Consider the following 72,089-nt stretch of genomic DNA (forward strand, 5'->3'; position numbering starts at 1 on the left):
ACGAGTCACTATAACAGTGCACCAGTAGTAACTATTAAGCTGGCAAGTAATATTAACGGGTAACAACGTTCCACGAGCCACTATAACAGTGCATCAGTAGTAACTATTAAGCTGGCAAGTAATATTAACGGGTAACAACGTTCCACGAGTCACTATAACAGTGCACCAGTAGTAACTATTAAGCTGGCAAGTAAAATTAACGGGTAACAACGTTCCACGAGTCACTATAACAGTGCACCAGTAGTAACTATTAAGCTGGCAAGTAATATTAACGGGTAACAACGTTCCACGAGTCACTATAACAGTGCACCAGTAGTAACTATTAAGCTGGCAAGTAATATTAACGGGTAACAACGTTCCACGAGTCACTATAACAGTGCACCAGTAGTAACTATTAAGCTGGCAAGTAATATTAACGGGTAACAACGTTCCACGAGTCACTATAACAGTGCATCAGTAGTAACTATTAAGCTGGCAAGTAATATTAACGGGTAACAACGTTCCAAGAGTCACTATAACAGTGCACCAGTAGTAACTATTAAGCTGGCAAGTAACATTAACGTGTAACAACGTTCCACGAGTCACTATAACAGTGCACCAGTAGTAACTATTAAGCTGGCAAGTAATATTAACGGGTAACAACGTTCCACGAGTCACTATAACAGTGCACCAGTAGTAACTATTAAGCTGGCAAGTAATATTAACGGGTAACAACGTTCCACGAGTCACTATAACAGTGCACCAGTAGTAACTATTAAGCTGGCAAGTAATATTAACGGGTAACAACGTTCCACGAGTCACTATAACAGTGCACCAGTAGTAACTATTAAGCTGGCAAGTAATATTAACGAGTAACAACGTTCCAGGAGCCACTATAACAGTGCACCAGTAGTAACTATTAAGCTGGCAAGTAATATTAACGGGTAACAACGTTCCACGAGCCACTATAACAGTGCACCAGTAGTAACTATTAAGCTGGCAAATAATATTAACGGGTAACAACGTTCCACGAGTCACTATAACAGTGCACCAGTAGTAACTATTAAGCTGGCAAGTAATATTAACGGGTAACAACGTTCCACGAGTCACTATAACAGTGCACCAGTAGTAACTATTAAGCTGGCAAGTAATATTAACGGGTAACAACGTTCCACGAGTCACTATAACAGTGCACCAGTAGTAACTATTAAGCTGGCAAGTGATATTAACGGGTAACAACGTTCCACGAGTCACTATAACAGTGCACCAGTAGTAACTATTATGCTGGCAAGTAATATTAACGGGCAACAACGTTCCAAGAGTCACTATAACAGTGCACCAGTAGTAACTATTAAGCTGGCAAGTAATATTAACGGGTAACAACGTTGCACGAGTCACTATAACAGTGCACCAGTAGTAACTATTAAGCTGGTAAGTAATATTAACGTGTAAAAACGTTCCACGAGTCACTATAACAGTGCACCAGTAGTAACTATTAAGCTGGCAAGTAATATTAACGGGTAACAACGTTCCACGAGTCACTGTAGCAGTGCACCAGTAGTAACTATTAAGCTGGCAAGTAATATTAACGGGTAACAACGTTCCAAGAGTCACTATAACAGTGCACCAGTAGTAACTATTAAGCTGGCAAGTAATATTAACGGGTAACAACGTTCCACGAGTCACTATAACAGTGCACCAGTAGTAACTATTAAGCTGGCAAGTAATATTAACGAGTAACAACGTTCCACGAGCCACTATAACAGTGCACCAGTAGTAACTATTAAGCTGGCAAGTAATATTAACGGGTAACAACGTTCCACGAGTCACTATAACAGTGCACCAGTAGTAACTATTAAGCTGGCAAATAATATTAACGGGTAACAACGTTCCACGAGTCACTATAACAGTGCACCAGTAGTAACTATTAAGCTGTCAAGTAATATTAACGGGTAACAACGTTCCACGAGTCACTATAACAGTGCACCAGTAGTAACTATTAAGCTTGCAAGTAATATTAACGGGTAACAACGTTCCACGAGTCACTATAACAGTGCACCAGTAGTAACTATTAAGCTGGCAAGTAATATTAACGGGTAACAACGTTCCACGAGTCACTATAACAGTTCACCAGTAGTAACTATTAAGCTGGCAAGTAATATTAACGAGTAACAACGTTCCACGAGCCACTATAACAGTGCACCAGTAGTAACTATTAAGCTGGCAAGTAATATTAACGGGTAACAACGTTCCACGACTCACTATAACAGTGCACCAGGAGTAACTATTAAGCTGGCAAGTAATATTAACGGGTAACAACGTTCCACGAGCCACTATAACAGTGCACCAGTAGTAACTATTAAGCTGGCAAGTAATATTAACGGGTAACAACGTTCCACGAGTCAATATAACAGTGCACAAGTAGTAACTATTAAGCTGGCAAGTAATATTAACGGGTAACAACGTTCTTTCATAATTTTCCTGCTGTTGTTTTATGATATTTTTAAATAATTTATTTTTTTTACGTATCACATATTTTTTTCAAACAAAACCATCTGTTTAATCTTGCACCAACACCATCACCACCATGTTGCACCAACACCATCACCACCATGTTGCACCAACACCATCACCACCATGTTGCACCAACACCATCACCACCATGTTATACAACACCATCACCACCATGTTGCACCAACACCATCACCACCATGTTGCACCAACACCATCACCACCATGTTGCACCAACACCATCACCACCATGTTGCACCAACACCATCACAACCATGTTATACAACACCATCACCACCATGTTGCACCAACACCATCACCACCATGTTGCAACAACACCATCACCACCATGTTGCACCAACACCATCACCACAATGTTGCACCAACACCATCACCACCATGTTGCACCAACACCATCACCACCATGTTGCAACAACACCATCACTACCATGTTGCACCAACACCATCACCACCATGTTGCACCAACACCATCACCACCATGTTGCGCCAACACCGTCACCACCATGTTGCACCAACACCATCACCACCATATTGCACCAACACCATCAGTACCATGTTGCACCAACACCATCACCACCATGTTGCACCAACACGATCACCACCATGTTGCACCAACACCATCACCACCATGTTGCACCAACACCATCACCATCATGTTGCACCACCACCACCACCACCATGTTGCACCAACCCCATCACCACCATTTTGCACCAACACCATCACCACCATGTTGCACCAACACCATCACCACCATGTTGCACCAACACCATCACCACCATGTTGCACCAACACCATCACCATCATGTTGCACCAACACCATCACCATGTTGCACCAACACCATCACCATCATGTTGCACCAACACCACCACCACCATGTTGCACCAACACCATCACCATCATGTTGCACCAACACCACCACCACCATGTTGCACCAACACCATCACCATCATGTTGCACCAACACCATCACCACCATGTTGCACCAACACCATCACCACCATGTTGCACCAACACCATCACCATCATGTTGCACTAACACCATCACCATGTTGCACCAACACCATCACCACCATGTTGCACCAACACCATCACCATCATGTTACACTAACACCATCACCATGTTGCACCAACACCATCACCACCATGTTGCACCAACACCATCACCATCATGTTGCACCAACACCATCACCATCATGTTGCACAAACATCACCATCATGTTGCACCAACACCATCACCATCATGTTGCACCAACACCATCACCATCATGTTGCACCAACACCATCACCATCATGTTGCACCAACACCATCACAACCATGTTGCACCAACACCATCACAATCATGTTGCACCAACACCATCACCATCATGTTGCACCATCACCATCACCATCACCATCATGTTGCACCAACACCATCACCATCATGTTGCACCAATACCATCACTATCATGTTGCACCAACACCATCACCATCATGTTGCACCAACACCATCACCATCATGTTCCATAAACACCATCACCATCATATTGCACCAACACCATCACCATCATGTTGCACCAACACCATCACCATCATGTTGCACCAACATTATCACCATCATGTTGCACCAACACCATCACCATCATGTTGCACCAACACCATCACCATCATGTTGCACCAACACCATCACTACCATGTTGCACCAACACCATCACCATCATGTTGCACCAACACCATCACCATCATGTTGCACCAACACCATCACCATCATGTTGCACAAATACCATCACCATCATGTTGCACCAACACCATCACCATCATGTTGCACCAACACCATCACCATCACCATCATGTTGCACCAACACCATCACCATCATGTTGCACCAACACCATCACCATCATGTTGCACCAACACCATCACCATCATGTTGCACCAACACCATCACTATCATGTTGCACAAACACCATCACCATCATGTTACACCAACACCATCAACACCATCCCCACCATGTTGCACCAACACCATCAACACTATGTTACACCAACACCATCACCACCATGTTGCACGAACACCATCAACACCATGTTACACGAACACCATCACCACCACGTTGCACCAACACCATCACCACCATGTTACATCAACACCATCACCACCATGTTGCACCAACACCATCACCACCATGTTGCACCAACACCATCACCACCATGTTGCACCAACACCATCACCACCATGTTGCACCAACACCATCACCACCATGTTACACCAACACCATCACCACCATGTTGCACCAACACCATCACAACCATGTTGCACCAACACCATCACCACCATGTTGCACCAACACCATCACCACTATGTTACACCAACACCATCACCACCATGTTGCATCAACACCATAACCACCATGTTACACCAACACCATCACCACCATGTTGCACCAACACCATCACCATCCTGTTGCACCAACACCATCACCATCATGTTGCACCAACACCATCACCACCATGTTGCACCAACACCATCACCATCATGTTGCACCAACACCATCACAACCATGTTGCACCAACACCATCATAATCATGTTGCACCAACACCATCACCACCATGTTGCACCAACACCATCACCATCATGTTACACCAACACCATCACCATCATGTTGCACCAACACCATCACCACCATGTTGCACCAACACCATCACCATCATGTTGCACCAACACCATCACCACCATGTTGCACCAACACCATCATAATCATGTTGCACCAACACCATCACCATCATGCTGCACCAACACCATCACCACCATGTTGCACCAACACCATCACCATCATGTTGCACCAACACCATCACCATCACGTTGCACCAACACCATCATGTTGCACCATCACCATCACCACCATGTTGCACCAACACCATCACCATTATGTTGCACCAACACCATCACCATCATGTTTCACCAACACCATCACCATCATGTTGCACCAACAACCATCACCATCATGTTGCACTAACACCATCACTATGTTGCATCAACACCATCACCATCATGTTACACCAACACCATCACCATCATGTTGCACCAACACAATCACCATCATGTTGTACCAACACCATCACCATCATGTTGCACCAACACCATCACCATCATGTTGCACCAACACCATCACAATCATGTTGCACCAACACCATCACCATCATGTTGCACCAACACCATCACCATCATGTTGCACCAACACCATCACCATCATGTTGCACCATCACCATCACCACCATGTTGCACCAACACCATCACCATCATATTGTACCAACACCATCACCATCATGTTGCACCAAAACCATCACCATCATGTTGCACCAACACCATCACCATCATGTTGCACCAAAACCATCACCATCATGTTGCACCAAAACCATCACCATCATGTTGCACCAACACCATCACCATCATGTTCCACCAAAACCATCACTATCATGTTGCACCAACACGATCACCATCATGTTGCACCAACACCATCACCATCATGTTGCACCAAAACCATCACCATCATGTTGCACCAACACCATCACCACCATGTTACACAAACACCATCACCACCATGTTGCACCAACACCATCACCACCATGTTACACCACCACCATCACCACCATGTTGCACCAACACCATCACCACCATGTTGCACCAACACCCTCACCACCTTGTTGCACAAACACCATCACAATCACGTTGCACCAACACAATCACCACCATGTTGCACCAACACCATCACCACCACGTTGCACCAACGCCATCACCACCACGTTACATCAACACCATCACCACCATGTTGCACCAACACCATCACTACCATGTTGCACCAACACCATCACCACCATGTTGCACCAACACCATCACCACCATGTTGCACCAACACCATCACCACCATGTTGCACCAACACCATCACAACCATGTTTCACTAACACAATCACCACCATGTTGCACCAACACCATCACCACCATGTTGCACCAACACCATCACCACTATGTTAAACAAACACCATCACCACCAAGTTGCACCAACACCATCACCAATATGTTACACCAACACCATCACCACCATGTTGCACCAACACCATCACAACCATGTTTCACCAACACAATCACCACCATGTTGCACCAACACCATCACCACTATGTTACACAAACACCATCACCACCAAGTTGCACCAACACCATCACCACCATGTTGCACCAACCCCATCACCACCATCTTGCACCAACACCATCACCACCATGTTTCACCAACACCATCACCACCATCACCACAATCGTTACACCAACACCATCAAAACTATGTTGCACCAACACCATCACCACCATACTGCACCAACACTATCAACACCATGTTACACCAACACCATCACCACCGTGTTGCACCAACACCATCACCACCAAGTTGCACCAACACCATCACCACCATGTTGCACCAACACCATCACCACCATGTGACACCAACACCATCACAAGCATCATCACCATGTTACACCAACACCATCACCACGATGTTGCACCAACACCATCACCATCATGTTGCACCAACACCATCACCACCATTTTGCACCAACACCGTCACCACCATGTTGCACCAACACCATCACCACCATGTTCCCCCAACACCATCACCACCATGTTGTACCAACACCATCACCACCATGTTGCACCAACAACATCACCATCATGTTGCACCAACACCATCACCACCATGTTGCACCAACACCATCACCACCATGTTGCACCAACACCATCACCACCCTGTTGCATCAACACCATCACCACCATATTGCAAAAACACCATAACTACCATGTTGCACCAACACCATCACCACCATGTTGCACCAACACCATCACCACCATGCTGCACCAACACCATCACCACCATGTTACACCAACACCATCACCACCATGTTGTACCAACACCATCACCAACATGTTTCACAAACATCATCACCATCATGTTGCACCAACACCATCACCACCATGTTCCACCAACACAATCACCACCATGTTGCACCAAAGCCATCACCATGATGTTGCACCAACACCATCACTACCATCACCACCATGTTCCACCAACACAACCATGTTGCACCAATACCATCAGCACCATGTTACACCAACACCATCACCGCCATGTTGCACCAACACCATCTACACCATGTTACACCAACATCATCACAACTATGTTGCACCAACACCATCACCACCATGTTGCACCAACATTATCACCAACATGCTGCACCAACACCATCACTACCATGTTTCACCAACACCATCACCACCATGTTACACCAACACCATCACAACTATGTTGCACCATCAACATCATGTTACACCAACACCTTCACCATCACCACCATCACCACCATGTTGCACAAACACCATCAACACCATGTTACACCAACATCACCACCATGTTGCACCAACACCATCACCACCATGTTACACCAACACCATCACTACCATGTTACACCAACACCATCACCACCATCACCACCATGTTACACCAACACAATCAACATCATGTTACACCAACACCATCACCACCATCACCACCAGGTTGCACCAACACCATCATCACCATGTTGCACCAACACCATCACCACCATGTTACACCAACACCATAAACATCATGTTACACCATCACCATCACAACTATCACCACCATCACCATCATCACCACTATCACCACCAACACCACCATCACCACCATGTTGCACCAACACCATGTTACACCAACACCATCACCACCATGTTCCACCAACACCATCACCACCATGTTACCCCAACACCATCATCACCATGTTACACCAGCACCATCACCACCATGTTGCACCAACACTATCACCACCATGTTACACCAACATCATCACTACCATGTTACACCAACACCATCACCACCATGTTACACCAACACCATCACCACCATGTTGCACCAACACCATCACCACCATGTTGTACCAGCACCATCACTACCATGTTACACCAACACTATCACCACCATGTTGCACCAACACCATCACCATCATGTTACATCAACACCATCAACAAGATGTTACACCAACACCATCACCACCATGTTGCACCAACACCATCACTACCATGTTACACCAACACCATCAACACCATGTTACACCAACACCATCACCACCATGTTACACAAACACCATCACCACCATGTTGCACCAACACCATCACCACCATGTTGTACCAACACCATCACCACCATGTTACACTAACACCATCACCACCATGTTGCACCAACACCATCACCACCATGTTACACCAACACCATCAACACCATGTTGCACCAACACCATCACCACCATGTTGCACCAACACCATCACCACCATGTTGTACCAACACCATCACTACCATGTTACACCAACACCATCACCACCATGTTACACCAACTCCATCACTACCATGTTACACCAACACCATCACCACCATGTTGCACCAACACCATCACAACCATGTTGCACTAACACAATCACCACCATGTTGCACCAACACCATCACCACTATGTTACACAAACAATATCACCACCAAGTTGCATCAACACCATAACCACCATGTTACACCAACCCCATCACCACCATGTTGCACCAACACCATCACCACCATGTTGCACCAACCCCATCACCACCATCTTGCACCAACACCATCACCACCACGTTACACCAACACCATCACCACCATCACCACCACGTTACACCAACACCATCACCACTATGTTGCACCAACACCATCACCACCATACTGCACCAACACTATCAACACCATGTTACACCAACACCATCACCACCGTGTTGCACCAACACCATCACCACCATGTTGCACCAACACGATCACCACCATGTTGCACCAACACCATCACCACCATGTGACACCAACATCATCACCACCATGTTGCACCAACACCATAACCACCATGTTACACCAACACTATCACCACCATGTTGCACCAACACCATCACCACCATGTTACACCAACACCATCACCACCATCATCACCATGTTACACCAACACCATCACCACCATGTAGCACCAACACCATCACTATCATATTGCACCAACACTATCAACACCATGTTACACCAACACCATCACCACGATGTTGCACCAACACCATCACCATCATGTTGCACCAACACCATCACCACCATGTTGCACCAACACCATCACCACCATGTTGCACCAACACCATCACCACCATGTTCCCGCAACACCATCACCAACATGTTGTACCAACACCATCACCACCATGTTGCACCAACAACATCACCATCATGTTGCACCAACACCATCACCACCATGTTGCACCAACACCATCACCACAATGTTGCACCAACACCAACACCACCATGTTGCATCAACACCATCAACACCATATTGTAAAAACACCATCACTACCATGTTGCACCAACACCATCACCACCATGTTGCACCAACACCATCAGCACCATGCTACACCAACACCATCACCACCATGTTACACCAACACCATCACCACCATGTTGTACCAACACCATCACCAACATGTTTCACCAACATCATCACTATCATGTTGCACCAACACCATCACCACCATGTTCCACCAACACAATCACCACCATGTTGCACCAACGCCATCACCATCATGTTGCACCAACACCATCACTACCATCACCACAATGTTCCACCAACACCATCACAACCATGTTGCACCAATACCATCAAACACCATGTTACACCAACACCATCACCGCCATGTTGCACCAACACCATCAACACCATGTTACACCAACACCATCACTACCATGTTGCACCAACACCATCACCACCATGTTACACCAACAACGTCACCACCATGTTACACCAACACCATCACCACTATGTTACACCAACACCATCACCGCAATGTTGCACCAACACCATGTTACACCAACACCATCACCACCATGTTGCACCAACACCATCATCACCATGTTGCACCAACACCATCACCACCATGTTACACCAACACCATAAACATCATGTTACACCATCACCATCACCACTATCACCACCATCACCATCATCACCACTATCACCACCAACACCACCATCACCACCATGTTGCACCAACACCATCAACACCATGTTACACCAACACCATCACCACCATGTTGCACCAACACCATCACCACCATGTTACCCCAACACCATCATCACCATGTTACACCAGCACCATCACCACCATGTTGCACCAACACCATCACCACCATGTTACACCAACACCATCACTACCATGTTACACCAACACCATCACCACCATGTTACACCAACACCATCACCACCATGTTGCACCGACACCATCACCACCATGTTGTACCAGCACCATCACTACCATGTTACACCAACACTATCACCACCATGTTGCACCAACACCATCACCATCATGTTACATCAACACCATCAACACGATGTTACACCAACACCATCACCACCATGTTGCACCAACACCATCACTACCATGTTACACCAACACCATCAACAATATGTTACACCAACACCATCACCACCATGTTACACAAACACCATCACCACCATGTTGCACCAACACCATCACCACCATGTTGTACCAACACCATCACCACCATGTTACACTAACACCATCACCACCATGTTGCACCAACACCATCACCACCATGTTGCACCAACACCATCACCACCATGTTGTACCAACACCATCACTACCATGTTACACCAACTCCATCACCACCATGTTACACCAACACCATCACTACCATGTTACACCAACACCATCACCACCATGTTGCACCAACATCATCAACACCATGTTACACCAACACCATCACCACCATGTTGCACCAACACCATCAACACCATGTTACACCAACACCATCACCACCATGTTGCAACAACACCATCTCCACAAGGTTGCACCAACACCGTCAACATCATGTTACACGAACACCATCACCACCATGTTGCACAAACACCATCAACACCAAGTTGCACCAACACCATCACCACCATGTTACAACAACACCATAAACATCATGTTACACCATCACCATAAACATCATCTTACACCATCACCATCACCACTATCACCACCATCACCATCATCACCACCATCACCACCATCACCACCATCACCACCATGTTGCACAAACACCATCACCACCATGTTGCACCAACACCATCACCACCATGTTGTACCAACACCATCACTACAATGTTACACCAACACCATCACCACCATGTTACACAAACACCATCACTACAATGTTACACCAACACCATCACAACCATGTTGCACCAACATCATCAACACCATGTTACACCAACACCATCACCACTATGCTGCACCAACACCATCAGCACCATGTTACACCAACACCATCACCACCATGTTGCAACAACACCATCACCACAAGGTTGCAGCAACACCGTCAACATCATGTTACACGAACACCATCACCACCATGTTGCACAAACACCATCAACACCATGTTGCACCAACACCAACACCACCATGTTACACATACACCATCACCACCATGTTGCACCAACACCATCACCACCATGTTACACCAACACCATCACCTCCATCACCACCATGTTACACCAACACCATCAACATCATGTTACACCAACACCATCACCACCATCATCACCATGTTGCACCAACATCATCAACACTATGTTACACGACACTATCACCACAATGTTACACCTACACCATCACCACCATGTTGCACCAACACCATAACCACGATGTTACACCAACACCATCACCACCATGTTACACCAACACCATAAACATCATGTTACACCATCACCATCACCACTATCACCACCATCACCATCATCACCACTATCACCACCAACACCACCATCACCACCATGTTGCACCAACACCATCAACACCATGTTGCACCAACACCATCACCACCATGTTGCACCAACACCATCACCACCATGTAACCCCAACACCATCATCACCATGTTACACCAGCACCATCACCACCATGTTGCACCAACACCATCACCACCATGTTACACCAACACCATCACTACCATGTTACACCAACACCATCACCACCATGTTACACCAACACCATCACCACCATGTTGCACCGACACCATCACCACCATGTTGTACCAGCACCATCACTACCATGTTACACCAACACTATCACCACCATGTTGCACCAACACCATCACCATCATGTTACATCAACACCATCAACACGATGTTACACCAACACCATCACCACCATGTTGCACCAACACCATCACTACCATGTTACACCAACACCATCAACAATATGTTACACCAACACCATCACCACCATGTTACACAAACACCATCACCACCATGTTGCACCAACACCATCACCACCATGTTGTACCAACACCATCACCACCATGTTACACTAACACCATCACCACCATGTTGCACCAACACCATCACCACCATGTTGCACCAACACCATCACCACCATGTTGTACCAACACCATCACTACCATGTTACACCAACTCCATCACCACCATGTTACACCAACACCATCACTACCATGTTACACCAACACCATCACCACCATGTTGCACCAACATCATCAACACCATGTTACACCAACACCATCACCACCATGTTGCACCAACACCATCAACACCATGTTACACCAACACCATCACCACCATGTTGCAACAACACCATCTCCACAAGGTTGCACCAACACCGTCAACATCATGTTACACGAACACCATCACCACCATGTTGCACAAACACCATCAACACCAAGTTGCACCAACACCATCACCACCATGTTACAACAACACCATAAACATCATGTTACACCATCACCATAAACATCATCTTACACCATCACCATCACCACTATCACCACCATCACCATCATCACCACCATCACCACCATCACCACCATCACCACCATGTTGCACAAACACCATCACCACCATGTTGCACCAACACCATCACCACCATGTTGTACCAACACCATCACTACAATGTTACACCAACACCATCACCACCATGTTACACAAACACCATCACTACAATGTTACACCAACACCATCACCACCATGTTGCACCAACATCATCAACACCATGTTACACCAACACCATCACCACTATGCTGCACCAACACCATCAGCACCATGTTACACCAACACCATCACCACCATGTTGCAACAACACCATCACCACAAGGTTGCAGCAACACCGTCAACATCATGTTACACGAACACCATCACCACCATGTTGCACAAACACCATCAACACCATGTTGCACCAACACCAACACCACCATGTTACACCTACACCATCACCACCATGTTGCACCAACACCATCACCACCATGTTACACCAACACCATCACCTCCATCACCACCATGTTACACCAACACCATCAACATCATGTTACACCAACACCATCACCACCATCATCACCATGTTGCACCAACATCATCAACACTATGTTACACGACACTATCACCACCATGTTACACCTACACCATCACCACCATGTTGCACCAACACCATAACCAGGATGTTACACCAACACCATCACCACCATGTTACACCTACACCATTACCAACATGTTGCACCAACACCATCACCACCATGTTACACCAACACCATCACCACCATCACCACCATGTTACACCAACACCATGAACATCATGTTACACAAACACAATCACAACCATCATCAGCATGTTGCACCAACATCATCAACACTATGTTACACGACACTATCACCACCATGTTGCACCAACACCATCACCACCATGTTGCACCAAAACCATCACCACCATGTTGCACCAAAACCATCACCACCATGTTGCACCAACACCATCACCACCATGTTACACCAACACAACCACTACCATGTTGCACCAACACCATCACAACCATGTTGCACCAACACCATCACCACCATGTTGCACCAACACCATCACCACTGTGTTACACCAACACCATCACAACCATGTTGCATCAACACCATAACCACCATGTTACACCAACACCATCACCACCATGTTGCACCAACACTATCACCACCATGTTGCACCAACCCCATGACCACCATCTTGCACCAACACCATCACCAACATGTTACACCAACACCATCACCACCATCACCACCATGTTACACCAACACCATCACCACCATGTTGCACCAACACCATCACCACCATACTGCACCAACACTATGAACACCATGTTACACCAACACCATCACCACCGTGTTCCACCAACACCATCACCACCATGTTGCACCAACACCATTACCACCATGTTGCACCAATACCTTCATCACAATGTGACACAATCACCATCACCACCATGTTACACCAACACCATCACCACCATGTTGCACCAACACCATCATCACCATGTTGCACCAACACCATCACCACCATCTTGCACCAACACCATCACCACCATCTTACACCAACACCATCACCACCATCATCACCATGTTACACCAACACCATCACCACCATGTAGCACCAACACCATCACCATCATATTGCACCAACACTATCAACACCATGTAACACCAACACCATCACCTGGATGTTGCACCAACACTGTCACCTTCATGTTGCACCAACACCATTACCACCATGTTTCACCAACACCATCACCACCATGTTGCACCAACACCATCCCCACCATGTTCCACCAACACCATCACGACCATGTTGTACCAACACCATCACCACCATGGTGCACCAACAATGACACCATCATGTTGCACCAACACCATCACCACAATGTTGCACCAACACCATCACCACCATGTTGCACAAACTCCATCACCACCATGTTGCGCCAACACCATCACCACCATGCTGCACCAACACCATCACCACCATGTTACACCAACACCATCACCACCATGTTTCACCAACATCATCACCATCATATTGCACCAACACCATCACCACCATGTTCCACCAACACAATCACCACCATGTTGCACCAACGCCATCACAATCATGTTGCACCAACACCATCACTACCATCACCACCATGTTCCACAAACACCATCACAACCATGTTGCACCAATACCATCAACACCATGTTACACCAACACCATCACCGCCATGTTGCACCAACACCATCAACACCATGTTACACCAACACCATCACTACCATGTTGCACAAACACCATCACAACCATGTTACACCAACACCATCACCACCATCACCAATATGTTACACCAACACCATCACCACCATCTTGCACCAACACCATCACCACCATGTTACACCAACACCATCACCACCATCACCACCATGTTACACCAACACCATCACCACCATACTGCACCAACACTATCAACACCTTGTTACACCAACACCATCACCACCGTGTTCCACCAACACCATCACCACCATGTTGCACCAACACCATCACCACCATGTTGCACCAACACCATCATCACAATGTGACACAAACACCATCACGACCATGTTGCACCAACACCATAACCACCATGTTACACCAACACCATCACCACCATGTTGCACCAACACCATCATCACCATGTTGCACCAACACCATCACAACCATCTTGCAAAAACACCATCACCACCATGTTACACCAACACCATCACCACCATCATCACCATGTTACACCAACACCATCACCACCATGTAGCACCAACACCATCACCATCATGTTGCACCAACACCATCACCACCATGTTGCAACAACACCATCACCACCATGTTGCACCAACACCATCACCACCATCTTACACCAACACCATCACCACCATCATCACCATGTTACACCAACACCATCACCACCATGTAGCACCAACACCATCACCATCATATTGCACCAACACTATCAACACCATGTAACACCAACACCATCACCTGGATGTTGCACCAACACTGTCACCTTCATGTTGCACCAACACCATTACCACCATGTTTCACCAACACCATCACCACCATGTTGCACCAACACCATCCCCACCATGTTCCACCAACACCATCACGACCATGTTGTACCAACACCATCACCACCATGGTGCACCAACAATGACACCATCATGTTGCACCAACACCATCACCACAATGTTGCACCAACACCATCACCACCATGTTGCACAAACTCCATCACCACCATGTTGCGCCAACACCATCACCACCATGCTGCACCAACACCATCACCACCATGTTACACCAACACCATCACCACCATGTTTCACCAACATCATCACCATCATATTGCACCAACACCATCACCACCATGTTCCACCAACACAATCACCACCATGTTGCACCAACGCCATCACAATCATGTTGCACCAACACCATCACTACCATCACCACCATGTTCCACAAACACCATCACAACCATGTTGCACCAATACCATCAACACCATGTTACACCAACACCATCACCGCCATGTTGCACCAACACCATCAACACCATGTTACACCAACACCATCACTACCATGTTGCACAAACACCATCACAACCATGTTACACCAACACCATCACCACCATCACCAATATGTTACACCAACACCATCACCACCATCTTGCACCAACACCATCACCACCATGTTACACCAACACCATCACCACCATCACCACCATGTTACACCAACACCATCACCACCATACTGCACCAACACTATCAACACCTTGTTACACCAACACCATCACCACCGTGTTCCACCAACACCATCACCACCATGTTGCACCAACACCATCACCACCATGTTGCACCAACACCATCATCACAATGTGACACAAACACCATCACGACCATGTTGCACCAACACCATAACCACCATGTTACACCAACACCATCACCACCATGTTGCACCAACACCATCATCACCATGTTGCACCAACACCATCACAACCATCTTGCAAAAACACCATCACCACCATGTTACACCAACACCATCACCACCATCATCACCATGTTACACCAACACCATCACCACCATGTAGCACCAACACCATCACCATCATGTTGCACCAACACCATCACCACCATGTTGCAACAACACCATCACCACCATGTTGCACCAACACCATCACCACCATGTTCCACCAACATCATCACCACCATGTTGTACCAACACCATCACCACCATGTTGCACCAACAACGTCACCATCATGTTGCACCAACACCATCACCACCATGTTGCACCAACACCATCACCATCCATGTTGCACAAACACCATCACAACCATGTTGCATCAACACCATCACCACCATATTGCAAAAACACCATCACTACCAAGTTGCACCAACACCATCACCACCATGTAGCACCAACACCATCACCACCATGCTGCACCAACACCATCACCACCATGTTACACCAACACCATCACCACCATGTTGTACCAACACCATCACCACCATGTTTCACCAACATCATCACCATCATGTTGCACCAACACCATCACCACCATGTTCCACACACAATCACAACCATGTTGCACCAACGCCATCACCATCATGTTGCACCAACACCATCACTACCATCACCACCATGTTCCACCAACACCATCACAACAATGTTGCACCAATACCATCAACACCATGTTACATCAACACCATCACCGTCATGTTGCACCAACACCATCAACACCATGTTACACCAACAACATCACTACCATGTTGCACCAACACCATCACCACCATGTTACACCAACAACGTCACCACCATGTTACACCAACACCATCACCACCATGTTGCACCAACACCATCACCACCATGTTGCACCAACACCATCAACATGTTTCACCAACACCATCACTACTATTTTTCACCAACACCATCACCACCATCTTACACAAACACCATCACAACTATGTTGCACCATCAACATCATGTTACACCAACACCATCACTATCACCACCATCACCACCATGTTGCACCAACACCATCAACACCATGTTACACAAACCCCATCACCACCATGTTGCACCAACACCATCAACACCATGTTACACCAACATCACCACCATGTTGCACCAACACCATCACTACCATGTTACACCAACACCATCACCTCCATGTTACACAAACACCATCAACATCATGTTACACCAACACCATCACCACCATCACACCATGTTGCACCAACAATATCACCACCATGTTGCACCAACACCATCACCACCATGTTACACCAACAACATAAACGTCATGTAACACCATCACTATCACCACTATCACCACCATCACCATCAACACCACCATAACCACCATCACCACCATCTCCACCATGTTGCACCAATACCATCAACACCATGTTACACCAACACCATCACCTCCATGTTGCACCAACACCATCACCACCATGTTCCCCCAACACCATCAGCACCATGTTACACCAGCACCATCACCACCGTGTTGCACCAACACCATCACCACCATGTTACACCAACACAATCACTTCCATGTTACACCAACACCATCACCCCATGTTACACCAACACCATCACCACCATGTTGCACCAACACCATCACCACCATGTTGTACCAGCACCATCAATACCATGTTACACCAACACTATCACCACCATGTTGCACCAACACCATCACCATCATGTTACATCAACACCATCAACACCATGTTACACCAACACCATCACCACAATGTTGCACCAACACCATCACTACCATGTTACACCAACACTATCAACACCATGTTACACAAACACCATCACCACCATGTTACACCAACATCATCACCACCATCTTGCACCAACACCATCACCACCATGTTGTACCAACACCATCACCACCATGTTGCACCAACAACGTCACCATCATGTTGCACCAACACCATCACCACCATGTTGCACCAACACCATCACCATCCATGTTGCACAAACACCATCACAACCATGTTGCATCAACACCATCACCACCATATTGCAAAAACACCATCACTACCATGTTGCACCAACACCATCACCACCATGTAGCACCAACACCATCACCACCATGCTGCACCAACACCATCACCACCATGTTACACCAACACCATCACCACCATGTTGTACCAACACCATCACCACCATGTTTCACCAACATCATCACCATCATGTTGCACCAACACCATCACCACCATGTTCCACACACAATCACAACCATGTTGCACCAACACCATCACTACCATCACCACCATGTTCCACCAACACCATCACAACAATGTTGCACCAATACCATCAACACCATGTTACACCAACACCATCACCGTCATGTTGCACCAACACCATCAACACCATGTTACACCAACAACATCACTACCATGTTGCACCAACACCATCACCACCATGTTACACCAACAACGTCACCACCATGTAACACCAACACCATCACCACCATGTTGCACCAACACCATCACCACCATGTTGCACCAACACCATCAACATGTTTCACCAACACCATCACTACTATTTTTCACCAACACCATCACCACCATGTTACACAAACACCATCACAACTATGTTGCACCATCAACATCATGTTACACCAACACCATCACTATCACCACCATCACCACCATGTTGCACCAACACCATCAACACCATGTTACACAAACCCCATCACCATCATGTTGCACCAGCACCATCAACACCATGTTACACCAACATCACCACCATGTTGCACCAACACCATCACTACCATGTTACACCAACACCATCACCACCATGTTACACAAACACCATCAACATCATGTTACACCAACACCATCACCACCATCACACCATGTTGCACCAACAATATCACCACCATGTTGCACCAACACCATCACCACCATGTTACACCAACAACATAAACGTCATGTAACACCATCACTATCACCACTATCACCACCATCACCATCATCACGACCATAACCACCATCACCACCATCTCCACCATGTTGCACCAATACCATCAACACCATGTTGCACCAACACCATCACCACCATGTTCCCCCAACACCATCAGCACCATGTTACACCAGCACCATCACCACCGTGTTGCACCAACACCATCACCACCATGTTACACCAACACAATCACTTCCATGTTACACCAACACCATCACCCCATGTTACACCAACACCATCACCACCATGTTGCACCAACACCATCACAACCATGTTGTACCAGCACCATCAATACCATGTTACACCAACACTATCACCACCATGTTGCACCAACACCATCACCATCATGTTACATCAACACCATCAACACCATGTTACACCAACACCATCACCACAATGTTGCACCAACACCATCACTACCATGTTACACCAACACTATCAACACCATGTTACACAAACACCATCACCACCATGTTACACCAACATCATCACCACCATCTTGCACCAACACCATCACCACCATGTTGTACCAACACCATCACCTCCATGTTACACTAACACCATCACCACCATGTTGCACCAACACCATCACCACCATGTTACACAAACACCATCAACACCATGTTACACCAACACCATCACCACCATGTTGCACCAACACCAACACCACCATGTACCAACACCTTCACTACCATGTTACACCAACACCATCACCACCATGTTACACCAACACCATCACTACCATGTTACACCAACACCATCACCACCATGTTGCACCAACATCATCAACACCATGTTACACCAACACCATCACCACCATATTGCACCAACACCATCACCACCATGTTACACCAACACCATCACCACCATGTTACACCCATACCCTCACTACCATGTTGCACCTACACCATCACCACCATATTGCACCAACACCATCACCACCATGTTGCACCAACACCATCACCACCAAGTTGCACCAACACCATCACTACCATGTTGCACCAACACCATCACTACCATGTTTCACTAACACCATCACCACCATGTTGCACCAACACCAACACCACAAGGTTGCACCAACACCGTCAACATCATGTTACACGAACACCATCACCACCATGTTGCACCAACACCATCAACACCATGTTGCACCAACACCATCACCACCATGTTACACCTACACCATCACCCAAATGTTGCACCAACACCATCACCACCATGTTACACCAACACCATCAACATCATGTTACACCAACACCATCACCACCATCATCACCATGTTGCACAAACATCCCCAACACAATCAACACCATGTTACACTAACACCATTACCACCATGTTGCACCAACACCATCACCACCATGTTACAACACCATCACTAGAATGTTACACCAACACCATCACCGCCATGTTACACCAACACCATCACCACCATCACCACCATCCCCACAATGTTGCACCAACACCATCAACACTATGTTACACCAACACCATCACCACTATGTTGCACCAACACCATCAACACCATGTTACACGAACACCATCACCACCATGTTGCACCAACACCATCACCACCATGTTACAACAACACCATCACTACCATGTTACACCAACACCATCACCACCATCAACACCATGTTACACCAACACCATCAATACCATGTTACACCAACACCATCACCACCATGTTGCACCATCACCATCAAAACCATGTTACACCAACACCATCACCACCATGTTGCACCAACACCATCACCACCATGTTGCACCAACGCCATCACCACCATGCTACACCAACACCATCACCACCATGTTGCACCAACACCATCACCACCATGTTGCTCCAACACAATCACCACCATGTTGCACCAACAGCATCACCACCATGTTGCACCAACTCCATCACCACCATGTTGCACAAAGACCATCAAAACCATGTTCCACTAACACCATCACCACCATGTTGCACCAACACCATCACCACCATGTTGCACCAACACCATCACCACCATGTTGCACCAACACTATCACCACCATGTTGCACCAACACCATCACTACCATGTTGCACCAGCACCATCACCACCGTTTTGCACCAACACCATCACCACGTGGTTGCACCAACACCATCACCACCATGTTTTAAAAACACCATCACCACCGTGTTGCACCAACACCATCGCCACCGTGTTGCACCAACACCATCACCACCGTGTTGCACCAACACCATCACCACCATGTTGCACCAACACCATCACCACTATGTTGCACCAACACCATCACCACCGTGTTGCTCCAACACCATCACCACCGTGTTGCACCAACACCATCACCACCATATTGCACCAACAGCATGACCACCAAGTTTCACCTACACCATCACCATCATGTTGCACGAACATCACCACCATGTTGCACCAACACCATCACCACCATGTTGCACCAACACCATCACTGCCATGTTGCACCAACACCATCACTACCATGTTGCACCAACAACATCACCACCATGTTGCACCAACACCATCACCACCATGTTGCTCCAACACCATCGCCACCATGTTTCACCAACACCATCACCATCATGTTGCACCAACATCACCACCATGTTGCACCAACACCATCACCACCATGTTGCACCAACACCATCACCACCATGTTGCACCAACACCATCACAACCATGTTGCACCAACACCATCACTACCATGTTACACAAACACCATCAGTACCATGTTGCACCAACACCATCAACACCATGTTACACGAACACCATCACCACCATGTTGCACCAACACCATCACTACCATGTTACAACAACATTATCACTACCATGTTACACCAACACCATCACCACCATGTTACACCAACACCATCAACACCATGTTACACCAACACCATCACCACCATGTTGCACCATCACCATCAACACCATGTTACACCAACACCATCACCACCGTGTTGCACCAACACCATCACCACTTTGTTGCACCAACGCCATCACCACCATGCTACACCAACACCATCACCACCATGTTGCACCAAAACCATCACCACCATGTTGCTCCAACACCATCACCACCATGTTGCACCAACAGCATCACCACCATGTTGCACCAACACCATCACCACCATGTTGCACCAACACTATCACCACCATGTTGCACCAACACCATCACCACCATGTTGCACCAACACCATCACCACCATGTTGCACCAACACCGTCACTACCATGTTGCACCAGCACCATCACCACCGTTTTGCACCAACACCATCACCACGTTGTTGCACCAACACCATCACCACCATGTTGCACCAACACAATCACCACTGTGTTGCACCAACACCATCGCCACCGTGTTGCACCAACACAATCACCACCGTGTTGCACCAGCACCATCACCACCATGTTGCACCAACACCATCATCACCGTGTTGCACCAACACCATCACCACCATGTTGCACCAACACCATCACCACCATGTTGCACCAACACCATCACCACTATGTTGCACCAACACAATCACCACCATGTTGCTCCAACACCATCACCACCGTGTTGCACCAACACCATCACCACCATATTGCACCAACAGCATGACCACCATGTTTCACCTACACCATCACCATCATGTTGCACCAACAACATCAACACCATGTTGCACCAACACCATCACCACCATGTTGCACCAACACCATCACTGCCATGTTGCACCAACACCATCACTACCATGTTGCACCAACAACATCACCACCATGTTGCACCAACACCATCACCACCATGTTGCACCAACACCATCGCCACCATGTTTCACCAACACTATCACCATCATGTTGCACCAACATCACCACCATGTTGCACCAACACCATCACCACCATGTTGCACCAACACCATCACCACCATGTTGCACCAACACCATCACCACCATGTTGCGCCAACACCATCACTACCATGTTACACCAACACCATCATTACCATGTTGCACCAACATCATCACCACCATGTTGCACCAACACCATCACCACCATGTTGCACCAAAACCATCACTACCATGTTGCACCAACACAATCACTACCATGTTGCACCATCACCACCATGTTGCACCAACAGAATCACCACCATGTTACACCAACACCATCACCACCATGTTGCACCAACACCATCACCATCATGTTGCACCAACACCATCACCACCATGTTGCACCAATACCATCACCACCATGTTGCACCAACATTATCACTACCATGCTGCACCAACACCATCACCACCATGTTGCACCAACACCATCACCATCATGTTGCACTAACACCATCACCACCATGTTGCACCCACACCATCACCACCATGTTACACCAACACCATCAACATCATGTTACACGAAGACCATCACCACCATCACCACCATCACCATCATCACCACCATCACCTCCATCACCATCATCACAACCATCACCACCATCACCACCATGTTGCAACAACACCATCAACACCATGTTACACCAACACGATCACCACCATGTTGCACCAACACCATTACCACCATGTTGCACCAACACCATCACCACAATGTTACACCAGCACCATCACCACCAAGTTGCATCAACACCATCAACACCATGTTACATCAACACCATCACCACCATGTTACACCAACACCATCAACACCATGTTACACCAACACCATCAACACCATGTTTCATCAACACCATCAACACCATGTTACACCAACACCACCACCATCACCACCATAACCATCATCACCACCATCACCTCCATCACCATCATCACCACCATCACCACCATCACCACCATGTTGCACCAACACCATCAACATCATGTTACACCAACACGATCACCACCATGTTGCACCAACACCATTACCACCATGTTGCACCAACACCATCAACACCATGTTACACCAACACCATCACCACCATGTTACACCAGCACCATCACCACTATGTTTCACCAACACTATCACTACCATGTTACACCAACACCATCAACACCATGTTACACCAACACCATCAACACCATGTTACACCAACACCATCACCACCATGGTTCACCAACACCATCACCACCATGTTACATCAACACCATCAACACCATGTTACACCAACACCATCACCACCATGTTGCACCAACACCATCACCACCATGTTGTACCAACACCATCACCTCCATGTTACACTAACACCATCACCACCATGTTGCACCAACACCATCACCACCATGTTACACAAACACTATCAACACCATGTTACACCAACACCATCACCACCATGTTGCACCAACACCATCACCACCATGTTGTACCAACAACTTCACTACCATGTTACACCAACACCATCACCACCATGTTACACCAACACCATCACCACCATGGTTCACCAACACCATCACCACCATGTTACATCAACACCATCAACACCATGTTACACCAACACCATCACCACCATGTTGCACCAACACCATCACCACCATGTTGTACCAACACCATCACCTCCATGTTACACTAACACCATCACCACCATGTTGCACCAACACCATCACCACCATGTTACACAAACACTATCAACACCATGTTACACCAACACCAGCACCACCATGTTGCACCAACACAATCACCACCATGTTGTACCAACACCTTCACTACCATGTTACACCAACACCATCACCACCATGTTACACCAACACCATCACTACCATGTTACGCCAACATCATCACCACCATGTTGCACCAACATCATCAACACCATGTTACACCAACACCATCACCACCATATTGCACCAACACCATCACCACCATGTTACACCAACACCATCACCACCATGTTACACCCATACCCTCACTACCATGTTGCACCTACACCATCACCACCATATTGCACCAACACCATCACCACCATGTTGCACCAACACCATCACCACCAAGTTGCAACAACACCATCACCACCATGTTGCACCAACACCATCTCTACCATGTTTCACTAACACCATCACCACCATGTTGCACCAACACCAACACCACAAGGTTGCACCAACACCGTCAACATCATATTACACGAACACCATCACCACCATGTTGCACCAACACCATCAACACCATGTTGCACCAACACCATCACCACCATGTTACACCTACACCATCACCCCCATGTTGCACCAACACTATCACCACCATGTTACACCAACACCATCACCACCATCACCACCATGTTACACCAACACCATCAACATCATGTTACACCAACACCATCACCACCATCTTCACCATGTTGCACCATCATCCCCAACACCATCAACACCATGTTACACGAACACCATTGCCACCATGTTGCACCAACACCATCACCACCATGTTACAACAACACCATCACTAGAATGTTACACCAACTCCATCACCGCCATGTTACACCAACACCATCACCACCATCACCACCATCCCCACCATGTTGCACCAACACCATCAACACTATGTTACACCAACACCATCACCTCCATGTTGCACCATCACCATCAAAACCATGTTACACCAACACCATCACCACCATGTTGCACCAACACCATCACTACCATGTTGCACCAACACCATCACTGCCATGTTGCACCAACACCATCACTACCATGTTGCACCAACAACATCACCACCATGTTGCACCAACACCATCACCACCATGTTGCACCAACACCATCGCCACCATGTTTCACCAACACCATCACCATCATGTTGCACCAACATCACCACCATGTTGCACCAACACCATCACCACCATGTTGCACCAACACCATCACCACCATGTTGCACTAACACCATCACCACCATGTTACACAAACACTATCAACACCATGTTACACCAACACCATCACCACCATGTTACACAAACACCATCACCACCATGTTGCACCAACACCATCACCACCATGTTGCACCAACACCATCACCTCCATGTTACACTAACACCATCACCACCATGTTGCACCAACACCATCACCACCATATTACACAAACACTATCAACACCATGTTACACAAACACCATCACCACCATGTTGCACCAACACCATCACCACCATGTTGTACCAACACCTTCACTACCATGTTACACCAACACCATCACCACCATGTTACACCAACACCATCACTACCATGTTACGCCAACATCATCACCACCATGTTGCACCAACATCATCAACACCATGTTACACCAACACAATCACCACCATATTGCACCAACACCATCACCACCATGTTACACCAACACCATCACCACCATGTTACACCCATACCCTCACTACCATGTTGCACCTACACCATCACCACCATTTTGCACCAACACCATCACCACCATGTTGCACCAACACCATCACCACCAAGTTGCAACAACACCATCACCACCATGTTGCACCAACACCATCTCTACCATGTTTCACTAACACCATCACCACCATGTTGCACCAACACCAACACCACAAGGTTGCACCAACACCGTCAACATCATATTACACGAACACCATCACCACCATGTTGCACCAACACCATCAACACCATGTTGCACCAACACCATCACCACCATGTTACACCTACACCATCACCCCCATGTTGCACCAACACTATCACCACCATGTTACACCAACACCATCACCACCATCACCACCATGTTACACCAACACCATCAACATCATGTTACACCAACACCATCACCACCATCTTCACCATGTTGCACCAACATCCCCAACACCATCAACACCATGTTACACGAACACCATTACCACCATGTTGCACCAACACCATCACCACCATGTTACAACAACACCATCACTAGAATGTTACACCAACTCCATCACCGCCATGTTACACCAACACCATCACCACCATCACCACCATCCCCACCATGTTACACCAACACCATCAATACCATGTTACACCAACACCATCACCACCATGTTGCACCATCACCATCAAAACCATGTTACACCAACACCATCACCACCATGTTGCACCAACACCATCACCACCATGTTGCACCAACGCCATCACCACCATGCTACACCAACACCATCACCACCATGTTGCACCAACACCATCACCACCATGTTGCTCCAACACCATCACCACCATGTTGCACCAACAGCATCACCACCATGTTGCACCAACTCCATCACCACCATTTTGCACAAAGACCATCAAAACCATATTCCACTAACACCATCACCACCATGTTGCACCAACACCATCACCACCATGTTGCACCAACACCATCACCACCATGTTGCACCAACACCATCACCACCAAGTTGCACCAACACCATCACTACCATGTTGCACCAGCAATATCACCACCGTTTTGCACCAACACCATCACCACGTTGTTGCACCAACACCATCACCACCATGTTGCACCAACACCATCACCACCGTGTTGCACCAAGACAATCGGCACCGTGTTGCACCAACACCATCACCACCGTGTTGCACCAACAACATCACCACCATGTTGCACCAACACCATCACCACTATGTTGCACCAACACCATCACCACCATGTTACACCAGCACCATCACCACTATGTTTCACCAACACTATCACTACCATGTTACACCAACACCATCAACACCATGTTACACCAACACCATCAACACCATGTTACACCAACACCATCACCACCATGGTTCACCAACACCATCACCACCATGTTACATCAACACCATCAACACCATGTTACTACAACACCATCACCACCATGTTACATCAACACCATCACCACCATGTTACATCAACACCATCAACACCATGTTACATCAACACCATCACGACCATGTTACACCAGCACCATCACCACTATGTTACACCAACACCACTATCCTCACTCTACATTTTGCACAAACACCATCATTTACACAAACACCATCATTTACACAAACACCATCATTTACACAAACACCATCATTTACACAAACACCATCATTTACACAAACACCATCATTTACACAAACACCATCATTTACACAAACACCATCATTTACACAAACACCATCATTTACACAAACACCATCATTTACACAAACACCATCATTTACACAAACACCATCATTTACACAAACACCATCATTTACACAAACACCATTATTTACACAAACACCATCATTTACACAAACACCATCATTTACACAAACACCATCATTTACACAAACACCATCATTTACACAAACACCATCATTTACACAAACACCATCATTTACACAAACACCATCATTTACACAAACACCATCATTTACACAAACACCATCATTTACACAAACACCATCATTTACACAAACACCATCATTTACACAAACACCATCATTTACACAAACACCATCATTTACACAAACACCATCATTTACTCTATCATCATAAATGCCATCATCACCAACACCTTCACCTCCATTTCCGTCATCCTCTATTTCATGCCCCAACACCATCGTCAGCAGCATGCTGCCCCAACATCTCTTTCACCAACAACATTGTCTTGCTCCAACTTAACCATAACATGTATGTGATGGAACAGCAGAGAGGAGCAGGCTCGGTGTGAGGAGTCACGAGAGCATCTGTGGGACCCCAAGACGTGCAGGTGTGTGTGTTCCATGCCAGGCAGCCAAGACTGTTCCTCTGGTCGCACCTTCAACCAACTTACCTGCAAGTTAGTTACTTTGATACCCTTATTATGTACCCAATTATCCGTCCTGTAGAAGTAGCTATCCCTACCCATCCTGTGGGAAGCACTTACCCCTATCCATCCTTTTGGAGGCAGTTACCCCTACCCATCCTGTGGGAGGTAGCTATCCCTACCTATCCTGTGGGAGGCAGTTACCCCTATCATTCCTGTGAGAGGCAGCTACCTCAACCAATCCTGTGGGAGGCCGTCACCCCTACCCATCCAGTGGGAGGCAGGTAGTCACCCATAATTAGTCTGTGGCCGGTAGTTACTCACACTCTTCAATAGACACTCTGGGATCTTGATAAAAGAAAATCTTCAATACTTGTCCAACCTTTGGACGAAGACCTACTTAGATTAGTGGATGTTTCCACTATGATCCCGCCTCATCCTTCTTCGACTCACCTGACTACAGTATATAAGCTACTTCCCCGGCCATATGATGCACTTCCTACAAGAGTGATTGACTTAACACATCGATTCCAGGCTGAGGGACTGATTGCCTCAAACTCTCTTATCCCATTTCTGCTTTGTATTGGACTGTGTGGCGAAACGTTTCTTCAGTAAAGATTCCCATATAAACAACAAAAAGGCACAATACCGTGACTGGAACAATACACAAATAACCCGCACATAAAAGAGAGAAGCTTACGACGACGTTTCGGTCCGATTTGGACCATTTACAAAGTCACACTGCTACGTAAGTGTCTCAATCTTCAACCTGTCTATGAGAGTTAGACATCCTATACTTATTCTTTTTGGGGTTGTTATCTAATACCTATCCCGAGGGGTTTGTTATCCAAAACATGTCCTCTGAAAACATGACTCACGAAACCGTAATGACACGATTGCAAACAAACCATACCGCGGGCGGGTTCGAATCCGGCCCGCGGTATGGTTTGTCTTGTGAAAGTTAGTCACCGTCATCCTACACCAATCTTCTGAGCGGTGGGAGAGTTCACCGTGTAGCCAGTCTTCGGGAAGTACCCACCCAGACCCATCCTTTGGGAAGTATTCACCCCATTCCCTTCCTCACTCCATACCCATCCCGTGTGAGGCTAGTAACCTCATTTTCTTTATGAGGTAGACTCTGTTATACATCCTGTGGGAGGTAGTAACCTCACTCTCATCCTGTGGGAGGTAGTAACCTCACTCTCATCCTGTGGGAGGTAGTAACCTCACTCTCATCCTGTGGGAGGTAGTAACCTCACTCTCATCCTGTGGGAGGTAGTAACCTCACTCTCATCCTGTGGGAGGTAGTAACCTCACTCTCATCCTGTGGGAGGTAGTAACCTCACTCTCATCCTGTGAGCGCTAGTCTTATTTCTTTATTAAAGGTTACGTCAAACAAATCTTTTTTGGTGGTAGTCTCCTTATACCCATCCTCTGGGTGGTACTCATCCTACACCCATCCTCTGGGTGGTACTCATCCTACACCCATCCTCTGGGTGGTACTCATCCTACACCCATCCTCTGGGTGGTACTCATCCTACACCCATCCTCTGGGTGGTACTCATCCTACACCCATCCTCTGGGTGGTACTCATCCTACACCCATCCTCTGGGTGGAACTCATCCTACACCCATCCTCTGGGTGGTACTCATCCTACACCCATCCTCTGGGTGGTACTCATCCTACACCCATCCTCTGGGTGGTACTCATCCTACACCCATCCTCTGGGTGGTACTCATCCTACGCCCATCCTCTGGGTGGTACTCATCCTACACCCATCCTCTGGGTGGTACTCATCCAACACCCATCCTCTGGGTGGTACTCATCCTACACCCATCCTCTGGGTGGTACTCATCCTACACCCATCCTCTGAGTGGTACTCATCCTACACCCATCCTCTGGGTGGTACTCATCCTACACCCATCCTCTGGGTGGTACTCATCCTACACCCATCCTCTGGGTGGTACTCATCCTACACCCATCCTCTGGGTGGTACTCATCCTACACCCATCCTCTGGGCGGTACTCATCCTACACCCATCCTCTGGGTGGTACTCATCCTACACCCATCCTCTGGGTGGTACTCATCATACACAAATCCTCTGGGTGGTACTCATCCTACACCCATCCTCTGCATGGTACTCATCCTACACCCATCCTCTGGGTGGTACTCATCCTACACCCATCCTCTGGGTGGTACTCATCCTACACCTATCCTCTGGGTGGTACTCATCCTACACCCATCCTCTGGGTGGTACTCATCCTACACCCATCCTCTGGGTGGTACTCATCCTACACCCATCCTCTGGGTGGTACTCATCCTACACCCATCCTCTGGGTGGTACTCATCCTACACCCATCCTCTGGGTGGTACTCATCCTACACCCATCCTCTGGGTGGTACTCATCCTACACCCATCCTCTGGGTGGTACTCATCCTACACCCATCCTCTGGGTGATACTCATCCTACACCCATCCTCTGGGTGGTACTCATCCTACACCCATCCTCTGGGTGGTACTCATCCTACACCCATCCTCTGGGTGGTACTCATCCTACACCCAACCTCTGGGTGGTACTCATCCTACACCCATCCTCTGGGTGGTACTCATCCTACACCCATCCTCTGGGTGGTACTCATCCTACACCCATCCTCTGGGTGGTACTCATCCTACACCCATCCTCTGGGTGGTACTCATCCTACACCCATCCTCTGGGTGGTACTCATCCTACGCCCATCCTCTGGGTGGTACTCATCCTACACCCATCCTCTGGGTGGTACTCATCCTACACCCATCCTCTGGGTGGTACTCATCCTACACCCATCCTCTGGGTGGTACTCATCCTACACCCATCCTCTGGGTGGTACTCATCCTACACCCATCCTCTGAGTGGTACTCATCCTACACCCATCCTCTGGGTGGTACTCATCCTACACCCATCCTCTGGGTGGTACTCATCCTACGCCCATCCTCTGGGTGGTACTCATCCTACACCCATCCTCTGGGTGGTACTCATCCTACACCCATCCTCTGGGTGGTACTCATCCTACACCCATCCTCTGGGTGGTACTCATCCTACACCCATCCTCTGGGTGGTACTCGTCCTACACCCATCCTATAGGTGGTACTCATCCTACGCCCATCCTCTGGGTGGTACTCATCCTACACCCATCCTCTGGGTGGTACTCATCCTACACCCATCCTCTGGGTGGTACTCATCCTACACCCATCCTCTGGGTGGTACTCATCCTACACCTATCCTCTTGGTGGTACTCATCCTACGCCCATCCTCTGGGTGGTACTCATCCTACACCCATCCTCTGGGTGGTACTCATCCTACACCCATCCTCTGGGTGGTACTCATCTTACGCCCATCCTCTGGGTGTTACTCATCCTACGCCCATCCTCTGGGTGGTAGTCATCCTACACCCATCCTCTGGGTGGTACTCATCCTACACCCATCCTCTGGGTGGTACTCATCCTACACCCATCCTCTGGGTGGTACTCATCCTACACCCATTCTCTGGGTGGTACTCATCCTACACCCATCCTCTGGGTGGTACTCATCCAACGCCCATCCTCTGGGTGGTACTCATCCTACACCCATCCTCTGGGTGGTACTCATCCTACACCCATCCTCTGGGTGGTACCCATCCTACACCCATCCTCTGGGTGGTACCCATCCTACACCCATCCTCTGGGTGGTACTCATCCTACACCCATCCTCTGGGTGGTACTCATCCTTCAACCATCCTCTGGGTGGTACTCATCCTACACCCATCCTCTGCGTGGTACTCATCCTACACCCATCCTCTGGGCGGTAATCATCCTACACCCATCCTCTGGGCGGTAATCATCCTACAAATATCCTCTGGGTGGTACTCATCCTTCAACCATCCTCTGGGTGGTACTCATCCTACACCCATCCTCTGGGTGGTACTCATCCTACACCCATCCTCTGGGTGGTACTCATCCTACACCCATCCTCTGGGTGGTACTCATCCTACACCCATCCTCTGGGTGGTACTCATCCTTCAACCATCCTCTGGGTGGTACTCATCCTACACCCATCCTCTGGGTGGTACTCATCCTACACCCATCCTCTGGGTGGTACTCATCCTACACCCATCCTCTGGGTGGTACTCATCCTACACCCATCCTCTGGGTGGTACTCATCCTACACCCATCCTCTGGGTGGTACTCATCCTACACCCATTCTCTGGGTGGTACTCATCCTACACCCATCCTCTGGGTGGTACTCATCCAACGCCCATGCTCTGGGTGGTACTCATCCTACACCCATCCTCTGGGTGGTACTCATCCTACACCCATCCTCTGGGTGGTACCCATCCTACACCCATCCTCTGGGTGGTACTCATCCTACACCCATCCTCTGGGTGGTACTCATCCTTCAACCATCCTCTGGGTGGTACTCATCCTACACCCATGTTCTGGGTGGTACTCATCCTACACCCATCCTCTGGGCGGTAATCATCCTACACCCATCCTCTGGGTGGTACTCATCCTTCAACCATCCTCTGGGTGGTACTCATCCTACACCCATTCTCTGGGTGGTACTCATCCTACACCCATCCTCTGGGTGGTACTCATCCTACACCCATCCTCTGGGTGGTATTCATCCTACACCCATCCTCTGGGTGGTACTCATCCTTCAACCATCCTCTGGGTGGTACTCATCCTACACCCATCCTCTGGGTGGTACTCATCCTACACCCATCCTCTGGGTGGTACTCATCCTACACCCATCCTCTGGGTGGTACTCATCCTTCAACCATCCTCTGGGTGGTACTCATCCTACACCCATCCTCTGGGTGGTACTCATCCTACACCCATCCTCTGGGTGGTACTCATCCTACACCCATCCTCTGGGTGGTACTCATCCTTCACCCATCCTCTGGGTGGTACTCATCCTTCAACCATCCTCTGGGTGGTACTCATCCTACACCCATCCTCTGGGTGGTACTCATCCTACACCCATCCTCTGGGTGGTACTCATCCTACACCCTTCCTCTGGGTGGTACTCATCCTACACCCATCCTCTGGGTGGTACTCATCCTACACCCATCCTCTGGGTTGTAATCATCCTACACCCATCCTCTGGGTGGTACACATCCTACACCCATCCTCTGGGTGGTACTCATCCTTCAACCATCCTCTGGGTGGTACTCATCCTACACCCATCCTCTGGGTGGTACTCATCCTTCAACCATCCTCTGGGTGGTACTCATCCTACACCCGTCCTCTGGGTGGTACTCATCCTTCAACCATCCTCTGGGTGGTAATCATCCTACACCCATCCTCTGGGTGGTACTCATCCTTCAACCATCCTCTGGGTGGTACTCATCCTTCAACCATCCTCTGGGTGGTAATCATCCTACACCCATCCTCTGGGTGGTACTCATCCTGTACGGAGTACAGTATATAATAAACCCGAATATGAGCGACTTGAACTAGTTAATGGTGCAAGTCGGACCTAAACACCTTCATAAGTTTCATTCTCCTGTGTACGAGTTTTTGTTTTCTGTGTTCAGCAGGTTGTCAGTACTCATCTTGTGGGCAGTAGTCACCCCGTACCCATCTTGTGGGCAGTGGTCACCCCATACCCATCTTGTGGGCAGTGGTCACCCCATACCCATCTTGTGGGCAGTGGTAACCCCATACCCATCTTTTGGGCAGTGGTAACCCCATACCCATCTTGAGGGCAGTGGTAACCCCACACCCATCTTGTGGGCAGTGGTCACCCCATACCCATCTTGTGGGCAGTGGTCACCCCATACCTATCTTGTGGGCAGTGGTAACCCCATACCCATCTTGTGGGCAGTGGTAACCCCATACCCATCTTGTGGGCAGTGGTAACCCCATACCCATCTTGTGGGCAGTGGTAACCCCATACCCATCTTGTGGGCAGTCGTCACCCCATACCCATCTTGTGGGCAGTAGTCACCCCATACCCATCTTGTGGGCAGAGGTCACACCATACCCATCGTGTGGGCAGTGGTCACCCCATACCCATCTTGTGGGCAGTGGTAACCCCATACCCATCTCGTGGGCAGTGGTAACCCCATACCCATCTTGGGGGCAGTGGTAACCCCATACCCATCTTGTGGGCAGTGGTAATCCCATACCCATCTTCTTGGCAGTGGTAACCCCATACCCATCTTGTGGGCAGTGGTAACCCCATACCCATCTTGTGGGCAGTGGTCACCCCACACCCATCTTGTGGGCAGTGGTAACCCCATACCCATCTTGTGGGCAGTGGTCACCCCACACCCATCTTGTGGGCAGTGGTCACCCCACACCCATCTTGTGGGCAGTGGTCACCCCACACCCATCTTGTGGGCAGTGGTCACCCCACACCCATCTTGTGGGCAGTGGTCACACCATACCCATCTTGTGGGCAGTGGTCACCCCACACCCATCTTGTGGGCAGTGGTCACCCCACACCCATCTTGTGGGCAGTGGTCACCCCACACCCATCTTGTGGGCAGTGGTCACCCCACACCCATCTTGTGGGCAGTGGTAACCCCATACCCATCTTGTGGGCAGTGGTAATCCCATACCCATCTTGTGGGCAGTAGTCACCCCATACCCATCTTGTGGGCAGTGGTCACCCCACACCCATCTTGTGGGCAGTGGTCACCCCACACCCATCTTGTGGGCAGTGGTCACCCCACACCCATCTTGTGGGCAGTGGTCACCCCACACCCATCTTGTGGGCAGGGGTCAATCCATACCCATCTTGTGGGTAGTGGCCACCCCACACCCATCTTGTGGGCAGGGGTCAATCCATACCCATCTTGTGGGTAGTGGTCACCCCACACCCATCTTGTGGGCAGGGGTCAATCCATACCCATCTTGTGGGCAGTGGTCACCCCACACCCATCTTGTGGGCAGGGGTCAATCCATACCCATCTTGTGGGCAGTGGTCACCCCACACCCATCTTGTGGGCAGGGGTCAATCCATACCCATCTTGTGGGCAGTGGTCACCCCACACCCATCTTGTGGGCAGTGGTCACCCCACACCCATCTTGTGGGCAGTGGTCACCCCACACCCATCTTGTGGGCAGTGGTCACCCCACACCCATCTTGTGGGCAGGGGTCAATCCATACCCATCTTGTGGGCAGTGGTCACCCCACACCCATCTTGTGGGCAGGGGTCAATCCATACCCATCTTGTGGGCAGTGGTCACCCCACACCCATCTTGTGGGCAGTGGTCACCCCACACCCATCTTGTGGGCAGTGGTCACCCCACACCCATCTTGTGGGCAGGGGTCAATCCATACCCATCTTGTGGGTAGTGGCCACCCACTTTTCTGTTCGTTGGGCGATAGTCACCCATACCAATCCATTTGGAAATAATCACCCCTTGTCTGTCCTGTGGACGAAATTTACCCAATACTAATCCTGTGAGTAACAGTCACTAATACCAGTCTTCTGGCCACAAGTCATTCCATGTTTAACCCGCACGCAGCTGTCTCCCTATACCCAGTCTGCTGGCGATACCTATTTTATTAATACCTATTGTTAGCGATAGTCATCCCATATCTATCCTGCTGACAGTTGTCGTTCCATACCCATCTTGTCGGCGTTAGGTACCCCATATCCATCCTTTGAACGGTAGTCACTCCATACCTATTATGTGAGCGATAGATATCCCATTCTCAACCACGGGAGGCAATAGTCACCCCATGTTCACCCTATGGGTTTAGTCAATAGAATTTTAATATCTATGAGCTTCTCTTTAAACAAATGTTTGTCAGATTTCTCATAATAATAAAAAAATTGTAAATTTTGTTCAACTTTAACACTGAATTAAAGTTTTCACACTAAACATGGAAATTGCTGTGGAGTTTATTTATAGTTTTTATTTTTGACAATCTTTGTGTAGTCATTATAAATATTATATTCATATGAAATGATAAACGCATGTAGACTATTCTGCGCAAGACGTGATGGAGGCTCCATCTTCCCTACAATAGGCGGTCTAGGATATACTACACTGTTTAGTATTCTCATTCAACGTTTCTACATTCCGACAGGTGTGAGGATACTCCTGAGCAGTGACCTCTCAGAGCGTTGCCAGTCTATGTTGGAGCGGCATTAACCACACACCAAGATCGTTACTAGTCTACCATGGAGCGGCATTAACCACACACCAAGAGCGTTACTAGTCTACCATGGAGCGGCATTAACCACACACCAAGAGTGTTACCAGTTTACCTTGGAGCGGCATTAACCACACACCAAGAGCGTTACCAGTCTACCTTGGAGTGACATTAACCACACACCAAGAGTGTTACCGGTCTACCTAGGAGCGGCATTAACCACACACCAAGAGTGTTAACAGTCTACCTTGGAGTGACATTAACCACACACCAAGAGCGTTACCAGTCTACCTTGAAGCGGCAATAACCACACACCAAGAGCGTTACCAGTCTACCTTGGAGTGGCATTAACCACACACCAAGAGCGTTACCAGTCTAACTTGGAGCGGCATTAACCACACACCAAGAGCGTTACCAGACTACCTTGGAGCGGCATTATCCACACACCAAGAGCGTTACCAGTCTGCCTTGGAGCGGCATTATCCACACACCAAGATGATTGGTACTGCCACGTACAAAGGAATATTCGAAGCAGATTCAGCCACACTCCATGGAATATATCAGTACTAATTCAAACTTACCTAGAAGGAATAACTTACCTAGAAGGAATAACTTACCTAGGAGGAATAACTTACCTAGGAGGAATAACTTACCTAGGAGGATTAACTTACCTAGGAGGAATAACTTACCTAGAAGGAATAACTTACCTAGGAGGAATAGCTTCCCTAGGAGGTATAACTTACCTAGAAGGAATAACTTACCTAGAAGGAATAACTTACCTAGAAGGAATAACTTACCTAGGAGGAATAGCTTCCCTAGGAGGTATAACTTACCTAGAAGGAATGACTTACCTAGGAGGAATAACTTACCTAGAAGGAATAACTTACCTAGGAGGAATAACTTACCTAGAAGGAATAACTTACCTAGGAGGAATAACTTACCTAGGAGGAATAACTTACCTAGGAGGAATAACTTACCTAGGAGGAATAACTTACCTAGAAGGAATAACTTACCTAGGAGGAATAACTTACTTAGAAGGAATAACTTACCTAGGAGGAATAACTTACCTAGAAGGAAAAACTTACCTAGGAGGAATAACTTACCTAGAAGGAATAACTTACCTAGGAAGAATAACTTACCTAGGAGGAATAACTTACCTAGGAGGAATAACTTACCTAGGAGGAATAACTTACCTAGAAGGAATAACTTACCTAGGAGGAATAACTTACCTAGAAGGAATAACTTACCTAGGAGGAATAACTTACCTAGAAGGAATAACTTACCTAGGAGGAATAACTTACCTAGAAGGAATAACTTACCTAGGAGGAATAACTTACCTAGGAGGAATAACTTACCTAGGAGGAATAACTTACCTAGGAGGAATAACTTACCTAGAAGGAATAACTTACCTAGGAGGAATAACTTACCTAGGAGGAATAACTTACCTAGGAGGAATAACTTACCTAGGAGGAATAACTTACCTAGGAGGAATAACTTACCTAGGAGGAATAACCCAGCCATACTTATCGAAAGATATACATGAGAGATCACGCGACACACAACATAGAATATAGAAAGATTGATCCAGCCACAAACAAGGGATAAAAGATGGCTTAAATAGCCACACTAAGGAATAAACACTACTACTCCAGCCATACAGAGTGACGTATGGAGACCCTACGCGGAATATACACAAATTATCCTCTCGTAGGAGACTGAAACTTATGACAACGTTTCGGTCCAACTTGGATCAGTAAACAGGCATTAACTGGACTATTAAGGGACATGTCAGCACACCTCCCTTAGCTTGATCATTAACTCTATGTCTAGTTAATGCTCCTAGTAGGACCCAAACGTCGTTTGGGTCCTACTAGGAGTTTCTTTTATATGCGGAATATTTATGTATTATTCCAATTACAGAATAATGTACCAGGATACCAGGACTTATTCAACCACCCACACATACCAAGGGATGGACCAGGACTGATACAACCACCCACACATACCAAGGGATGTACCAGGACTGATACAACCACCAACACATACCAAGGGATGTACCAGGACTGATACAACCACCAACACATACCAAGGGATGTACCAGGACTGATACAGTTACACACACACATAACAAGGGATGTACCAGGACTGATACAACCAACCACACATACCAAGGGATGTACCAGGACTGATACAACCACACACACACATACCAAGGGATGTACCAGGACTGATACAACCACCCACACATACCAAGGGATGTACCAGGACTGATACAACCACACACACATACCAAGGGATGTACCAGGACTGATACAGCCACACACACACATACCAAGGGATGTACTAGGACTGGTACAACCACACACACATACCAAGGGATGTACCAGGACTGATACAACCACCCACACATACCAAGGGATGTACCAGGACTGATACAACCACACACACATACCAAGGGATGTACCAGGACTGATACAACCACCCACACATACCAAGGGATGTACCAGGACTGATACAACCACACACACACATACCAAGGGATGTACCAGGACTGATACAACCTCCCACACATACCAAGGGATGTACCAGGACTGATACAACCACACACACACATACCAAGGGATGTACCAGGACTGATACAACCACCCACACATACCAAGGGATGTACCAGGACTGATACAACCACACACACACATACCAAGGGATGTACCAGGACTAATACAACCACACACACATACCAAGGGATGTACCAGGACTGATACAGCCACACACACACATACCAAGGGATGTACCAGGACTGATACAACCACACACACATACCAAGGGATGTACCAGGACTGGTACAACCACACACACATACCAAGGGATATACCAGAACTGATACAACCACACACACATACCAAGGGATGTACCAGGACTGATACAACCACACACACATAACAAGGGATGTACCAGGACTGGTACAACCACACACACATACCAAGGGATGTACCAGGACTGATACAACCACCCACACATACCAAGGGATGTACCAGGACTGATACAACCACACACACATACAAAGGGATGTACCAGGACTGATACAACCACACACACACATACCAAGGGATGTACCAGGACTGATACAACCACACACACATACCAAGGGATGTACCAGGACTGATACAACCACACACACCATACCAAGGGATGTACCAGGACTGATACAACCACACACACATACCAAGGGATGTACCAGGACTGATACAACCACACACACATACCAAGGGATGTACCAGGACTTATACAACCACACACACATACCAAGGGATGTACCAGGACTGATACAACCACACACACATACCAAGGAATGTACCAGGACTGATACAACCACACACACATACCAAGGGATGTACCAGGACTGATACAACCACACACACATACCAAGGGATGTACCAGGACTGGTACAACCACACACACATACCAAGGGATGTACCAGGATTGGTACAACCACACACACATACTAAGGGATGTACCAGGACTGATACAACCACCCACACATACCAAGGGATGTACCAGGACTGATACAACCACACACATATACCAAGGGATGTACTAGGACTGATACAACCACACACACATACCAAGGGCTGTACCAGGACTGATACAACCACACACACATACCAAGGGATGTACCAGGACTGATACAACCACACACACACATACCAAGGGATGTACCAGGACTGATACATCCACACACACATACCAAGGGATGTACCAGGACTGATACAACCACACACACATACCAAGGGACGTACCAGGACTGATACAACCACACACACATACCAAGCGATGTACCAGGACTGATACAACCACACACACATACCAAGGGATGTACCAGGACTGATACAACCACACACACATACCAAGGGATATACCAGGACTGATACAACCACACACACATACCAAGGGATGTACCAGGACTGATACAACCACACACACATACCAAGGGATGTACCAGGACTTATACAACCACACACACATAGCAAGGGATGTACCAGGACTGATACAACCACACACACATACCAAGGGATGTACCAGGACTGATACAACCACACACACATACCAAGGGATGTACCAGGACTGATACAACCACACACACATACCAAGGGATGTACCAGGACTGGTACAACCACACACACATACCAAGGGATGTACCAGGATTGGTACAACCACCCACACATACCAAGGGATGTACCAGGACTGATACAACCACACATATATACCAAGGGATGTACTAGGACTGATACAACCACACACACATACCAAGGGATGTACCAGGACTGGTACAACCACCCACACATACGAAGGGATGTACCAGGACTGATACAACCACACACATATACCAAGGGATGTACTAGGACTGATACAACCACACACACATACCAAGGGATGTACCAGGACTGATACAACCACACACACATACCAAGGGATGTACCAGGACTGATACAACCACACACACACACACATACCAAGGGATGTACCAGGACTGATACAACCACACACACATACCAAGGGATGTACCAGGACTGATACAACCACACACACACACCAAGGGATGTACCAGGAGTGATACAACCACACACACATACCAAGGGATGTACAAGGACTGATACAACCACACACACATACCAAGGGATGTACTAGGACTGGTACAACCACACACACATACCAAGGGATGTACCAGGACTGATACAACCACACACACATACCAAGGGATGTACTAGGACTGGTACAACCACACACACATACCAACGGATGTACTAGGACTGGTACAACCACACACACATACCAAGGGATGTACCAGGACTGAGACAACCACACACACATACCAAGGGATGTACTAGGACTGGTACAACCACACACACATACCAAGGGATGTACCAGGACTGATACAACCACACACACATACCAAGGGATGTACTAGGACTGGTACAACCACACACACATACCAAGGGATGTACTAGGACTGGTACAACCACACACACATACCAAGGGATGTACCAGGACTGGTACAACCACACACACATACCAAGGGAAGTACTAGGACTGGTACAACCACACACACATACCAAGGGATGTACCAGGACTGATACAACCACACATATATACCAAGGGATGTAATAGGACTGATACAACCACACACACATACCAAGGGATGTACCAGGACTGGTACAACCACCCACACATACGAAGGGATGTACCAGGACTGATACAACCACACACATATACCAAGGGATGTACTAGGACTGATACAACCACACACACATACCAAGGGATGTACCAGGACTGATACAACCACACACACATACCAAGGGATGTACCAGGACTGATACAACCACACACACACACACATACCAAGGGATGTACCAGGACTGATACAACCACACACACATACCAAGGGATGTACCAGGACTGATACAACCACACACACACACCAAGGGATGTACCAGGAGTGATACAACCACACACACATACCAAGGGATGTACAAGGACTGATACAACCACACACACATACCAAGGGATGTACTAGGACTGGTACAACCACACACACATACCAAGGGATGTACCAGGACTGATACAACCACACACACATACCAAGGGATGTACTAGGACTGGTACAACCACACACACATACCAAGGGATGTACTAGGACTGGTACAACCACACACACATACCAAGGGATGTACCAGGACTGAGACAACCACACACACATACCAAGGGATGTACTAGGACTGGTACAACCACACACACATACCAAGGGATGTACTAGGACTGGTACAACCACACACACATACCAAGGGATGTACCAGGACTGATACAACCACTCACACATACCAAGGGATGTACTAGGACTGGTACAACCACACACACATACCAAGGGATGTACTAGGACTGGTACAACCACACACACATACCAAGGGATGTACCAGGACTGGTACAACCACACACACATACCAAGGGAAGTACTAGGACTGGTACAACCACACACACATACCAAGGGATGTACTAGGACTTGTACAACCACACACACATACCAACGGATGTACTAGGACTGGTACAACCACACACACATACCAAGGGATGTACCAGGACTGATACAACCACACACACATACCAAGGGATGTACTAGGACTGGTACAACCACACACACATACCAAGGGATGTACTAGGACTGGTACAACCACACACACATACCAAGGAATGTACCAGGACTGATACAACCACACACACATACCAAGGGATGTACTAGGACTGATACAACCACACACACATACCAAGGGATGTACCAGGACTGATACAACCACACACACATACCAAGGGATGTACCAGGACTGATACAACCACACACACATGCCAAGGGATGTACTAGGACTGGTACAATCACACACACATACCAAGGGATGTACTAGGACTGGTACAACCACACACACATACCAAGGGATGTACCAGGACTGATACAACCACACACACATACCAAGGGATGTACCAGGACTGGTACAACCACACACACATACCAAGGGATGTACCAGGACTGAGACAACCACACACACATACCAAGGGATGTACCAGGACTGGTACAACCACACACACATACCAAGGGATGTACCAGGACTGGTACAACCACACACACATACCAAGGGATGTACGAGGAGTGAGACAACCACACACACATACCAAGGGATGTACCAGGACTGGTACAACCACACACACATACCAAGGGATGTACTAGGACTGGTACAACCACACACACATACCAAGGGATGTACCAGGACTGGTACAACCACACACACATACCAAGGGATGTACCAGGACTGAGACAACCACGCACACTTACCAAGGGATGTACCAGGACTGGTACAACCACACACACACATACCAAGGGATGTACTAGGACTGGTACAACCACACACACATACCAAGGGATGTACCATGACTGGTACAACCACACACACATACCAAGGGATGTACCAGGACTGGTACAACCACACACACATACCAAGGGATGTACCAGGATGTGTACAACCACACACACATACCAAGGGATGTACCAGGACTGAGACAACCACACACACATACCAAGGGATGTACCAGGACTGGTACAACCACACACACATACCAAGGGATGTACCAGGACTGAGACAACCACACACACATACCAAGGGATGTACCAGGACTGGTACAACCACACACACATACCAAGGGATGTACCAGGACTGGTACAACCACACACACATACCAAGGGATGTACCAGGACTGGTACAACCACACACACATACCAAGGGATGTACCAGGACTGAGACAACCACACACACATACCAAGCGATGTACCAGGACTGAGACAACCACACACACATACCAAGGGATGTACCAGGACTGGTACAACCACACACACATACCAAGGGATGTACCAGGACTGAGACAACCACACACACATACCAAGGGATGTACCAGGACTGAGACAACCACACACACATACCAAGGGACGTACCAGGACTGATACAACCACACACACATACCAAGGGATGTGCCAAGACTGGTACAACCACACACACATACCAAGGGATGTACCAGGACTGGTACAACCACACACACATAGCAAGGGATGTACTAGGACTGAGACAACCACACACACATACCAAGGGATGTACCAGGACTGGTACAACCACACACACATACCAAGGTATGTACCAGGACTGGTACAACCACACACACATAGCAAGGGATGTACCAGGACTGGTACAACCACACACACATACCAAGGGATGTACTAGGACTGGTACAACCACACACACATACCAAGGGACGTACCAGGACTGATACAACCACACACACATACCAAGGGATGTACCAGGACTGGTACAACCACACACACATACCAAGGGATGTACCAGGACTGGTACAACCACACACACATAGCAAGGGATGTACCAGGACTGGTACAACCACACACACATACCAAGGGATGTACTAGGACTGGTACAACCACACACACATACCAAGGGATGTACCAGGACTGGTACAACCACACACACATACCAAGGGATGTACCAGGACTGGTACAACCACACACACATACCAAGGGATGTACCAGGACTGGTACAACCACACACACACCAAGGGATGTACCAGGACTGGTACAACCACACACACATACCAAGGGATGTACCAGGACTGGTACAACCACACACACACCAAGGGATGTACCAGGACTGGTACAACCACACACACACCAAGGGATGTACCAGGACTGGTACAACCACACACACACCAAGGGATGTACCAGGACTGGTACAACCACACACACACCAAGGGATGTACCAGGACTGGTACAACCACACACAGTGGTGTGACAGTGTCTCCAGCTGAGTATTGAGAGACTATTGTTTACTGGGATTGGTAAAATTTACAGTGTAATTCTTTATTCTGACAAAATTTGGCTCAATGTTAATATTTATTAAGTAGTGTTACTTGCCTTCACCTCTTGTCAGTCAAACTGTGTTTGTTGGTAATGTGCTCCAGCTTCTGGGTCTCGCATAACCATTACTTAACTAGTTAGTTGTCTTCTCATCGACATCTTTTCGATGTTGTTTTTAGCAAATATTTAAGAAAACAAACTCAACTGATCATGTTTATTAAAATATATATCAATATATTTTCATTTTATCATAATGATTTATAATATATATAATATAATGGAAATATAATTAAAAATTTTCATTAACTATGTATGACATTCCCTGACACACTAAGCATTATGTGGATTATGAAGTGTACTGAGCAGGATAACACTTTAAATACAACTGTCTTAAACTCTTGTATATATATCATGGGGGAAAAATTGCCACACGTTTTCTTAAAGAATTGGGCTCCAGACTTATCAACACCACCAGGGACCCAAGGGCAGCCACTTTCATGTTCCAGCGCCTCAACGTGGCCATCCAGAGGGGAAATGCTTGCTGCATACTTGGCTCACGTCCGGCTTCAGAGGAGCTGAAGGAAATTCATGATCTTTAACACTTTGTACCATTGTATTCATGTTTGTGTTTTCTATAAATGTATTTTATTTATTAATAAATGTTCACATAGAATATAAAATATAGGGGGTGGTAGGAGAAGAAAATATTCAAACATCTCCGGGGAGAACCTTGAGTTTTCCTTGAGGTACGTTTATTGTCTTCTCTGAGGATGAGGGTCCCCAGTCCAGTTATAAAGGTGGTACTTCCCTATATATATATATATATACATATATATATATATATATATATATATATATATATATATATATATATATATATATATATATATATATATATATATATATATATATATATATATATATATATATATATATATATATATGTCGTGCCGAATAGGCAGAACTTGCGATCTTGGCTTAAATAGCAACGCTCATCTTGCCGTATAGGACAAGAGAAAATTTGTGTATGCAGTAATTTCGCCCAAATCATTCTGAACCTAACGAAAAAAATATATTTCACTGTCTTTGTTTAATATTACATTATTGTAAACAAATCTAAAATATATTTAGTTGGTTAGGCTAAAATAAATTGTTCTTGTTATAATAAGGTTAGGTAAGTTTTCTAAATTCCTTTTGGTGCAAAATTATAAATTTTTACATCAACATTAATAAAAAAATATATCTTTAAACGTATAAGAGAAAATTTTAGAAAGGACCTAATTTTAAATGAGCTCTCGCTAATTGACCATTTTTACATATTCGGCACGACATGTATATATATATATATATATATATATATATATATATATATATATATAGATATATATATATATATATATATATATATATATATATATATATATAATTTATAATGGGGTTTGGGGTCTCCCAAGGCAGTGAAGCCGCAGTCCTTGCTGCAATGGCCTACATCAGGGATCTACCAGAAGACAAGGCCATGGTCAAACTTGATTTTAGAAATGTCTTTAATATGGTGAAGAGAGGTGTAGTCTTGCCAGCTGCTTGGGATAGGTTCCCCAGTCTTTTTCCCTTCATTTCAGCCGGCTACAGCAAACCCTCAATTCTTTTGTTTGGAGAACATGAAATTCCCTCATCAGAGGGTGTTCAGCAGGGTGACCCACTCGCTCCACTTCTCTTCTGTTTGGCAGTAAGAGAACTAACGTCCAACCTACGCAACGAGCTCAACATCTGGTACCTGGATGATGGCACTCTGGCAGGTACTGAAGAGTCCTTGTTAGAGGACCTACATCTGGTGAAAACACAGGGAGAAGACTTGGGACTCATCCTCAATCCCTCCAAGTGTGAAATCATCACAGTGAGCCAGGGAATAATGAATGCCATGCGAAGAATCCTCCCAGAAGTCTCTACTACCACTCTGTCCAACAGTACCCTCTCGGGAGCACCGCTGGGTCTCCAGGCCATCGACACTGTCCTCAAGGACAAATTGAATCACATGATGAGAATGGAGGAGAGAATAAGCGATCTTGATGCCCATGATGCTCTGTATCTCCTCACAAGGTGTCTTACTATGCCAAGACTCACTTCCTGAGGTGTGCACCCTCTTTTGACAACCCAACACTCGACGAATATGACACACACATGAGATCAACCTTTAAGAAGGCACTGAACCTGTCACTAGAGGATCAGCAATGGAATCAGGCAACCCTCCCAGTGCGACTGGGAGGTATAGGGGTGCGCAAAGCAACACATGTTGCTTTACCTGCTTTTCTCTCTTCGTGTTTGGCTTCCAGTGCATTTGTCAAGAAAATTGTCTCCGAACGCTTGAGAGACGTGGTAGGAGCTCAAGACCCCAGGTTTACTTAAGCAGCGATTCGGTGGGACATCCTTGCAGACTCCTCCAGTAGACCAACTCCTCTCAAAGAACGCAAACAGTTCCATTGGGACAAACCGATCATGGAAAAAATCGCCAACACAATGCTCACCAACGCTTCAGGAAAGGACAAAGCTCGTCTCCTGGCAGTGAAGGCACCACACTCAGGAGATTTTCTTTCAGCTGCTTCCAATTCCTCCCTGGGCACTCGACTCTACCCACAGGCCATTCGAATTGGTGTTGCTCTTCGCTTAGCCGCCCCCATCCTCACCAAACATAGGTAGGTGTATTTGCAGCAGGGCGACGGCTGATCAATTCGGATTTCATGGTCTCGTGTGTCACACAGGAGAAAGGAAGTATGCCAGACATGAGGTCAATGACATCATAAATAGAAGCCTCGCCACACCCAGTTGCCCAGCTCAACGGGAACCCCAAGTGCAGAGGTCTGATGGACGGCAAAAGCGTCCTAATGGAGCCACTATGCTACCCTGGAAGGATGGAAAACAGATTGCCTGGGACTACACCTGTGCCGCCACATTGGCAGACACCTACGTGCCATACTCCAAAGCTGATTGGGGTGGAGCTGCTGACTTTTATCAATTTGACAGTAAAAACTTTATCGCAAATTTTACAAGGAATCTTATAGACACATCGACAAAGTTTATTATTGCAATAAAGTTTATTACGGTCAAACTGGTAAAAGTCTCGAACTAAGATTAAAACAACATGAATATAGCATTATAACTGGACAAGATTCCAATGCTCTGTCTATTCATGTAAGAGATTTTAACCATCCAATTGATTTTCAAAAAGTTGAAAAAGTTGTATCAAGCAAGTCCATGGTCGACAGGAATATAATTGAATCTTGTTTCATAAAAAGCAGTTTTGACAATAATATGAATATTTCTTTTGGTTTATATAAATTAGATCCATTTATAATTAATAGAATTGGGAAGAATTTAATAATACATTGGACAAATAATAAATTTTAAAATTCTTAATTCTTGGGTAGGAAAGTTTGTTTGTGGGTTGTGTGAAGGACCTGTCTAGTTGGGCCAGCAGGCCTGCTGCAGTGTTCTCTTTCTTATGAATCGTGTGTCAGGTGTTGCTTTGTTGTGGGATCTGATAGTGAGGTGTGGGCTAGACCCTTTATATACCTTCCTTTGATGCTTTACTTTCATTGTTCCTTGATAATGTGAGTAGTCACGAAAGCGCTTGGAATTTCTCTATTCTTTCACAGTGGTTGTTTTGCAAATTCTGAAATCACCTGTTTACTGTGATCTTATTGCATATATTACTATGTGTGATAATTGTACTTATGTGTACCTGTATGTAAATAAACTTATACTAATATGCTAGAATCCTAATTACCAATAATCACAGTCAAACTTGTAATTCTTAAAACAATGTATCAAACCTACACATGAAAGTCACTCCCTATGAAATCAAAAGACTTGGCAGGAGATGTAACATTCTCCCAATGAAAAGCAGGGGCGTCACGAGTACACTGAGAGACAATACAATAAGTGTCTGGGGCCCAAGACTGTTCAACTGCCTCCCAGCATACATAAGGGTAATTACCAATAGACCCATGGCTGTCCTCAAGAAGGCGCTGGACTGGCACCTTAAGTCAGTACCTGACCAACCGGGCTGTGGTTCGTACGTCAGCTTGCATGCGGCCAGTAGTAACAGCCTGGTTGACTAGGCCCTGATCCACTATGAGGCCTGGTCTCAAACCAGGCCGCAGGGGTGTTGACCCCCAAAACTCTCTCCAGGTACTAACAGGATATTCAATTATTTTGTATTCGTTGTAACTCCTGCATTTTTAATTACAACAACTTAAGATATTGTATATAAAATCACTCTGTCATTGTTTTATTAATCTTAAGTTTGCCTGAAATACTCTGCATATTAAGGGGTTTCTGCATACACACCTTGTAACTTTATTCAGATACAGGTACACATAAATAGTTACACAAATTATGACACATGTGTACATTACCTGGGATAAACCAAAACAGTCAAAATGACCTATTTCCATTGTGGTGCCAAATGTCATCCGTATGTGTACAAACTTTGTATAGTGATATTATAATACATATAGTAAAATTATATATTTATTTACTACAAGTACATGTACAAGGTAGACAAGTACATGTACAAGGTACACAAGTACATGTACAAGGTAGACAGGTACATGTACAAGGTAGACAGGTACATGTACAAGGTAGACAAGTACATGTACAAGGTACACAAGTACATGTACAAGGTAGACAAGTACATGTACAAGGTACACAAGTACATGTACAAGGTAGACAGGTACATGTACAAGGTAGACAGGTACATGTACAAGGTAGACAAGTACATGTACAAGGTAGACAAGTACATGTACAAGGTAGACAAGTACATGTACAAGGTAGACAGGTACATGCACAAGGTAGACAGGTACATGTACAAGGTAGACAAGTACATGTACAAGGTAGACAAGTACATGTACAAGGTAGACAAGTACATGTACAAGGTAGACAGGTACATGTACAAGGTAGACAAGTACATGTACAAGGTAGACAAGTACATGTACAAGGTAGACAAGTACATGTACAAGGTAGACAGGTACATGTACAAGGTAGACAGGTACATGTACAAGGTAGACAAGTACATGTGCAAGGTATACAAGTATATGTACAAGGTAGACAAGTACATGTACAAGGTAGACAAGTACATGTACAAGGTAGACAAGTACATGTACAAGGTAGACAAGTACATGTACAAGGTATACAAGTACATGTACAAGGTAGACAAGTACATGTACAAGGTAGACAAGTACATGTACAAGGTAGACAAGTACATGTACAAGGTAGACAAGTACATGTACAAGGTATACAAATACATGTACAAGGTAGACAAACACATGTACAAGGTATACAAGTACATGTACAAGGTATACAAGTACATGTACAAGGTAGACACACGTACAAGGTATACAAGTACATGTACAAGGTAGACAAGTACATGTACAAGGTATACAAGTACATGTACAAGGTAGACAAGTACATGTACAAGGTATACAAGTACATGTACAAGGTAGACACATGTACAAGGTATACAAGTACATGTACAAGGTAGACAAGTACATGTACAAGGTATACAAGTACATGTACAAGGTATACAAGTACATGTACAAGGTAGACACATGTACAAGGTATACAAGTACATGTACAAGGTAGACAAGTACATGTACAAGGTAGACAAGTACATGTACAAGGTAGACAAGTACATGTACAAGGTAGACAAGTACATGTACAAGGTATACAAGTACATGTGCAAGGTAGACAAGTACATGTACAAGGTAGACAAGTACATGTACAAGGTAGACAAGTACATGTACAAGGTATACAAGTACATGTACAAGGTAGACAAGTACATGTACAAGGTATACAAGTACATGTACAAGGTATACAAGTACATGTACAAGGTAGACAAGTACATGTACAAGGTATACAAGTACATGTACAAGGTATACAAGTACATGTACAAGGTAGACAAGTACATGTACAAGGTATACAAGTACATGTACAAGGTAGACAGGTACATGTACAAGGTAGACAAGTACATGTACAAGGTAGACAAGTACATGTACAAGGTAGACAGGTACATGTACAAGGTATACAAGTACATGTACAAGGTATACAAGTACATGTACAAGGTATACAAGTACATGTACAAGGTAGATAAGTACATGTACAAGGTAGACAAGTACATGTACAAGGTAGACAAGTACATGCACAAGGTATACAAGTACATGTACAAGGTAGACAAGTACAGGTACAAGGTAGACAAGTACATGTACAAGGTAGACAAGTACATGTACAAGGTAGACAAGTACATGTACAAGGTAGACAAGTACATGTACAAGGTAGACAAGTACATGTACAAGGTATACAAGTACATGTACAAGGTAGACAAGTACATGTACAAGGTATACAAGTACATGTACAAGGTAGACAAGTACATGTACAAGGTAGACATGTACATGTACAAGGTATACAAGTACATGTACAAGGTAGACAAGTACATGTACAAGGTATACAAGTACATGTACAAGGTATACAAGTACATGTACAAGGTAGACAAGTACATGTACAAGGTAGACAAGTACATGTACAAGGTAGACAGGTACATGTACAAGGTAGACAAGTACATGTACAAGGTAGACAAGTACATGTACAAGGTAGACAGGTACATGTACAAGGTATACAAGTACATGTACAAGGTATACAAGTACATGTACAAGGTATACAAGTACATGTACAAGGTAGATAAGTACATGTACAAGGTAGACAAGTACGTGTACAAGGTAGACAAGTACATGTATAAGGTATACAAGTACATGTACAAGGTAGACAAGCACGTGTACAAGGTAGACAAGTACATGTACAAGGTATACAAATACATGTACAAGGTAGACAAGTACATGTACAAGGTAGACAAGTACATGTACAAGGTATACAAGTACATGTACAAGGTAGACAAGTACATGTACAAGGTAGACAAGTACATGTACAAGGTATACAAGTACATGTACAAGGTAGACAAGTACATGTACAAGGTATACAAGTACATGTACAAGGTAGACAAGTACATGTACAAGGTAGACAAGTACATGTACAAGGTATACAAGTACATGTACAAGGTAGACAAGTACATGTACAAGGTAGACAAGTACATGTACAAGGTATACAAGTACATGTACAAGGTAGACAAGTACATGTACAAGGTATACAAGTACATGTACAAGGTAGACAAATACATGTACAAGGTAGACAAGTACATGTACAAGGTATACAAGTACATGTACAAGGTAGACAAGTACATGTACAAGGTATACAAGTACATGTACAAGGTAGACAAGTACGTGTACAAGGTATACAAGTACATGTACAAGGTAGACAAGTACATGTACAAGGTATACAAGTACATGTACAAGGTATACAAGTACATGTACAAGGTAGACAAGCACATGTACAAGATAGACAAGTACATGTACAAGGTATACAAGTACATGTACAAGGTAGACAAGGACATGTACAAGATATACAAGTACATGTGCAAGGTAGACAAGGACATGTACATGATATACAAGTACATGTACAAGGTATACAAGCACATGTACAAGGTAGACAAGTACATGTACAAGGTAGACAAGTACATGTACAAGGTATACAAGTACATGTACAAGGTATACAAGTACATGTACAAGGTATACAAGTACATGTACAAGGTATACAAGTACATGTACAAGGTAGACAAGTACATGTACAAGGTAGACAAGTACATGTACAAGGTATACAAGTACATGTACAAGGTAGACAAGTACATGTACAAGGTATACAAGTACATGTACAAGGTATACAAGTACATGTACCAGGTATACAAGTACAAGTACAAGGTATACAAGTATATGGTCTGTATACAAGGTATACAGACCATAGCTGACATCAATGACATACTACTAGGATATACAAAGCCCCTTGTTATGCTGAGCACTTCCCGCAAATTACGTTAATTTTGTCCCAGGATGCGATCCACACCAGTCCACTAACACCCAGGATATGACCCACACCAGTCCACTAACACCCAGGATGTGACCCACACCAGTCCACTAACACCCAGGATGTGACCCACACCAGTCCACTAACACCCAGGATGTGACCCACACCAGTCCACTAACACCCAGGATGTGACCCACACCAGTCCACTAACACCCAGGATGTGACCCACACCAGTCCACTAACACCCAGGATGTGACCCACACCAGTCCACTAACACCCAGGATGTGACCCACACCAGTCCACTAACACCCAGGATGTGACCCACACCAGTCCACTAACACCCAGGATGTGACCCACACCAGTCCACTAACACCCAGGATGTGACCCACACCAGTCCACTAACACCCAGGATGTGACCCACACCAGTCCACTAACACCCAGGATGTGACTTTCTTGGGTTATCCTGGGTGGCTAACCCTCCGGGGTTAAAAATCCCAACAAAATGTTATCTATGTTATACATAGCAGCATATGTATTAAGACCCAGGATAACCCAGAAAAGTCAGAGTAACTTATTTCCATTGGGGTCCAGATCGGTGTTTTGTAAACACTTTTTTTTTTTTTTCTTTTTTTTTCTTTTTTTTTTTTTACACAGGGTTGAACATGCTTTATTGACAGCTATATTACAGGTTAAGGATTCCTAACTTTATTGGCAAGCTAAGAGCTGTTACGTACATCAGCTCATTTGGAAGCATTTTTATTATTATGAGACATACAAGTACGGGACAGGATGAAGTTGGAGCCATCTGTGGGCCAGTATTTTCATTTGATCAACTGACTTTATCTCGTTGACATCATTATGTTGTACGAATGTGTTCCATACTCGAGTCATCCTGGGTATGTATGATCTCACTTGCACCTTTCGCAACAACAGCTTCCTTGATTGCCTTTTTTTTTTGGCCAAGATAGTAGTGATGGTTGAATGGGGTTTGTTATATATGCTGGCCAACTTGGAGACACGCACTCCACTTTCATATTTTGTGATGACCTCTTTTTTCAATTCGATAGTATTTTTCACCCTCTTTACCACAGGGTTGGCACTAGAAGCTTTCTTTGGTCCCATGGTGGCGTTTTTAGCAGTTACAAGCACTAAAAATAATAGAATAATACAAAATATATCGCATATACACATAGAATCGTCCTCACTGCTCCTCAGTGGCACACGGCACACTGTACATGGAGTGGACGAGTGGCTGCGGCTCAGGTCATGCGGACACGTTCGGGACAAATGCCCTTAACCGAGTTCTTGGGCATTAGCCGAGCCATTATTTTGCCGCAAAAACGTGCCGCTAAATGATTTTGCCATTAGCCGATGCCGCCTTTAGCTGAGGGCCCACTGTACAACTATAAAAACCAAACGAAAATACAGTGGTACCTTGACTTACAAGTGCCCCAACTCAGGAGTTTTCCGAGTTATGAGCCGTCGCTCAGTTGATTATTTACTTTGAGTTGCAAGCCAAAATCCGAGTTAGGAGCGAGCTTCAGATATGCTGCCACTCGCAGGAGAGAGGAAATATCAAAAACCTTGATAATAACCTATATGTAACATCCTTCCAATTTTAATACCACTGGTAGCATCATCCTGCAAGAATGTTAATGAATGCCCTAAGTAAAAGAGAAGCATTTCTGGAACGTGTAATACATGTTCAGCAGGCCAGCTGGCTGGCTGGCTGGCTGGCTGGCTGGCTGGCTGGCTGGCTGGCTGGCTGGCTGGCTGGCTGGCTGGCTGGCTGGCTGGCTGGCAACTAGCTGATTTGCTTTGCCTGTCTCTATCTCCTGTCTGTCTGTATCTATCTCTGTCTCTGTGTCACTATCTCTGTCTGTCTCTGTCTCTGTCTATCGCTGTCTCTGTCTATCTCTGTCTCTATCTCACAGGTACACATAAATGCAGTTATACATATTATAAATTAACTAGGATAACCCAAAAAATCCAGACAAAGGGCTCTACTGTGCTTGTAGATATAAGACATAATAAGCATGATTGACAAGTAATAAACATATTCACTTGTTCAGGAATCAGACGTGACCGACTCTGAGTCATGTGTAATACCTGTTGGTCCATGAGCGGCTCTCTCAGACAGAGACAAGTAGAGACAGGAAAACAGAAACACAGGCAGACAGATAAGCAGAGACAGAGATAAACATAGAGCTAGACAGATAGACAGACAGACAGAGAGAAACAGATAGAAACAAACAGATAGACATGTTTATTTGTAACAGTGAAAAATAAAGCCAAGGCAGTGCACGATCATCAAATGTCACTCCACCAGTGTCACTCCACCAGCAGTGGAGTGACACTCATCTTACACTGTGCTTCAAGGAGTTTCATATATACTCCAGCATTCATAAAACATTACCGGGACCTGGCAAAAAAGGCAAAAATCATTTCTTATTTATAAATATATTTTTCTTATTTAAAAACCCGTAACAAAAAAATGAGGTGGTTGTTTGGGGGCTGGAAGGGATTAATGGCATTTCAATTAATTTCAATGAGGAAAATTGATTTGATATACAAGCAAATTGAGTTACGTACAATCTCGTTCCTGGAACGAATTACGCTTGTGCATCAAGGTACTACTGTGTACCACAAAGAGGCGGCTAGTGGCTGAGAAGTGAACTCCCTTATTTATCATCCATTTTTTTTGTACGTTAAGAAGCATATGTCCTTCATGCATTGCCCAAGTTTAAATAAGATATCCCAACAAACAACTGAGAAAAAAACATCATATATGGTAAGCCCAAGCCAGGTACTGGAGATAAGTCAGTTTGTCTGACTTTTTTGGGTTATCGTAGGTTCTCTATACATTTGCTGCTATGTATGATAATCTATGTAACTGTATTTGTGTATACCTGAATAAACTTAGTACTTATTTACTTACTTGTATTCTGTCGACTGAGTACAAGAAACCGCCCAGTCACCTATTTCAACTACCCAATAAAGTGGTCAGAAATTGGCAGTTTGGCCAATTTCACATAAATTTCAACAGATGCCAATTTCAAAATAGGGTCCAGAATAAACAATGTAGACATTCCTGGCACTAAAATAACATTTTCTCTGTTCATTAGTCATGGCTCCAGGACCATCTTATATTACTCTTGCTTACCATTTGGAATTTTTATTCACACAAAAAATAGAAGATTTATTGTTATGCAGACTACTGCATTATTGTAATAATTGTATAAATAATGTCAACCCATTCTTGACTGCGTATTGGAATTTGGACTGGCAGGTGCACACATATTACTGATGTCATTTGTTTAGTCTTGAACATTATTAAAGAATCGAACAGTTCTGCTAATTTGAGCTCAATTTCAAGGTACTTTTCGTCGTGAAAGCAATCAAAATCATATCTATGTCTGTAATGTTTCTTCCATTCTGTCAAATGAGACCAAAAAAACGAGAACACAATCATAAAAACCATGCAAAAATAAACCACTATGGGGCAGCCAATGGCATAGAAGTGAACTCCATTATTTATTGTCCAATTTCCTTCATTTTTGGTATATTTTAAGAAGCATCTTTCCATCATACATTGTCCAAGTTTCAGTAAGATAGTTCAACAAACAACTGAGAGAAAAATAATAATAATAATAATAATAATAATAATAATAATAATACTAATAATAATAATAATAATAATAATAATAATAATAATATCTTTATTTACTACAAGTACATGTACATGATATACAGTCCTAGCTGACATCAGTGACACACTACTGTATAGAAAGCCGCTTGTTATGCTAAACATTTCAGGCAAATTAGGTCAATGTCCCAGGATGCGACCCATACCAGTCCACTAACACCCAGGTACCCATTTTACTGATGAGTGAACATAGGCAACAGGTGTAAAGAAACATGCCCTATATGTCTACCCTGGCTGGGAATCGAATATTTACCAAAAATCATATATGGCTAGCCCAAGCCAGGTACTAGAAATAAGCCACTTTGACTCTTTTGGGTTATCCCAGGTTCTCGACACATATGCTGCTATGTATGATAATCTATTTAGAGAAAATAATTCTTTTGTTTCAGTTTTATGGGATTTTAGGGGATTTTAACTTTAGTCAAATTGACTGGACGTCTTTGACCGGTAATCTGGAGTCCAGTGACTTTATGGAAGTAGTTCAGGACTTTTCAGAAGCAGTGTGTAACAGCTTACCAGGGGTAATAATTTGCTTGACCTAGTCTTGTCAAATGAGGAAACACTCTTAAATAATCTGGAAATTGCTGAAGAGCTTGGTGCTAGTGATCACAAATCCATCACTTCGCATTAGCTGGGAATATGAGGCTGTATAGCCCTTGTGGTTTAGCGCTTCTTTTTTATTATAATGGGAATACGAAAATAATGATAATACGGGAACACCTGTCTAATCTGGATTGGGGTAATCTAGCTAATAATTTTATTGATAATCACAATTACGAAAGGATCTGCTATTATGATTTTTTTCTTAGTAATGTACAACGAGCTCAGAGCATACATATTCCCCAAAGAGATATTAGGTCAAATAATAACAACCCCAAATGGGTTAACAGGAGGCTAAAGCATTTACTAGGAGAGAAAATGAATTTATAAATGGGAATTTATAGGCACATCAAAAGAGGAGAGATTAACCTTATTGACCAATATGTTCAGTTAAAAAGAGGAGTAAAAAGGGGAATTAGAAAAGCTAAACGTGACTATGAAATTAAAGTTGCTAATGAATCAAAGACTAATCAAAAACTAATCCAAAAGGGTTCTTTCAAGTGTTCAGGACGAAGCCAGGTATCCCATGGAGGCTCATATCCTCGGGAATAGGCAGTGCTCCCCACCAACTCTCGGGAATTCTCGCTAAACACCTCTTTAAACTCCTGGGCACAATCAGTCCCGCACATCTCATACACTCAGGTGATCCCAATCACATTCGCAACATCAACATGAGGAACAAGAAACTCTCCAGCCTTGACGTAACTTCCCTATTCACCAAAGTACCTACTACACAAGCCATCGATCTCTTGCGCAAGAAAATTGACGATTCACTTGATCTTCCTATTCCAGTCAGCGATTTCATCAATCTTGTTGAACTGTGTTGGCTTTATGTGTTTCTCTTTCGAAAATTACCTCTTTCAGCAGACTTTTGGACTACCCATGGGTTCGCCACTCAGTGCCGTCCTGGTGAACCTATATATGGAACATCTGGAAGCCGAGCGGTTTTTCACCATTATTCCCTCGTCTTAGGTAAGAACATAAGAATGGAGGAACACTGCAGAAGGCCTACTGGCCCATACGATGCAGGTCCTTATCAAAATGACCTCTACCCAAAGCTATCCAAGAATTTACTCCTGTACCCAATGACACAAATCAAACCCAGCCCCTCCCACTCATAGATTTGTCCAATGTTTTTTTTTAAAGCTGCCCAAAGTCCTAGCCTCGACCACCCCACTGGGAAGATTGTTCCACGCATCCACAACTCTGTTAGAAAACCAGTACTTATCTATGTCCTTTCTAAATCTAAATTTACCCAACTTAAATCCATTATTCCTGGTTCTTACCTGGTTCAACACCCTCAGTACTTTATTAATATCTCCTTTGTTTATGCCCGTCATCCACTTATACACTTCGATGATATCTCCCCTCATTCTTCGTCTCTCCAGAGAGTGGAGATTTAAGGCTTTAAGTCTATCTTCATATGGGAGATTCCTTACACAGTAAATCATTTTAGTCATTCTTCTCTGTGTGTTCTCCAACGAATCTATATCCATCCAGAAGTAAGGAGATCAAAACTGAGAAGCATAATCTAAATGAGTCCTCATTAGTGATGTATGGAGCTGTAAAATAACTTTTGGACTTCTGTTACTTATACTTCTTGAGATGAATCCAAGTAATTTGTTAGCCTTGTTGCGCACACTAAGGCACTGCTGTCTTGGCTTTAGATTTCTGCTTACCATGACTCCCAAGTCTTTTTCACATTCTGTATGATCAAGCTCTACTTCACGTAGTTTATAGCTTCGAGGGTTATTTTCATTAACAAGGAATAGTACCTTACACTTATCCATATTGAACTTCAGCTGCCATTTTTCAGACCAAGACATTAATTTGTCCAAATCCTCCTGGAGTTCATTGCTATCCTTCTCAGAATGAGTCATACGGCCTATCTTTGTATCATCAGTAAATTTGCTCATGTCACTTGTAATCCCTTCATCAAGGTCATTAATGTAAATTATGAACAACAGAAGGCGTAAAACTGATCCTTGTGGAACACCACTAGTGATTAATCCCCATTCAGATTTGACCCCATTAATGGAAACTCTACTTTCTTTTGGTAAGCCATGCCTCTATCCATGCTAGAACTTTACCTCCTATACCATGAGCTGCCACTTTTCTTAAAGAGTCTCTTGTGAGATGCTCTATCGAAGGATTTACTATAATCCAGACAAACAATGCCATATTCTTTATCATTGTCTACTACCTCAAATGTTCTATTGAAGAACGTCAGTAAATTTGTCAGGCAGGAACAAACTCTTGTGAACCCATGCTGCTACACCTACTCTCAACACTCCCTTGCTACTACACCTACACTCAACACTCCCTCGCTGCTACACCTACACTCAACACTCCCTTGCTACTACACCTACACTCAACACTCCCTCACTGCTACACCTACTCTCAACACTCCCTTGCTGCTACACCTACACTCAACACTCCCTCGCTGCTACACCTACTCTCAACACTCCCTTGCTACTACACCTACACTCAACACTCCCTCACTGCTACACCTACTCTCAACACTCCCTTGCTACTACACCTACACTCAACACTCCCTCACTGCTACACCTACACTCAACACTCCCTTGCTACTACACCTACACTCAACACTCCCTCACTGCTACACCTACACTCAACACTCCCTTGCTACTACACCTACACTCAACACTCCCTCACTGCTACACCTACACTCAACACTCCCTTGCTACTACACCTACACTCAACACTCCCTTGCTACTACACCTACTCTCAACACTCCCTCGCTGCTACACCTACACTCCCTCACTGCTACACCTACACTCCCTCACTGCTACACCTATATTCAACACTCCCTCACTGCTACACCTACAGTCAACACTCCCTCGCTGCTACACCTACACTCCCTCACTGCTACACCTACACTCCCTCGCTGCTACACCTACAGTCAACACTCCCTCGCTGCTACACCTACAGTCAACACTCCCTCGCTGCTACACCTACACTCCCTCGCTGCTACACCTACACTCCCTCACTGCTACACCTATATTCAACACTCCCTCACTGCTACACCTACAGTCAACACTCCCTCGCTGCTACACCTACACTCCCTCGCTGCTACACCTACACTCCCTCACTGCTACACCTATATTCAACACTCCCTCACTGCTACACCTACAGTCAACACTCCCTCGCTGCTACACCTACACTCAACACTCCCTTGCTACTACACCTACACTCAACACTCCCTCACTGCTACACCTACTCTCAACACTCCCTTGCTACTACACCTACACTCAACATTCCCTCGCTGCTACACCTACTATCAACACTCCCTTGCTACTACACCTACACTCAACACTCCCTCGCTGCTACACCTACACTCCCTCGCTGCTACACCTACACTCAACACTCCCTCGCTGCTACACCTACACTCCCTCGCTGCTACACCTACACTCCCTTGCTACTACACCTACACAACACTCCCTCACTGCTACACCTACTATCAACACTCCCTTGCTACTACACCTACACTCAACACTCCCTCGCTGCTACACCTACACTCCCTCGCTGCTACACCTACACTCCCTCGCTGCTACACCTACACTCCCTTGCTACTACACCTACACTCAACACTCCCTCACTGCTACACCTACTATCAACACCTGGATTGCTACTACACATACACTCAACACTCCCTCGCTGCTACACCTACACTCCCTCGCTGCTACACCTACACTCCCTCACTGCTACACCTACACTCAACACTCCCTCACTGCTACACCTACAGTCAACACTCCCTCGCTGCTACACCTACACTCAACACTCCCTCGCTAATACACCTACACTCAACACTCCCTCCCTGCTACACCTACACTCAACACTCCCTCACTGCTACACCTACACTCAACACTCCCTCACTGCTACACCTACACTCAACACTCCCTCGCTACTACATCTACACTCAACACTCCCTCGCTGCTACACCTACACTCAACACTCCCTCGCTGCTACATCTACACTCAACACTCCCTTGCTGCTACACCTGCACTCAACACTCCCTCGCTGCTACATCTACACTCAACACTCCCTTGCTGCTACACCTACACTCAACACTCCCTCGCTGCTACACCTACACTCCCTCGCTGCTACACCTACACTCCCTCACTGCTACACCTACACTCAACACTCCCTCGCTGCTGCACCTACACTCAACACTCCCTCGCTGCTACACCTACAGTCAACACTCCCTCGCTGCTACACCTACACTCAACACTCCCTCGCTACTACACCTACACTCTACACTCCCTCCCTACTACACCTACACTCAACACTCCCTCACTGCTACACCTACACTCAACACTCCCTCGCTACTACATCTACACTCAACACTCCCTCGCTGCTACACCTACACTCAACACTCCCTCGCTACTACACCTACACTCAACACTCCCTCACTGCTACACCTACACTCAACACTCCCTCGCTACTACACCTACACTCAACACTCCCTCACTGCTACACCTACACTCAACACTCCCTCGCTACTACATCTACACTCAACACTCCCTCGCTGCTACACCTACACTCAACACTCCCTCGCTACTACACCTACACTCAACACTCCCTCGCTGCTACACCTACACTCAACACTCCCTCGCTACTACACCTACACTCAACACTCCCTCACTGCTACACCTACACTCAACACTCCCTCGCTACTACATCTACACTCAACACTCCCTCGCTGCTACACCTACACTCAACACTCCCTCGCTACTACACCTACACTCTACACTCCCTCCCTACTACACCTACACTCAACACTCCCTCACTGCTACACCTACACTCAACACTCCCTCGCTACTACATCTACACTCAACACTCCCTCACTGCTACACCTACACTCAACACTCCCTCACTGCTACACCTACACTCAACACTCCCTCGCTACTACATCTACACTCAACACTCCCTCGCTGCTACACCTACACTCAACACTCCCTCGCTACTACATCTACACTCAACACTCCCTCACTGCTACACCTACACTCAACACTCCCTCACTGCTACACCTACACTCAACACTCCCTCCCTACTACACCTACACTCAACATTCCCTCGCTGCTACACCTACACTCAACACTCCCTCGCTGCTACATCTACACTCAACACTCCCTCGCTGCTACACCTACACTCAACACTCCCTCGCTACTACACCTACACTCCCTCGCTGCTACACCTACACTCAACACTCCCTCGCTGCTACACCTACACTCAACACTCCCTCACTGCTACACCTACACTCAACACTCCCTCACTGCTACACCTACACTCAACACTCCCTCGCTACTACACCTACACTCAACACTCCCTCGCTGCTACACCTACACTCAACACTCCCTCGCTGCTACACCTACACTCAACACTCCCTCGCTGCTACACCTACACTCAACACTCCCTCGCTGCTACACCTACACTCAACACTCCCTCGCTGCTACATCTACACTCAACACTCCCTCGCTACTACATCTACACTCAACACTCCCTCGCTACTACATCTACACTCAACACTCCCTCGCTGCTACACCTACACTCAACACTCCCTCGCTACTACATCTACACTCAACACTCCCTCGCTGCTACACCTACACTCAACACTCCCTCGCTACTACATCTACACTCAACACTCCCTCGCTGCTACACCTGCACTCAACACTCCCTCGCTGCTACACCTACACTCCCTCACTGCTACACCTACACTCAACATTCCCTCGCTGCTACACCTGCACTCAACACTCCCTCGCTGCTACACCTACACTCCCTCGCTGCTACACCTACACTCCCTCACTGCTACACCTACACTCAACATTCCCTCGCTGCTACACCTGCACTCAACACTCCCTCGCTGCTACACCTACACTCCCTCGCTGCTACACCTACACTCCCTCACTGCTACACCTACACTCAACACTCCCTCACTGCTACACCTACACTCAACATTCCCTCGCTGCTACACCTACACTCAACACTCCCTCACTGCTACACCTACACTCCCTCACTGCTACACCTACACTCAACATTCCCTCACTGCTACACCTACACTCAACATTCCCTCGCTGCTACACCTACACTCCCTCACTGCTACACCTACACTCCCTCACTGCTACACCTACACTCCCTCACTGCTACACCTACACTCAACATTCCCTCGCTGCTACACCTACACTCCCTCACTGCTACACCTACACTCCCTCACTGCTACACCTACACTCCCTCACTGCTACACCTACACTCCCTCACTGCTACACCTACACTCAACATTCCCTCACTGCTACACCTACACTCCCTCACTGCTACACCTACACTCCCTCACTGCTACACCTACACTCCCTCACTGCTACACCTACACTCAACATTCCCTCACTGCTACACCTACACTCAACATTCCCTCGCTGCTACACCTACACTCAACACTCCCTCGCTGCTACACCTACACTCAACATTCCCTCACTGCTACACCTACACTCAACATTCCCTCGCTGCTACACCTACACTCAACACTCCCTCGCTGCTACACCTACACTCAACATTCCCTCACTGCTACACCTACACTCAACATTCCCTCGCTGCTACACCTACACTCAACACTCCCTCGCTACTACACCTACACTCAACATTCCCTCGCTGCTACACCTACACTCAACACTCCCTCGCTGTGATGAATGGTTTGAAAAACCGACAAGTTGAAGATTGAGACACTTATGCAGCATATGGGAATCTTTATTCAGGAAACGTTTCGCCACACAGTGGCTTCATCAGTCCAATACAACCTGGAGTCGATGTGTTCAGTCCATCAATCTTGTAGAATGTACATTCTACAAGATTGATGGACTGAACACATCGACTCCAGGCTGAGGGACTGATTACCTCATTCTCCTCCTCTCCTTACGCCTTCCTCTTTGTATTGGACTGATGAAGCCACTGTGTGGCGAAACGTTTCCTGAATAAAGATTCCCATATGCTGCATAAGTGTCTCAATCTTCAACTCCCTCGCTGCTACACCTACACTCAACATTCCCTCGCTGCTACACCTACACTCAACACTCCCTCGCTGCTACACCTACACTCAACACTCCCTCGCTGCTACACCTACTCTCAACATTCCCTCGCTGCTACACCTACACTCAACACTCCCTCGTTGCTACACCTACACTCAACACTCCCTCGCTGCTACACCTACACTCAACACTCCCTCGCTGCTACACCTACTCTCAACATTCCCTCGCTGCTACACCTACACTCAACACTCCCTCGTTGCTACACCTACACTCAACATTCCCTCGCTGCTACACCTACACTCAACACTCCCTCGCTGCTACACCTACTCTCAACATTCCCTCGCTGCTACACTGACACAGTGGACTTTATTAACTATGTTTCACTGACACAGTGGACTTTATTAACTATGTTTCACTGACACAGTGGACTTTATTGACTATGTTTCACTGACACAGTGGACTTTATTGACTGTTTCACTGACACAGTGGACTTTATTGACTATGTTTCACTGACACAGTGGATGTGACAGAAAAGTTCATTAGATAGGAGTGGTGGAAGTAGGAATGAATTGTGGTGGTAGTTTGTTGAGCAAAGGGGAGGGAGAAGTGGGTGCATTTCCCCACTACTTCCTCCCCCTTTTCTGCACCCGGTGGGAGGTGACGAGTGTGTCCCTGACTGATGGCCAGTCACTTGACTTGCGGCTCCCATCAAATCTGCAAGTATTCGTTCCACTCCTGGATAAGTTATTATGTTGGGTTAAGTTATTTTCAATAAGAGCTTCATTCTTATTTAGGGTTTTATTCTTCCTATTATTTCAGTCATGATTTAAACTTACATAGTTTTATGACTATGTACGTAGTCATAAAATGAGTGATTTATCTAGCATTGTGTAATTTTTTATCTTTCTTATTTTAGCCTTGATTTTCGGCTCGGGTCATCCGACACAGGCGAGATAAGGCAAGGGCAGTATAGATCTTGACAGTATATCTAACCAGTCTAACCTACACTGGTCCCCCTCACAGCCAACACACCATCAACTAAACACCATTCTAGCAGACGACCCTTGGTTATAACTCCATCACCGTTTCATGATGGTTCTTTATTAGTGACTCAACTGCTTCATAAGTGTTGTGGTGGTCAGAGGATCAGTTAACCTCTGTTCGACAGAATCTCTACTCGTGTTGGGGACACTGTCTTCTGTTTCAACAGTCACTTCCACCTGTGACTCCACCCCCTCCCCCCATCAACAACGGCTCGCGCCCCAAACAATGATTCAGAGCTGCGTGCTCAGAACAGCACATTCTCTACTACGTCAGTGTACATATTAGCTTTGAATCACTAATTATATATATCTTTTTACATTTTTGCTTCAAGTAGGATTAATTTCTCATTTAAGTGTTTTATATTCTGTACTAAAATTGTTAATCCTATGTTTTTTTCAGTCTTTTCTTTTCCGTGAGGAGGAACCAGCTTTATCAAATATACTCTTTGAGGGTCTGACAGGGTTGCGTGAACCTTCAGTGAACTTTACTACGTTTCACTGACACAGTGGCCTTTATCTAGTCACAAACAGATCTATCTGAGCAGAAACTACACGAGTGTATATATAAGGAGTGTAATGACGTGAAGAGTCAAGTGGAAAATGTTGAGAAGTGAAAGTTCCACAACCATTTAATGAACTACAGAGAGGCAAAATTCATCGCCCGAGAAGAAGACACTCGGTGTCGCAGGATCTTGGAATAAAAACCCATCTGCATATCCAACAATTTCAACCGGAACAACGACCTTTACAGTATTGCTGAACCTATTGCCAGGAAGCCTCTTCATTACCTACATAACAACAAATCTACTTGCCCATCCCATGCGGGTCCTTCTCAAATCCAGCCTCCACAGCATTCTCCACCTGACTCTTCACGTCACTGTGCTTCCTATATATACTCATGTACTCTGTTCAGGTTTGTGACTTGATAAAGCCAACTGTGTGTCTATTTTTCCATCGTGTCGGTATTTTATACCATTTCTTCTTTCAAGAAACCGGGCGTATCCCACTGAGGCAGGGAGGCCCAAAAAGAAAAAAGTTTCTCTTTATATTTAGTAATGTACACAGGAGAAAGTGTTACTATACTCTTGCTCCCGGTATGTTAGTCGCCTCTTACGACACGCATGGCTTACGGCGGAAGAATTCTGTTCCACTTTCCCATCTCCATGGGGAAGTAGAACAGAATTATACCATTTATCTCCACCTATTGTCTTGCCACATAGGAAAAAGTGTTTCAGTCTTCAGCATGCCTACAGGCACTTTAAGAAGCCATGCAGAGAGGAAACTGAAGTGTCTTGCACTCCACAGCTATGAAATAATGCGCACCAGCGGCCTGCAGACCCAGGCAGTTTAGGGTGGTGCTGAAGTCAGGCTCAACGTAGGGAGTGTGAGGCATATATCCCCAGAATGGAGAACCTGGAACAAATAATTCATAATTAGAAATTTAAGGAAAACTTTTGTATGACCTGTACTTAGCTCAGTGGTGACCTGTACTTAGCTGGAGTGGTGACCTGTACTTAGCTCAGTGGTGACCTGTACTTAGCTGGAGTGGTGACCTGTACTTAGCTCAGTGAGGACGTGTCTAGTGTACTATCCGTGGACTGAACTAAGATGCCATCTAATGAGCAACTTTACCAGCAGCTTTAGGACGAATTAAGGGTAGCGAAGATAGAGATACGGCACTTGAGGGAGGAAAACAAGAGGATTCGTAGTAGTCCTTCTGTTGTGAGTCCTCAGGTCAAGAAAGGAACCTGGGTAATGGCCGGACAGCATGGACGAAGTTAAAAATTAAGAAGACGAATGGAGAGGTAGAAACGGTGAAGATGAAAGAGACTGCTGTGGAAACTGTTGTGGAAACATCGAACGCATTCTCCGTGCTACCCGACGAATGTGAGTCAACTACTGGGAACGTCACGACGAAAGACACCAAGGAAGGTAAAAACATTGTTGTTGTTGGGGATAACCAGGTTTGGTACATGGATAAGGCCTTCTGCTTGAAGGATAGAAGTAGGAAACGAAGGGTTGCTTTCCTGAGGCTGGGATGGAGGACATTGTTAGCCGGCTTGACAACATCATGAATGGTAATGGGATCAATCCTATTATCTGCCTCAGTGCTGGAGGTAATGATGTAGGCAAGCGTAGAAGTGAGGATTTAGTTAGAAGGTACAAGACAGCAATAGACATAATTAGGAAGAAGGGGGGGCGTCCTGTTATATATGGCATTTTGCCAAGAAGGGGTGTTGGAAACGAATGGTTGTCCAGAGCAATTGGTATTAATTGTTGGCTGGATAAACACTGTAAGGATAATTGACAACTGGGACAACTTCTATGGCCGAAATGACAGGTATGCCAGGGATGGGGTTCACTTATCCAGGGCAAGTGTGGGTTTTCTTACTAGCTCAGTAGAGGGGGTTGTTAGGACTTTAATCTAGGATTAGTTAGAGGTATGGGCTTAGAAATGAAAAATAATGAGTATGGATACACTGACTTAGGCTTTGATATTAAGAAACTTAATAATAACAGTCATGGGTAATGATAGTTACAGAAATTATGTAAATCAAAGGTGAATAGGAAAAATGTACAGAAGAAAAAACATATGATGGTATTTTATGCTAACAGTCGAAGTGCAGGAAATAAGATTAATGAATTACATTTGATAGCGTGTACTAGGAATATTGATGTTATTGCAATAACTGAAACATGGTATGAAATAAAGAGTCGGGATGTGATTGCTGAGTGTAACATTCAAAGGTTTAAGTTACACAAATAACCCGCACATAAAAGAGAGAAGCTTACGACGACGTTTCGGTCCGACTTGGACCATTGACAAAGTCACACTAACAGAGGTGGAGCAGGACGGCTATATATATAGCCATCCTATTGACTGGTCTTCTGCTAAAACTGTCTTCCCTACTTCCAACTCGAACAGTCGCCGTTTAGTTGAATCCTCTCTAATACACAACTTTCCTTGTATGAACCATAGCCCTGGCTTCGTCTCTGTAGATGCCTTCCTCTCCCACTACATTGTAAAATGCTCCAAACTTCAGAACACCCGTGACTTAACCTGAATCCTCATTTCTTCTTCTTCTTCTTCTTCTTCTTCTTCTTCTTCTTCTTCTTCTTCTTCTTCTTCCCCTTTCCTCTCTCCTTTTCTCCTCTGGGTTGTCTTTCTCTCTCCTGTCTCGTGTTTCTGTTCCTTCTTCATTTATTTTATTTCACCACTTCCCCTTTCACGCACCTCGGTGCGCTTGCTCTCCCTCTGTGGGTTTCTAGCTCTCTTGCAGTGCTTCCCTTCCTTTGTATTTGACTGCCTCGTCTTCCTTATTTCCCACTTCTACCACTACCACTACCTCTTCTTCTTCTACTACAACTACTGATGAAATTAAGACACATGTGCGGCGTCTGGTTGTCTTTGTTGTGGACGTTTCGCCATCCAGTGGCTGGCTGGATGGCGAAACGTCTACGGTGGGGATGCCCGGGTGTTGTGCATGTGTCATTTCATCCTGTCGGTATTATATACAATTCTTGTACTACTACTACTACTACTACTACTACTACTACTACTACTACTACTACTACTACTACTACTACTACTACTACTACTACTACCTCCACCTCTTCCTGCCTATATATATAGCCGTCCTGCTCCACCTCTGTTAGTGTGACTTTGTCAATGGTCCAGGTCGGACCGAAACGTCGTCGTAAGCTTCTCTCTATTTTATGTGCGGGTTATTTGTGTATCGTTCCAGTCACGGTATTGTGCCTTTTTGTTATTTAAAGGTTTAAGTTGTTCCATGTGGATAGATATAATGGGAAGGGGGGAGGAGTTGCATTATATGTACGAGAAAATATAAATTGTTGCATAAAAACAAGTATAAAAATAGATGGACTAGTAACAGAATCTGTTTGGGTAGAGTTTGTAGGTCAAGAAAAACTAATTCTAGGTGTAATATACCGACCTCCAGACTTGGACCACGATGGAGAGAGACTTCTTTGGGACGAAGTTGTTAAGGCTTCTAGACACAATAATGCAGTGATAGTAGGGGATTTTAACTTCAGTCAAATTGATTGGACTTCTTTGACCAGTAATCTGGAGTCCAGTGACTTTATGGAAACAGTTCAGGACTGTTTTCTGAAGTAGTGTGTAACAGAGCCTACCAGGGGTAATAATTTGCTCGACCTAGTCTTGTCAAATAAGGAAACGCTCGTAAATAATCTGAAGATCGCTGAAGAACTTGGCGCAAGTGATCTCAAATCCATCACTTTTAGCATTAACTGGGAATACGAGAGTAACGATAATACGGAAAAAGTCCCTGATTTTCGTTCTGCCGATTTTAATGGACTTATGGATCACCTGTCTAATCACGACTGAGGTAATCTATCTAAAGATTTTATTGACAATAATAATGTGCAACACGCACAGAGTATATACATTCCCCAGAGAGAAATTAGGTCTAATAATAACGATCCCAAATGGGCTAACAGGAGGCTAAAGCATTTATTAGGGGAGAAAAGGGGAATTTATAGGCACATCAAAAGAAGAGAGGTTAACCTTACTGACCAATATGTTCAGCTTAAAAGAGAAGTAAAAAAAGGGGATTAGAACGGCTAAACGTGACTATGAAATTAAAGACTATGAATCAAAGACTAATCCAAAGGGGTTCTTTCAAGTGTATAGGACGAAGGTGAAGGAAAAAGTAGGACCTCTGAAAATTGGAAATGGACAGCTGATGGATAACGAGCTGGAAATGTGTTCCCTATTTAATGACTATTTTTTGTCAGTTTTTATACAGGAAGACATAAATAAGATTCCAGAAATTAACAATTATTCAGTTCCTGAAGAATTCATATTAACTAATATTACTGTCACGAGGGACATGGTTATCAAACAGATAGACAAACTGAAGCAAAATAAGTCCCCGGGACCCGACGAATTGTTTCCCAAGGTACTTAAAGAATGCAAGATGGAACTTAGTCAGCCATAGTGTTTATGCCTCCATCCTTACTGGTGTTGTGCCTGAGATGTGGAAGATGGCTAATGTGGTTCCTACATTTAAATGAGGGGA

This window comes from Cherax quadricarinatus, chromosome 36, assembly GCF_038502225.1.
Source record: "Cherax quadricarinatus isolate ZL_2023a chromosome 36, ASM3850222v1, whole genome shotgun sequence".
Taxonomy (NCBI): Eukaryota; Metazoa; Arthropoda; class Malacostraca; order Decapoda; family Parastacidae; genus Cherax; species Cherax quadricarinatus.